At 36.9% G+C, this 71862-nt stretch overlaps 4 protein-coding genes across 5 annotated transcripts; 2 read left to right on the top strand and 2 right to left on the bottom strand.

The window, feature by feature from the left end:
- The first annotated feature begins 479 nt into the window (after positions 1–479).
- On the top strand, positions 480–5596 carry LOC137739210 (casein kinase 1-like protein 2). Its single transcript, XM_068478756.1, has 14 exons — positions 480–762; positions 856–896; positions 1790–1859; positions 1955–2103; positions 2189–2284; positions 2412–2482; positions 3302–3363; positions 3479–3542; positions 3643–3727; positions 3852–3978; positions 4069–4151; positions 4227–4290; positions 4536–4678; positions 4854–5596. The coding sequence occupies exons 1-14, from the start codon at positions 681–683 to the stop codon at positions 5148–5150; spliced, it is 1434 nt and encodes a 477-aa protein (XP_068334857.1). The 5' UTR covers positions 480–680; the 3' UTR covers positions 5151–5596.
- A 1680-nt stretch (positions 5597–7276) lies between these two features.
- On the top strand, positions 7277–10350 carry LOC137738745 (transcription termination factor MTERF8, chloroplastic-like). Its single transcript, XM_068478221.1, has 2 exons — positions 7277–8759; positions 9932–10350. Exon 1 carries the CDS (start codon positions 7487–7489, stop codon positions 8711–8713), a length of 1227 nt encoding a protein of 408 aa, XP_068334322.1. The 5' UTR covers positions 7277–7486; the 3' UTR covers positions 8714–8759; positions 9932–10350.
- Positions 10351–14726: 4376 nt separating this feature from the next.
- Positions 14727–22963, bottom strand: LOC137739905 (protein ROOT HAIR DEFECTIVE 3-like). Of its 2 annotated transcripts, none has more exons than XM_068479650.1 (20): positions 22704–22963; positions 21071–21334; positions 20138–20208; positions 19982–20045; positions 19827–19892; positions 19646–19693; positions 19498–19560; positions 19336–19392; positions 18846–19001; positions 18700–18768; positions 18535–18614; positions 18248–18326; positions 17762–17927; positions 17470–17594; positions 16905–17167; positions 16667–16763; positions 16411–16578; positions 15856–15960; positions 15518–15603; positions 14727–15095 (listed from the first exon to the last, which is right to left on the bottom strand). In XM_068479650.1, coding segments are annotated over exons 3-20 (1698 nt in total). In that variant the 5' UTR covers positions 20140–20208; positions 21071–21334; positions 22704–22963; the 3' UTR covers positions 14727–15091. The 2 variants fall into 2 exon arrangements, with proteins under 2 accessions (XP_068335751.1, XP_068335752.1); XM_068479651.1 differs by having other exon boundaries at positions 15518–15600.
- Positions 22964–40060: 17097 nt separating this feature from the next.
- On the bottom strand, positions 40061–48628 carry LOC137739193 (protein ROOT HAIR DEFECTIVE 3-like). Its single transcript, XM_068478741.1, has 22 exons — positions 48475–48628; positions 47981–48154; positions 46594–46660; positions 46395–46497; positions 45470–45540; positions 45314–45377; positions 45159–45224; positions 44978–45025; positions 44830–44892; positions 44668–44724; positions 44178–44333; positions 44032–44100; positions 43855–43946; positions 43568–43646; positions 43073–43238; positions 42781–42905; positions 42218–42480; positions 41980–42076; positions 41724–41891; positions 41169–41273; positions 40831–40916; positions 40061–40407 (listed from the first exon to the last, which is right to left on the bottom strand). Exons 1-22 carry the CDS (start codon positions 48626–48628, stop codon positions 40404–40406), a joined length of 2277 nt encoding a protein of 758 aa, XP_068334842.1. The 3' UTR covers positions 40061–40403.
- Between the last annotated feature and the right edge of the window lie 23234 nt (positions 48629–71862).

The raw sequence follows: 71862 nt of genomic DNA, 5'->3' as shown, positions 1-71862 counted from the left end.
TGAATTCCTACTCAAAACTCTTCATGTTCGGATCATAGAGTTTTGCGTTTATGATCATAATAGTTCATATTATGAACCACTATGTAAATATCATCTGTGCAAAAAGTGAATTAAAACTAAGGCCATTAGTTAATCTGTTATATCAATTACATAGATGGTTCGTAATACTTTTACCAATTCTATTAGTTTGTTTTTATACAATTTGATAGTTGAACGACCTTGGTTTTAATTGATTTTCTACGGATTAGATCTTTGTAGAGTAATTTATAATATAAACGATTTTAAAAATAACTATAAAATCTTATAAATTAGCAGCAAACAATTCTGTGTAGAAAGTTCGATTCATTTTTTGAACAGCCAAATATTTTTCGGTTGGATGGAAGAGTTTAAAATGTTATAACGTATTCTCTCATGGTCGTCTTCTTTTCTCTCTCTCACTCTAACCCTAGACTTTGTAGAGAGATAAAGTCATCCGATTTTCCACTTGTACCCCTACGCATCCCTGCCCCCACCCACTTCTCAACTTTCCTTCAAGCAGCTGTTTTTATCTAACTCCTCTCCAAGGACTAAGGCTTGGTCAAGGCCTCGTCCGACCCCCAAATCCTCCTTTCTTTTTAGGGATTTTTTTAGGGTTTTGATTTAGGGCTAGGGTTTCTCTGTGATCGTTTTGCGTTTTGGGGATGGCAATGGAGCCGCGGGTCGGCGGAAGGTTTCGACTTGGCCGGAAGATCGGTAGCGGATCGTTCGGAGAGATCTACCTAGGTTATTTTCTTCACCTTCTTGGTGTTTTCTGATTTTTTATTCTTTCAATTTTATTTATTTATTAATATTTTTTGTTTGGGTTTTCATTTTCAGGTACTAATATTCAGACAAATGAGGAGGTTGCGATTAAGCTCGTAAGTTCGGTTTTAATTCACACATTTTCTTGGAATTAAATGTTTTTATGCAGCATTAAGAAATTATTAGTTTTTCTTGGATATTTATGCTGTATTAATAATCTTTTTGCCGAATTGACCTCCAAACTATGATCAATTATGCATTTATATTATTGCTAGCTGATGATCATGCCGTGTAGAAATAGGCTATGTTAGGATGAGTGCTGTAGAAATGGAAATTTGGGTCGCTTGTAATGCATAATTGAGACTTTGGGGGCTCTTCAACTGTGTATCGCTTTAGTAAATGTGAGGAGGGGATTTCAATTGAGGCATGAGTCATGACGTTCAAGGTTGAAACTGAACCTAGTATCCTTTATGTTCTTTGCATTTGAAGTAATCCATCTCCCATGTTGTGGGTGGTTGAAATTGGGTGATACTGGAAAATGAAAATTTGAAAAAGCAGAATGTGATTTATATGGTTGAGTGTTGTTTGGGCATGTTGGTTCACTGTGTTGGGTGACGCAAGTGGAGTAGTTTGTTTGATACTTTGGCGTCAATTCCTGTTCGCTTGGTAGATCTTGGAGTGTCTACACTGTAACTATTGACAATTCTGGGTCGTTGCTAGTCTACAGTGATGTGGCCCTAGTGAACCTGACTTTCGAATGCTTTCAGTGTCTTCTATGCATGACAAAAGTTATGTTTGAATTTATTTCTTTTCTTTAGCAAGTCTTTGTGAATGTAGTGTTTCTCATTGATGCTTAGACTGCTACCGTTTGATTCCTTGAACTGTGTTGTGAGGATAAATGTTAGAAATCTGGTTATGATCATCGTTTTGTGTGTGTGTGTATATTTGGATGAATTTGCCAATTTATACGTTTAATTTGCTTAAATTTCATTGTACTTCTTTTTCTCAGGAAAATGTCAAAACAAAGCATCCGCAATTGTTGTATGAATCAAAGCTGTATAAAATACTACAGGGAGGAAGTAATGGCCTTTACCACTATTAGTGTTGCTTTTCAATATTTTGCAAGGTCTGGCATGTATCTTTCTGAACTGGCTACTATATACAATTTTCGCAGCTGGAGTTCCAAATGTGAGATGGTTTGGCACTGAAGGAGAGTACAATGTTCTTGTGATGGATTTACTGGGACCTAGTCTTGAAGATTTGTTCAACTTTTGCAGTAGGAAATTGTCTCTTAAGACTGTTCTCATGCTTGCAGATCAAATGGTAGGATTCTTTTCACAGATTCATTTTCTTCTAGAATCTAATCTTCCTTGCAGTTTGTTCATCTGAGTCTTGGAACCTGTGTCAGATCAATCGAGTGGAGTTTGTTCATTCCAAGTCATTTCTACATCGTGATATCAAACCAGACAATTTCCTAATGGGCTTGGGTCGACGAGCAAATCAGGTTTTTGGAACTTTCTGTTTAAATTTGTTTTTTTCCTTATTCTGTGACTCACTCTGAAACTTTGGTTTTGATTATGTGTTTTTTTTATTTATATATAAATGCATTAAAAATCTCTTCTTTCATGTAGATTTACGTCATTGACTTTGGTCTCGCTAAGAAGTATAGAGACACTTCGACTCATCAGCATATTCCTTACAGGTTGGTTTGTTTGGATTATTTAATAATTGATTCTTTGTTTATCTTACTTAGTTACATAGCTGACCTCAAATATGAAATGCTGTTAGTTCTGTTCTTCTTGTTCCTATTTTTAAAAGTAAAATGTGTATCAAGATTTCTACCCTATTCTCGTAAGTGGTTGCTCTTTGTTGTGTCTGTTTTTAACTCTTGTTGCAATAGATGTCCGCTGTAACATCAGTGGATTATCATTTTGAAGAGTTCTTGGTCTGAAGATACGTTGTTAGGTGCTCCGTTTTATTTTCCCATTGAGGCCGAACCTAAACTTGTGCTCGAGAGATAGCTGTCCATATACTGATAAGGGATGTATGGATAGCACCATTAGATAGAATAAACTAGGTGTAGGGACTGTGTTCTAATGTCATTTAATTTCGTCTAGTGACTCTGGTCTAGAGTACTGAAGTTTAGTTAAGCATTTTAAATAATGGTAGTCTTTGACTAATTATATTTTAGGGGACTTATAATATTACTTTCTTTTGGTTTCTGGTGTCTGTTTTAACAATCCAAAGGGAAGGAGGGATGGAGTTGGTCAGTATCTAGACCACATATAAATGATTTGGGAAGAAAACCACAGGATATTGCTTGCATGCAATTTATTCTGTATATTGTGATCAATTCGTCTTTTCATTTTGGGAACTGCCCCAGTTCAGTACTGTTATTACAATTCATATCTTTCTTAGCCTTTTTATGTTAGGTGTTTCTGTGAAAAATAAAGTATGCTTGTAATAGATAACATATATGAAGTGGTAAACTAAAATTGATTTGGTAATTGTTTAACTACAGAGAAAATAAGAATTTGACTGGTACTGCAAGATATGCAAGCATGAATACCCACCTTGGCATTGGTAAGCTCTCTTTGCCTCTCTCTCCCTCTCTCTCTCTCTCTCTCCCTCCCTCTCCCGTAACTTTTTCCCTTCTTCCGCTATGTTAGTCTGATCATGTTAATTTTATGCTGCATAGAACAAAGCCGCAGGGATGATTTAGAATCACTTGGATATGTGCTTATGTACTTTCTACGAGGAAGGTAATTATTGTGCCTGCCATTGTCATATGTGTGTGTGTGTGTGTGTGTGTGTGTATTTGCATGTTCTATTGTTTTATGACCATTTGTTCTCCTTCTTAAGTCTTCCTTGGCAGGGACTGAAAGCAGGAACGAAAAAGCAAAAGTATGAGAAGATCAGTGAAAAAAAAGTGTCAACTTCTATCGAGGTAAGCTGAAATATAATGATTACAATTCTTTGTTAGTATATTTTTTTTTTATAAAGACATAAGATGGTATAGAATTTTATTCATTAGGGAATATTCACTGGTTTTTCTCTTAATTCTTTCGTAGGCATTATGCCGTGGGTATCCAACAGAGTTTGCGTCATACTTCCATTACTGTAGGTCTCTGAGGTTTGATGATAAACCAGATTATGCTTATCTGAAGAGACTCTTTCGTGATCTTTTTATTCGAGAAGGTTTGAAATTGTTCTTTGATAGGTTGCAGCAACTCTATTGATGTTAGGTCGTTAACCATGCCTACTGACATGGTTGTCTTCTTTCTTCAGGTTTTCAGTTTGATTACATCTTTGATTGGACTATCTTGAAATATCAGCAGTCACAGATTGCCACACCTCCTACTCGGCCTCTTGTAAGTGCTGTAACAGTACATTTTTCAGTGCATTTTAGTGCATGCATTTATCTGACATTACTTTATATTGAATAGGGTTCTAATGCTGGTCCGAGCTCTGGCTTGCCTCCGACTGTGGCAAATGCCGAAAGACAATCTGGTAATTATGCCATTCGTTTCATTTTCTGCATAGCAGCAATTCATCTGGATGCCAAAACTCTGTTTCATGTCTCCCTGTTTACCTAGTTTAGTACCTTGAAAGTGCAGTGACATACTTGTTTTGCTGCATCTTTTGGGTTGTGTTATATGGCTGTTATAAGTGTTCTCCCGATCTCCTTGAAGTGTTTCTTGTTATATTTTATTCTAGTATTTGTTTGTTCACCTTTTGTTCTTAACTTTTTGCAGGTGGTGAGGAAGGTAGACCAACCGGTTGGTCATTGTTAGATCCTTCTCGTAGGAGAAACTCTGGACCGATTCTAAATTCTGGAAACATCTCCAGACAAAAAAGTCCTGCTGCAAATGATCGATCTCTTTCTAAAGATGCAATGGTAATGCGTTTCTGTTTAAATCTTGATTCATTAAACTTTCATCCTGTTTGGTTAATTTCGATTATCTAGTTTGACAAGATTCTCTCAGTTCTACAGATATCGTTTTATTCATTGTTATTTGGGTTTGTACATTTTTGGATTAATTTATTCCATTCATTTTACTTGGGTCATGCAGTTATCAAGTTCTAATTTCCTGCGGTCAAGTGGACCGTCGAGGAGGGCTGCAGTGTCTAGCAGTCGGGATGCTGTGCTTGTTGGCAGTGAAGCTGATCCCTCTCGCCCTCAAGCCACAGAATTAAGCCCCGGAACACTAGGTAAAATTTCTAGTGGCCAAAGAAGTTCACCGGTTGTGCCTTCAGAGAACAACCGTGCATCATCAGGAAGAAACATTTCAAACGCAAAGAACTTAGAATCCACTCTCAAGGGTATTGAGAGCCTGCATTTTAATAATGATGAGAGAGTACAGTATTAGCAGCAGCCTCTCTCAATTTCTGGTCCACTGTAAATTTGAAAAACCGTATACATTTGTCACGCGCTTGGGGTGGAATTTGTTTTAAAAGTGTATTATGTTTGAGGAAAGCTGCAACAGTTTGGGGGCTGTCTCTCTAAAGCAGTTTGCAATAAAGACGCGATACAGAAGTGGAAGTTGGATGCCCCGGAAACCCTACCCAGGTAAAAAGCCCTTTTGTCAATACAGTTCGAGTTGGGTCGCCCTGGTTTCACCTTCTAGGTACCTTTGTTAATTTGATGTTATCATGCATATTTGTGCTTTTCATCGAACATTACAATGCGACTCAATGCAGATAGACACTGTAAAACTGTAAGTACACCAATGCTTTGATTTGTTGATGCATATTATGATATTGTAATCCTCCTTGTTCGGGTTATAAATATTTAAAAGAACCGAGTGTTAAGACCTACGAGTTGAGGTTGATTCGTTCTTGTTACATACTTTTTTCAGAGCTATGTGGGTCAATATTTAGGGTTTAGTTCGGTATTGACGTGCTTTGAAAAGAAACTGCTTATGTTGTGTTGTGAAAATAAAGAAGTGCTTGGTAAACTATAGTTGTAAAAATGCTTTACAGCTAAAAAAAGTGGTGTTTGGTAAATTTTTATGAAATAGTTTTGACTGGGCTGGTTCAGTTCGGGATGCCGTACCAAAAACCAAAGAAACCAAATTGAAATTTTGTATGTGTACTAACAAGCATGATTGAATCACTATAAAAAATACCAAGAATCCACAGATCATTGCAAAACCAAATTTGTCGTCAAGATTAAGAGTAACCCAATAACACAATAACAAAACAAACAGTGATGAATAGAATGGGTTGGCAACGCGCGGATGTGGCAGGAAATCTAGTTTCTTCCAATAGGCAATGGGCATTTATTTTACTTGTTCCGACGTTGGTTCTATATCCGCACTGCACAATTGGCACTCCTTATGCTAGTTTCTTCTTATAAGTTATAATTGCTGGGTCTATATCCTGACACTGATTAGTTTGTTTCTACCAAACTTGAATTGTGTTTTCCGGCGAATGACGATGGGCTGGCGTCCGGTAGACGTGGCTGGAATTCCAAGAGCAACTTGGGTTTTTATCACATTTCTTTTAATTGAAGTCTGAATGCAATGGTTCCAGAATTTCTTCTACTTCATCCCTCAAGTCTCAGTTTGTGAGGCGTCCCTCACGCGGTATGGTTCCATACCTTGATTCAACAATGTAACATACTATGGCTTCCCTCTTCATTCCCCAGTGAAGTGAAGGTTGCAGAAAAACTTGGATAGAGACGCAATGATCATGTCATTCCTAGGGCATCTCTCACAAAAATATATGAGATATCATGTATTTCCTTCTCCAATCGGCTGGCAAGGTTTCAACAACCATTTAGCCATAACAAAATCAAGGAACTTTTCGTAAGTTGTTGAATAGAAGTAAAGAATCCCAATCTTTGATAATTTTGTCATCAGACAAATGTTTTCAAATGAGTCCATTCAACGATCTAAAATATTACAATGGGATAAAAGAATCAATTAAAAGAGATCCAATTACAAATTCATTAGGGTATTTTGGAATAGCCTCTCAAATTAATAAATTTGTTTCATTTCTCTAATGTAAGGTTTGTACTAAAAACTAAATCGAGCAAGTCATAGGAGTGAAAAAAAAAAAACCTCAAACTCTTTTTAGGTCATAAGAGAACTCAAACATATCATTACCTGTTGTATACTCAAATATCAACTTTATGCATGTGTTCGAACCTTAATAATAGAATGCTGAGTTTCTACTCATACATCTCAGATTCGAAACTCTTTCATTTCCTAACTTAGTTTAATAAATTTGAATCATCCCCCTCCGTTAATAATAACAAATTAAAAATAGAAAGTTACACTTAATTTAGACGTAAATCTTTAAATTTTAATGTATAGGTATTAATCATTTAATATTACGATTTAGTTATATTTGTCTTTCATTTATATGTGAGAGTTTTAAGATCGATTTTCGTCAAATAAATTCAACTTTTGCTTCCCTTCATTAAAAAAAAGCATTACCCTATAAATAGTTGTCGGTTTCATAATAGCGTCCAAAACAAAATAAAATTGAAAATGAGAGCACTTGTTTCCTTCAGCCAGTTCTGGCTTTGAGGAGCGGCGGAGCAAAAACCTAAATCCGGAATTGGCGTAGGAAGTAAAGCAGTTAATGAAATTGCTGGCGGCTCGAAACCAAGAAGAGAAACGATTGTCTATTTGGTGAGTTCCTGCTCGTTCACTACAAGTAGTGCATTTGTGCCTGATTGTATTGCATCCATCCAATTATGCTCAATTCTTGTTGTAAAAGATTGCAATTAATGCTCGGAATTGTTGGTGATTCAGCGACCCATTTGAAAGTTTTCCAAAAAGAAGCTATTTTTCTCAGGTCATATTCATCGAAATCATCATTAGTTTCTGAAAAAGATATACTAGGAGAAAAACGTGGCTCTTTTACAGAGTCTTACCTTATGAACTCATGTGGGTTGTCCCAAAAACTCGCTGTTTCTGTGTCCAAGAAGGTACAATTTGATACCCGAGAAAGACCAGATTCGGTTCTTAATCTTCTCAAACGCCATGGATTCAGTAAAACCCACATCTCAGAACTTGTTAAGAAACGTCCAAAGTTGCTCTTAGCCAATGCTGAGAAGAACCTTGTCCCAAAGCTTGAGTTTTTCGCTTCTATTGGCATTTCAGGTACCGGCCTTGCTCACATGGTTTGTATGAGCCCGGTTGTTTTAGAACGAAGCATAGAGGGAAGTCTCATGCCTTGTTATCATATCATAAAAAATTTACTTGTTCTCGATGACAACAAGCTTTCTCATTTGTTTGCAAACATTCAGTGGGTAGGGCTGGCCAAAATGAGAAACATTGCTCCCAACGTTTCAGTTCTGAGAGCACTTGGAGTGCCAGAAACCTCAATCTCTTATTGGGTGTCGCATCGTCCTTTTCTAGTATCCCTTGAATCTGACAAGTTTAAGGAAAATGTCAAGAAGGTCACGAGTATGGGTGTCCCCCCTTCGTATGCCTCATTTATGAAAGTGCTGTATGTGATTATTCGAGTGAATGAACCAGAATGGGCTCAAAAGATGGAGCTTTATAAGAATTGGGGTTGGACTGAAGATGATTTCTTGTTGGCATTTAGAAAGAATCCTCAGTTTATGGAATTAACAGTGAAGAATTTTTCGAGTAAAATGGATTTTCTTGTGAACAAAATGGGTTGGCATCCTGCAGATGTGGCTGGAAGTTCAGTTGCTCTAAATTATAGTTTGGAAAAGTATATCATACCAAGGTGCTTAGTTATTAGAGTTCTCCTGTCGAAAGGCTTGATATCGAAGGGAGAATTTTCTTTAGGCACCCTTGTCAGGAAACCAAAGCAGTACTTCTTGGATAGGCTTGTAATCAAATATCAAGAGCAAGTACCTGAATTACGTAGCATCGTTGAAGGGAAATTGAGACTTGCGGAACAGGGCTTAGGATTTGAGCAAAAAGGGGACGGTGTGAAACAATTGTAGGAAGAAGCTGCGATGTGGTTTCTTCTTTGATGATTGAAGACTAACTGTAAGTCCTGCTGCCACAAAATGTGAAATCATTCTCTACTTTGACATTACAATAGGCATTTCTTTATATCAATGGCTATATGAAGAAATATGTTTCATATCCATATGGATGACTTCACCAAATATCATGTATTGAAGTGTTCTTGTTCTCTGAGGGACATTCTTCATACAATTGATGGGTCTGTATCCATTCTGACACTATTATTAGTTTATGTATAATAACACATTTTTTAATTTTGTTTCTGCTATGATCAAAAAATTTAGTTTCCGGAAGCCAGTGGGCTGGCGTGATGTAGACATGGCCAGACTTCCTAGTGCAACTGGTCTTTGCATTCGAGGAATGAGGTGTATTGTAGTGAACAAATTGGAAGACGAAACTCTGTTAGTCTTTTTCTTAATTTGATGACTAAAAGGATCATTAGAACTACTTATCCATTGAAAGCTCTACTGTAAAATGTGATTTTAAATGGCTATACACAGATTTGATTGTGTTAATTCCATATGCACAGAAGTATATGCATGAGTCGCTCATGAGATAGAAATATGCTGTTATAGACACATCAGAAAAAACCATCCTACCTGGTGTTAAGATTCATTCTGCTACACTTGAATACAGCCTCATTCAAGTGGCAATGCTGTTCGTGATGGTGTGAGGGCAGTTAAAAATTCAGTTGAAGATGTAGATGTTGCCTTAGTAAGTTTGAATTAGAGATTTACCCTAAAAAAATTTCTTTTTCCTTTTGTTGTTTTGAAACGTGCGGTCTTCTCCATGTTGTATATGACATAAGTTTTTGGCTTCTGGTGTGTGTGTATATATCAGATTGTGAGTTGTATATGTTGACGGAGTGCTGGAGCTATTGGGGTTGCAGCCAGACATTATTTAGTAAACGAAGTTAAGAAAACTATTCAAGGGGTAACTAAATGTATTTCCCAAATTTCTTTGTTGGAAACACTTTTGACCACCTCTTTCTAAGCCTTATCTTTCTCATGTTGACATACTCAACTTGGTTTTGAAAGCTTTTGCTGACGCTCTTCTCCTAAGACACTTGCTGAGAAATCTGGCCTTGATACGAGCAAGATGTGAAATTGATAATTGCTCGTTCGGTATACTTGTTTGAAAGTTCCTGAATGTTTCAGTTTATGTAACTCCTTGATGTTCGTTATTTTATGCAGGCCCGTAATTTCATCTCAGTTGTTGTTGCTTGATGAAGTAATCCGTGCTGCGCATAACATGCAGAAGCAAACTTAGCGTCAGCAGATGTTTTTGGCCGTCTGAAGTGCTTCTTTTGGTGTCTTGAGTGCGAATTGGGTGAAACTACCTTAATGTAACTGACCGAGGTGAGTTGTGTTGTTGAGGATTGTTAGAGGGAATCATAATTTTCATCCGCTCCGGATGTTTTTCTTATGAAAGAGGAATTTGTGGCCAAAACGTTTTGAGATTCTCATTTTTCACCCATGAGTCATTCACTCCTTTGTGTTTGTTTCTCCTTACAATTTTTGGTATGGAACTGGAATTGCTAGCTATCTCATGTTTATCATCCCTAAACCCCAAATTCAAAATATGAGACTCTATTCTTCGAATTTGATACCAAACTTGCAAATTACTCGATCTTTGAGGCTTGGAATAGTTTTTTTTTAGTGAACCTCGACAGTACGAGGGGAGCTTTATTTATGAATTAACTGAAAAATCAAGGGTGAATACCAGGCCCCATTTACAAGGAAATGAAAACGCCAGTAGCTACTTCGCAAGTCGCAAGGCCTTGTATTTCACTTGCCCCTGTTGGCTGCAGACCATAGTGGCTGCACCACATTCACTCATAAAAAATGCACAACCTTGCAGTAGGTCCGAAACGCTGATTAAACTCTTGTGCTTTCAACTGGTCCCACATTTACTCGGGCACAGCCATAATTGGCTTAAATAAACCTCTACTAAGTTTTTTTTTTTTTTTTTTTTTTTTTTTTTTTTTTTTGGGAAGAAGAAGCGGTATTACCTACATTAAAGGGGTGAGAACGTAGGGTAAGCCTTACAATGAGCTAGCAATAATATGGTTCAAATTTTTTTTTGGCAAGAATCAAACCTAAGACATCTTATTTACAAGTGAAAAGGAATACTACTAGACTGTAGTACTAAGTTGTTAATTAGAAAATGCAAACCTTGCATATTGCATATCACTGTGCCACCTCGGTTGTAAACCAAACTGGAGTGGCGCTCTTTCTCTATATAGACAGAATTGTTTGGGCCTAAAATACTAGGTTTGTGCCAGATAGAGATAACTCGGGTTGAAAGATTGTGATTTTCGACCCAATGACTATTTCTTAGGCCAGATAGCTTAGCCCAGGAGGATGTAATTCAATTGAGTCCTAGCTAAAGTTGGGCTCTTAAAGGATCAGGTCTAGGCGTGGCTTGGTTGAGTCTAGATTGAATTGAAATTGCCAAAGATCGACTTACGTTTTGATAAGATTTGAATTATTCCATGGATTAGGTCTACACGCATCCTTCTCATACTGTGTGAAAACACTAATTATCTATCCCCTCTATCAACACATCTTTAGTTTCGATTAACAACACCTTGGAACCGTTGAACCAATCAGACAAGAAGTATCTTCAGTTTCGATAAACAATATTATTTTGAGTTCGAATGGTTACATACTACTATATATTATATTATATATAGTATACAACATAGATTAGTTCGCACAATTAATCTATAATAGAGGTATAAAAAATTGAGATACGGATCGCGAGCAGAAGAAACAATATTGAATTCTTATATATTATGTTATAAAATTCAACTTATATAAAGTTGACTTAAAATTAAGGGTGTTGTAACGAAAAGTTTCCGTTACTATTCACTTTAACGAAAAATCATATTTTTACGCTAAAAATTCAATTTTGGTACTATTCATTTTATCCTTTATTTTATCCTTATCGTTAAAATTCAAAAATTTTAAATATTTTTTTATTAGTTTCCTTAAAATTAATTCCTTTGTTTTCTCAAAAAGCAAAAAAAAAAAAAACATTTCGGCCAAATTAAAATGTATACCTTCGGTCAGTTGTATTGTGAGCGGAGCAGCAAAACCCTAAATCCCAAGTTGGTGGAGGTACGAAAGCCAATTCATCAACACTTGATCTCTGGCTTGTCCAATCTGAGCAGAGAAAACATCGCTGGTATTTGGCGAGTCCCTTCTTCTCTTTAACTACAAGAACAAGAACTGCATTTCTGTCGGGGTGCATTTGGTGAGTTCCTTCTTAACCAATAGTTAATTATGCTTAGTTCTTGCTGTAAGAGATTGCAATTAGCGCTTCCAAGCTGTAGAATTTTCGGTGATTCGGTGACCCTTTTGCAATTTTTCCAAAACGAAGCTATTTTTCTCAGATCATATTCATCCAAATCATCATTAGTTGCTGAAAAAGTTAAACTCCAAGAAAAAGGTCGCTCCTTTACAGTATCATACCTCATAAATTTATGTGGGTTGTCTCCAGAAATTGCCCTCTTTGCGTCTAAGAAGGTACATTTTGATTCCCGGAAGGACCCGACTCAGTTCTGAACCTTCTCAAAGCCCATGGATTAAACGAAACCGACATTTCCAGACTAGTTAAAAAACGCCCAAGACTGCTATTATACGATGCTGAGAAGAACCTTTTGCCCAAACTTGAGTTTTTAGCCTCTGTTTGCCTTTCTGGAAAGGGCCTTGGTCCGGTCCTCTGTTGCAACCCAGAATTGCTGAGATTAAGCTTAGAGAAAAGTACCATACCCTTTTATGATATCATAAAAGGTTTACATCTCCTCAATGACAACAACCTTGTCCGCTTCTTCAGGACGCTTCAGTGGGTAGTGCTGTCCAAAGTGAGAAGCAACTTTGCTCCCAACATTTCAGCTCTGAGGGCGCTTGAAGTGCCAGAGACCTCAATCTTGTATTGGGTGTCACTTCGTCCTTTTCTAGTATCCCTTGAACCTGACAAGGAAAATGTCAAGAAGGTCACAAGTATGGGTGTCCCCCCTTCCTCTGCCACATTTATGAGAGCGTTGTAAATGTTCGCTCGGGTGAATGAATCAGAATGGGTGCAAAAGATGGAACTTTATAGGCAGTGGGGTTGGACTGAAGATGATTTCTTGTTGGCATTTAGAAAGAATCCTCAGATTATGGAATTAGCAGAGAAGAATTTTTCGAGTAAAATGGATTCCTTGTGAACAAAATGGGTTGGCATCCTGCAGATGTGGCTGGAAGTTCAGTTGCTCTAAATTATAGTTTGGAAAAGTATATCATACCAAGGTGCTTGGTTATTAGAGTTCTCCTGTCGAAAGGCTTGGTATCAAAGGGAGAATTTTTATTAGAGTTCACATCAAATACACCTAAGATTGTATGAAAATATAGTACAAAAATATAATATGAATGGCATTACTCTAGAAAGTCATAGTTTAAACACCAGCCCTTCTCCGAAAGAGATGATTGTTTAATTAACTTGGATACACCCCAAGCCTGCATCAAACACATTCATCTCTTACTACACGTGTCGGATTATTCGGAGGAATAGAAGAGTTCAAAGAAAATGACCTCCAGTTACAGAAGTTTATAAAGAAGATTTACTTTTCTTCAATAAATAACGAATTAACATTTTGTTCCCACAGATCAGAGGAAATTAGAGAGGTTGGAAAGAAGTTTGTTTGTCAGTTTTTTTTGTAATTGGAATTTTTTTTTTCTTTTTCTAAGCCATGTGGCGCCCTAATCAACCAATTTGTGGAGTCCACATGCACAACATAGCTCGTGGAGTTTATTTTGAAGGATCAATGTTTCACAATTTTTCCAATTAAATGCCAAATTTAATGAATTTTAATTTTCAGAACATAGGAAATTTCTTGATTCCTTATTGGATTAGGTTCTCGTGTTTTGCGGAATAAGCATGATCAATCTTAGTTAAGTCGTCAGACTTTGCCTACTGCTCCGAAATAGTATGATGGTGGCATTGCTACTCCATTTGTGCAACTCTGTTGCGGAAGCTATTGAGTCCATGATCATGCTTCTGAAGTATTTGTATTCCGATTAACCTTATTCTAATCCTAAAAAATTATGGTCCCACAATTGCTCCTAATTATGTATCTAAAATGACTTGTGCCCCCTTGAGGATGGATAGTTATCTAAAGATCATGTCTTTCAGAGTAAATCAAAATACGTACTATTTCAAATCTTTTGTGGCTTGGCTATTCAGCCCTGAGAATTCTACAAAGCAATCGAGACATTTGGGATTCAGGTGTGCAACCTCAATAAATGTGTCATCAATATCGCAATGATGATGATGTCTTACGTATTCACGGAGAACGAGGGACTGTTCGTTTTTTCCCAATTAATTCCAGTCGTCGGATTTGTTGATGTCGTGTTGAGACGATCTTGATTCAATATCGAATGATTCCAGAATATCTTCAGATCTTCTTCTTCGTCTTCTTTACTTCTTCAAAAATTTCCAAGTCTTTTGCTTAAGAAATTGTTCAAAACTTCTCTTCCATTTCCCGTCTGAAATTCCTTATCCTTTCAATCCTTTCTTTCTTCAATTATTCAATATTCAGAAATTATGTCTGCTTCTTCAAGCATTCTTTCACCCACAACTGCTGATTACAACTCTCAATATGGCCCTCCAATGGTTAGGGTTAGTAGTAAAGAAGAAGGTGAAGTCTTCGTACAACGTCACCGAAATCATTTGAACGAATGTAGGGTTCTGTGGGAAGCTAGTCACAACACCCAGGCAGCTTTGCCTAAACCTTCTGATCCCCAACATCCATGTACCAGAATCCATCCTTGATACTTAGATTTAGGCTTAGACTTCCCATTGTCAACTCTTCTAAAGGGAAACTTATTCAACTATGACATCGCTCTCTGCAATTTGGCTCATATATGACAAAAACAATTAGATCGTATAAGATTATACTTGTAGCATTTCTCGCAGCAGAGCGCGGACGTTTTTGCTAGTAAAAACTATATAGATAAATGAAAATAAAAGCCTATGCAAATCCATCAAAATCTACAAATAAAATCCATACAAATGTACCAAATCCATAGAAATTTATAATAAAAATCCATATAAATATGTTAAAATCCATATAAAATTGTAAGTTTATTAAAATCTGTCACTTAAAAAAAATTATTAAAATCTTCTGAAACTCAAATTGACTAAACCCCCATTGTTATCGCTATGGTTGAAATTGCCAATTAAATTGTGCCGTGTAAGTAAACCAGATTCATACAAGCTGCTCTTCCATTGAGGCCAAAATTTACTGAAAGTTGGTGGCTCCACACTATTTTTCCGACAGCGCTGGTCTATGTTGGCGCACTCTACCCTCACCTGCAATCATAGCAAAACTACTACAAAATGAGTATGAACTCAGCATGTAACTAGACCTGCTTTAGAATTGCAACAAAATACTTGTGTTTTAAAAGGAGAACAAAATAGGTCTATTGCGCCTTGCGGAATCTGAGAACGAACTTTTGTGCCTAATATCAATCCGCCATTCACCTAGTCACCTTGGTAGCAGGAATGGAAACTTTTAACATTTTGATTCGAAGCGAAAAACATTTTCGTCTTGTCACCTCGGTGACAGTAATATGGAACACTAACAACATATCATCTAATAAGGAGGAATATAGGAACAAGATGACACCAAGACACAAGGGATTGCTGTATCCATGACGGAGTGAGTTTAACATGGTAGAACACTAACAACCTATCATTTATCCTCTACTGTATAAGGGAAGTATATTATGTACCTTAAAAATTTCTTAATTGCACTGATTCCCAGGAAAATTACACCAGCAATCAACCAAGGATTTAATCTTAAACGCTTGTTGGCCTGCTGAAACGTAAAACAACATGTTTGATTAATGGAAAAATTGACCCGTGTAATTCAAATTAAACAAAACATGTACAGGACTGGCAATGCATTAGATCAGCATATTATGCATATTAGTACCACCCAAACCTACACAAAACTATTTCATGTCAGTTTAAATATACTTTTTGTTTTTTTTCTTCTTTTTGAAATCATGGTATACAGAGAAGAAGAGAAAATCAAAATCTGTAACCATTAACAGGTGAAATGTTTTACCTGTTCAGCAAATGCCTTAGAAACAATGGTCTGGGACTCTGCCAAGAATTTCCCCCACAAATTTTTACATTCGAAAGGCTTGAGCAATGTTTTTGATGATTCAACCTGCATAGAGAGGGTGAAAAGTCACAAAAAGGGTACATGGTGCTTACATGAAAATAAGAGACTACCACAACATGAGCACCTGATCAGAGAGTGAGGCAGAGAAAATTAGGGGAGGCGATGGGTGGAGGGAGAGAGGGAGGCACTTTGCAGCCCACATCTCCCACAAGAATGAAAACATCCGAATATCATCCAAGTTTCGGTATTTTTTATTCGGTAATGGAAAGCGGGTGGAAATTATGGGGAGGGGGAGAGTTTGTTTGCAGGTGAAAAATCAGATTCTGATTGGTATGGGGAGAGGAGGGAATCTTGTATTTGTGATGTTCCACAAGGACGCTTGCATGTCCATGTCCGGATGAAACTAAAATGTATAGCCTAATTTCCGACTAGAGAACCAGAAAGTGACGAGTTTTAAAAATTCATGAGCAACAACGGGCACAAAAGAAAGTTCACCTCTTCCCAAGTATTTGAGGCCAGTGGGTCGAATGTTCTGAAATTCCCATCTCTGGCAGTAACATTTGTGGAACCAAGCAAGGCACTGGATAAAGTATTCAGAACATTTTTACCATCATCGTCACCATCCAAACGGCTCACAGCCAAAACAGAAAGCACTTCTAAGGCCTGAAAAAATTAGCAGTATATTAACAAAGCTTCAAGTCAAATTCAAACTCAAGTTTCAATAGATGTTATAATATAAATCGTGCCGTACTGCAGAACGAGCAGTTTTGGTGATTGCTCTGACATCTTCCCCACCGTTCCAAACACGTGGAACGGGATCAGAATCGTGGCTAAAATGTCTTGAAAAACTGGAGGCAATTTAAATCATCAGAGATTCAGAGTCATGGTTAAATAAGCTGCAAATCTTCAGGCAATTTAAATCTCAATCGCATACGGTAAAATCTGAAGCAATGTTATAGCATGATCAAACAAGTGTAAGAATTTCTTACCTGTCCCTCATATGGATCAGAACCCTTCGAGCCTCTTCTCTTGCTTTAGCTTCAACCACACGTCTTGCATGTTCCTCTAGACTTGCATGTATTTCGCCTTTGGTTTGATCATCCATATCAAAACCAGGAAATGCAGTACAGCTCCCAGAAAGAACTGATTCAATTTCTTGTGAGAGAATTTTTCTTAACGTGGGCCATGTCTCATTTTTAGGTCCTTCTAGAAGGTCTTTCACCGGTCCTGACAACAACTGCTCCAACTTCCCCTGCATTTTTGTTACATCATCAACCAGGTTCCCGGGACAATTTAGTCACCATGGATAAACATGTAGAGATTGACTACCATTTTAGAAAAGATCCACAAACTACTTGGAATGTGTCACAATATAATCAATCAGACTGCTTAAAGAAATTAACTTGTGACAGTGGCTCGATTTTTTCTTTATCCTACCCCTTTTATTTTCTTCTGGGAGTTGACTTCTGGCTTGGAGGTTTATGAATACCAGTCACTCCAACTATTTCAGAAGAGTCAAAAGAAAGAAGGAAAAAAAAAAAAAAACTATTATACCTTACAATGTGCAGCAAGTTCGGATATCTTGAGAGCATAAACTGAATCAACATGGGCTTTCATGCCACGTTCAAGTTCATCCGTAACTGTAGAGGTGTCCCAATTTGCTTGTTTGATAGCAGCATCTGCATAAATAATGTGTCAAATCTCAGAGTCCTTTACAAAACAAGTTAAACACAAATCACACCAGTTGAAAAGGTCTATTAATTATGTCTTCGCCTACAATTGACTGATCAGCAGCTGTGCTTAAGATGTGTCCGAGTGTAGAAGGAATGGTACTCTCAAAACATACCTTTGCAGCCTTTGTGAAATTGAGCCATAAAATACTCGGTACACCAACGAGCTGCAACAGAAAATTCCTCCTGCCCGTCCAAGGCCTTATTAAATGCTTCCTTGAATTTATCCAGTGTAGAAGAGCTTATATTCTCCACCAAATTATGGAATGCAGGTTGAACAAGCTAACAGAACAGTGAAAACAATCAACATGAGAAGAAAAATGTCTGATTGAATGGATGACTAAAACTGGAAACTCTTTCTTTCCAGAGAAAAAAAGATCGATAATTTTAAGTAAAAACAGTTCAGCTACTTTGATGCACTGGGAATGCCTGATCAACTGACATGCATGGAAGATTCAGGGATGAGTAATAACAGAAATTTTATCAACCACAATCAGAGGAGTAACAAACTGCATTGTTATATAATAGCCATGTATATCACAAGGAAGGAGGGGGAAGGGGGAACACACAGTTCGCACAAGAATGGTATCGAGATTAATTACTTGCAGCAATTTTTCTTCAAGCAGCTTGCGCTTCCCAGATCTGACACCTTCATCATAATATGTAGTCTCTCCATCATACCTAGAATTATAAAATAAAAATAAAAATAAATATAGACAAGCATCCAGCAAAACAAAATAAAACTTGGAGAGACAGCAAATATCTTAGAGGCCGTTTGATAATCATTAGTTTTGGCGGTACTGAATATGGTGGAAATATTATGAAAGGTAAGAAGTCAAAATTATATCCTGCAGCCTAAAACCGGATAACCTAAATGAAAGGTGCATACTTTGAGATGTAGGTATCAAGGAGTGAACTGAGCACATCCCCAAAGCCAGATTGAACAGCCTCTTTCAACTTACTCCACTCCTGTGATAATGCTAAAGCTATTCAAGGCGATCCCACTGCATTTGAAAAACATGGAGGATGTGGAAAATATATGAAAAGCGGGTACCTTATTTTGTGCAAAAGCATCATAATTCTCATTGGCAATCGCTTCACAACGTACAGTTGCCACCATGACCTGCAAAGGAAGAGTTATGGATGTTGCTAGCTGGCTTATTTTTAATTTACATTCATGCATCATATTCACAGTTCTACCTTGTGGGCAGGAAGATCAAGATCTTTGTTTTGTTTGATCTCTTCCCATATCTTCTGTGAACTGAAAGAAAATTCAGAAGCAGGAACAACTGCCGGTTGATCTCCAACTAGTCCCCCAAGTTCATTAGGAGAGAATCTCTGCCTCAAGCAAGCAACCTTATTTGACAAACATATACAGGAAATTTAGAAATAAAAACCAAAATGGGACAATCGATTTCTTTGGGCAGGAAAAAAAACTGGAATGGAAAAGAAGAACAAAGAGGAGATGGGCATGAACAATATGAGAAAATAATTTGTAAGGTACTCGCCAAACTGTGTTTGAAAATACATATGCAAACAATTGAGAGGAACCCTGACACTCTTGCATAGTTATTTTCTCTTTTCCTTCTACGGAAGATCCTCTTATAGTCCTTCCCAGAGATTGTGCTAACCCTATATGCATGTTGTTTTACATGGTGTTCATAAATGCACAAAAACCACATGCGCGTACCTCCTTTTCAAATTCGACTTCTTTTTCTTCATAACTTGGAAGCGCAACAACCTCAACCTATTCAATCACACATGACACATTTTCATTGCAATTGATTGATAGTTTTGACAACAAAAGCACCATTAAACTCTTATCTGTAAATATATAAGCATGAGATCTTACATTAAAACATTCACTTAGTGGAGTCTTCTTGTGGGCTTTAGGCTCAGGAAGAGAGTCCCACATCTGCAATAAAGGAGAGAGGGGCTGAAAATACCAATAATTAAACTAAGGCAATGTCAAATAAAGCACACACAAATTAATCACTTACCTTCTGAATGTCGTCTTTCAGAACACGTTCTAAATAATCCACTGGTGTCTACAAACAAAGAAGGGTAACTATACTATCAAAAACTCAACCTAGAGTGGAATGGCCTTATACCAAGAAAGGGAACAATGCAACAGACTCTCAAAAAATGAATAACAAATACCAAAAGAGTAGAACCAATTACCTTTGTCTTGTCACGAATGACAAACATCAGAGTTGTCTTGCGTGGACTAAACAATCGCATCATCACCTATATATTAGCAAATTGAAGCACAAAGTTAGGTGCTGAAACTCATAGTGATGATCAATTGCAGTAGGTAATTACTAGGTAGAAAATACCTCGAACACGGTTCTTATGAGAGGCTTATTTGCAGCTTGCTCACGACCAATATCATGGCACCACCTATACAAAAATTGCTTGAGAAGATTGATCACAGGGACTGAAGAAATATAAATTCCAAAAAGTCGGTAAAGAGGAGGAGGGGCGAATCTCACATGTTTATGAGCACTACATCTGAAACAACAAGAGCGAAAAGGGCACTCTGCCTCTCGAATGCTGTATCATCCTGAAAATAAAAGACCAAATAATAAACGGCAAGCGATTATATCCTACTGCATTCTCCACGCCTGCTTAACACTGAGAACAGGTTTCACAATTCTGTATCCAATGCTAAATACTAAATGCCAATTGAGCAAATGGCAGTCATGTAAAGTAGTCCTAAACTAAATAACTAAATGCCAAGCGCATATATAGTTCAATTAAGCGCTTTAAACCAAAAAAAAAAAAAAAAAAAAAAAACTTGGGAACGGGAAAATTTGCATGATAAGGTATAAAATTACAGTATAGCATCATAAAATTTCACAAATAGGTGGATAATAACAGCAAAGGGGATATAAAAAACACCTAGGATTTCATTATTTTTTGCATCATGTGATCACCATTTCGTTTTCACTTTTTGAAAACTGAAAACCAAACACTAAAAGCTACTTATTTAACTTTTTCAATATTTGGCAAACTATAAACTGAAATGATTATCCAACAGATCTCTCAATATATACTTAGAAAATTACAGCAATGAACTCATGACAATAAATTCAAGCATGATCATAAAATTGAAGTTGGATGAAAACCAAGAGTATGCAAACTCCAAGGGATTTAGGATTTAGGTACACTAGTGATTTGTGATGAAGAAATAGATCACAAAAAGTCATAAGAATATGCACCATATAAGCATTTACAAAAGTTATGTGAGAGGGATTTGCGAATGACTACTTAGAATGAGTCATTTACAAATTTCTACATACATTTGCAATGCTCATTTTGTGCATTTTGTTATTCCTCTTATTCAACCCTTTGTGATCTTTGCCTAAATGCCTTGGAAATAAAATCCCTCACCCAAACACCCTTAAATAGGTTCTCGAAGTTACCTCTCCCCGTTCTCTCCCATCTGTACCCTCTATGTCGATTACAAGAGTGAAACGCCCAGTGCTGAGACCTTTTGCAATCCAAATACCCTTTGTTGTTTGAAACCTAGAAAAAAAAAAAAAAACTTTACCACCTCACGATATGTACAACTAATTAATGTTAGTGATCATTGTCAAAGTTTTCTCGTGCTGAAACTTGCCTTCCAATACGATGGTCCATCTCTTTGAAATTGGTGTCGAATACATGGTTTAGCAGTGTGCTCTTTCCTGGCCAGATCATAATATTAAAAGAAAACAAACAAACATAATCAGAGATGTAAAACATTCAGTTATCATATGGCATCTCACTATTTTAACAAGGGAAAAATTTATATATGCAAAATCTCTCTGTGGAAAAAAATTAAATCAAACTCTGCAGGACGAGGAAAATTCAACAAGAAATCCTTACAATGGTAAAGTAGAGAGCTGAATATATATCAACAGCGGATGACAAAAGAAAAAGTATTCCATTGGAATTTATCTGATATTCATATCCATGCCTTTCTATACTTATGACCTCTTATGAACTAAGGGAGAACTCAAAGAAAAGAATGAAAATATTGTGGCCAATTCAGGTAGAAGATGGATTACTAATTAACAGGAACATTTTTTTCTCACCATCCTCAAATGATGGTGATACTCACCACCCTATTCATCATCGTTGGATGAGCTTAATTTCAAGATCTATGTTGTGGATACACATAAATTTCAAAATTTAAGGGTGGTAAGCAAAAATGCACTCCTAATTAAGGACGTGTTTGCTAACCATTTCAATTTTCAAGGCGTTTTGACATAGGTGTCTCACTTTTTTTTATTTTTTTTTAAACCAACGATATTATTTACACTAATGGTTACGCGATTGCAACGAATTAGGGACTCTAGATCCCAGTTTTAATAATAGAGAGCTCTTATGTTTTTCTTTAGAATCTATACAAAACGTTGAGTTTGGAAAATAAAAAAAATGACATGGATAAAGGTGAAAGCACAGTAATCAAAATTCCAAAAAAATGTCATTCAAATTTGAAAATCCACAAATGTTTAATCAATAGAATGTATAATTAAGCGTTTGAATCTAATTTGCTGTTTCAGTTTTTAGGGGTTTTTTTTTTTTTTTTTTTTGAAACAAAAAACTTGTTCGGTAACTAAGTATTCAGATTTTAGTTTTTTATATTTTTCTAAAAACCAAACATAAAATTTGTTTGGTTACTATTTCAGTTCTCAATTTTCAGAAAGAAGGAAAATTGAAAACCAATTTGAAAACTTCAACAGAGTAGCTTTCAGTTTTCGGTCTTTGTCTTCTTGAAAACTGGAAATTAAAACAAAAATAATAAACTAAACAACAAAATAGTTATCAAACGTCCCTAAAAAAATTTATCCATTACAAACCTCAAAGTGGGAGGATAGAAGGGATAGTTTCCTTGATATATATCCAATTCCTTCAAAATAAAAAGTCATTCATTCCATTCCAATAGAATTCTATAGACAGGCTAATAATGGCGACAGCAGATAATTCAAAAACATTCACCTGTCTATAGTGGCACGTTTTGAGTGTAACTACAAATTTGATAATCTAATAATAGAAATAGAGAATCCATACCACTACTTTGAGGGCCGATAATGGCGACAGTAGTATAAGAAGTTCCATGCTGGGCAAAATTACTTGACCTGACAAAACTTGCAACTCCAGCTTCATTGAAACTTCCGTCACCATCAACAATCTGTGTAGAGTAGCAGCAGCTACCACCGCTCGCGGTCGGCCTCGGCGCATCATAAGATACTACTGAAATGATTTAGCCAAAACATATGAGGATTATTAGGAGAAAGAAACAACATGAGCCACACAAATAGTCAACTTCTGATCAGACACCAAACCAAAACCCTTTTTTTTTTTTCTTTTTTTTTTTTTGTCTTAATTTATTCGTCCAAATATGACCCACAACAGACACGGTGGACTCTTCTGCATTCGGATCCTTCACAGACCCATTTTGGTAAACCCGAATACAGGGCTGTCTTGGGCGGGTAAGCTACGTGATCCGTACCCAAGAATTTCTCAAACTCCGTCACCGTCACCGCACCGTGGGCGGGTAAGCTACACAGACCCATTGTGGATATCACTGGCTGATTTCCATCTTCCCATCCCCAATTTCGTTGTCAATCTCTCTGTAGCGGAGTTCACAGGCCTGTTTCGGGATTTCGATCGCCAAGTTCTTACCCTGTCAAACTCGGTGTCCCAGATATCATCGGCCCGTTTCCGGCGAGCTTCCATCGCCAAGTTTCGTCGTCGCAGATATCACTTGCCCGTTTCCGGCGAGCTTCCATCGCCAAGTTTATCACTTGCCCGTTTCCGGCGAGCTTCCATCGCCAAGTTTATCACTTGCCCGGTTCCGGCGAGCTTCCATCGCCAAGTTTATCACTTGCCCCGTTCCGGCGAGCTTCCATCAGTTTATCACTTGCCCGGCTCCGGCGAGCTTCCATCGCCAAGTTTATCACTTGCCCGGTTCGCTCGCCAAGTTTATCACTTGCCCGGTTCGCTCGCCAGGTTTATCACTTGCCCGGTTCGCTCGCCAAGTTTATCACTTGCCCGGTTCGCTCGCCAAGTTTATCACTTGCCCGGTTCCGGCGAGCTTCCATCGCCAAGTTTATCACTTGCCCGGTTCCGGCGAGCTTCCATCGCCAAGTTTCGTCGTCGCAGATATCACTTGCCCGTATATTGCCAAGTTCGACGGGTCGCCGACCTCGCCACCCAACTCACCCAGTAACGCAATACCCATGCACATGATATATGAGAGAACTAATTTCGTACAAAGAAATAAGTGAACGCCCAATGCATGATGTATGATGGTAATACATAGCTTCTACTAATCTACATATATCTATACAAATATAGCCTGGAATCAAGTTAAGACTTACCAATGTTTTCATCAGCATCTTTATGAAACGTCACACTTTCCGGCCGAGTACTAGCAGCTTCCATGGCGGCGATTTAAAAAGTACGTACTCAAACAATCGCTCCTTGTCAGATGCAAAGTGTTGAGAAAAAAGAAGTAGAAATGTACCTCGCTCCTTGTAGTTTTAAGAAAAAGAAGAATTAGAAGCTTACGTCAAATTAGAAGAAATAATGCTTTTTAATTGTATTTCATCTTAAAACGAATAAAGGAAGAATGTGTTAAGAAAAAGAAGTAGAATTCACAAAGTGTCCCGGAAAGTGTGTCGTGTCATAATAAAAAGAAGTAGATTTCGTGCCATCGCTCCTTCTCGTATCGGTCATAATAAATTTCTCAATAGGAGTATATTTTTACTATATTTTGTGGTTGTTGATTAATGTTTGTGTTATGTTGTACATGTATACATTGTAGTGATAATAATTTTGAGAGCATGGCTAGCTAGCTAAGATGTTGTTTTAATGTTTGTGTTATGACGTAGGATTATAGATAAAACACACGTACACATAGTAGTGATTATAAAATTCAATAAAAAGAGTTTTAACAAAAATCTCATGATACTGTTCACTTTAATGAAAAACCATATTTTTACACTAAAAAGTCAAACTTGGTACTATTCACTTTACCCTTTATTTTGTTCTTATAGTTAAAACTCAAAGTTTTCAAGCCATTTTCATTAGTTTTCTTTTCAATAAATACATGTTTGTGTTATGATGTCTTTCTATGCATGTGAAATAATTTAAGGTTTGGACTTTTAAGGTTGTATTGTTTTTAAGTTGGAGGGTAAATCTATTGAAGTCTGATTTTGATCATATTTGAAAGTTTTATATTTGAAAATGTTTATAAAATTGACAGGATTCTCAACTTTACTGAAGTTGCATCTTTTTAAGAAATCATTGACACATCGGAGGAGTTTGATGACTCAATAAATATTTTGCTTGCAAATGGTTCTTTACTATAGTAATAAAAATGAGTTGAACTTTGGATGATGGTATGAGTTTGAATTTCGTAGATATCTAATCTAATATTTTATCTAACAAAATCTATTGTTTGACAAAAAAAAAAAAATAAATGCTTAAATTTACTGTTAATTGGTTTTAGTTTTCGTCACCGACCTTGTGACATCCCGTCCCGGAAATATCGAAACGTACGTATGAAATTACAATTTTACCCCTAGTGTACTTTCGTCACGTTTTGGTTATTTGGTGTTTTGTGGCATGTGTTTGGAACCTCACACACTCCCACACACACACAGACACTGCCCTTCTCTCTCTCCTTCTGTCTTCTCTCTCCCCCGAGTCCTCTATCCTTCTCCTTCTTCCTAAAACGTACGGACCAACACACACCCACTCGAATGTTCACAGATCGAGGAAACCAAGGACACATTTGAGCTCATGAGGTCGAGGCAAGCTCAGCCATACCCTTTTCAGGTGAGAAATCCTTCGTTTTCACGTCGTTTCGACGATGGCCGATTCGAGTACTGTTCATGCAAACGTTATACATTGAGTTTTTGGGATTTCTGAGCTTATAGTTGTGTTTGTGAGGTTCCCAGGAGCTTGGGAGTGGCTCGTTGGTTGAATTTGGACGTCAGGATCGTTGGTTGTGGAGTTGGCCGAGTTTTGAAGTTTTGGACATGTATAATCTCGTAATTTTAGGCCTTAAAACTTGTTGGGACATGTTCTACTAGCTCTAGGGTTGATTTTGGTGCAAGAAGCGTGGAAAAAGGTGGAAAAACGAGTGAGAAATAGTGATTTGCAGGTTTTCCGGCGACGGTGCCGGCGTCGGGGACTGATCGGAGAAGAAGCAGTTTAACGGAATATTCCTAACGGCAGGGGTTAAGTTTAACGGAATATTCCGTCAGTTTAACGGAATATTCCTGACGGCGTCTGTTGACACCGTCAGTGTGCCTGGCACGTGGGGGCGCGTGGGGGCGCGTGGGTCCGTGCCTGTTCTGGCGCGTGGGGGCGCGTGTGAGGTCCAAAAATTATTTTAAAAATATGGTTGTGATCCTGAGGTTGTGTAGAGCACGTGGGTATATTCATTTGTCCATTTTGAGCAATGTATGAGAAGTTATTACGAGAAATGGGTTATGTGCTTTAAAGTTAACGTTTTTATAGTTGTTTCTCATTTAGGTGACACTTACCCCGAGGACGAGCGTGGTCACGCGAGGCCGGGGGGCTACGACCCTTCTACATACCAGTGAGTGGGCTTTTGTTTTCCGTATATACCTATATACATTTATATTCCCAGAAATTGATTAAAAGGGTTATTTACATTATGCCATGCACTTTATTATTATCGTTTACGCATCATTGCATGCATTATTAGTGGCATACATATACATATGCATATTGGGTGCCGTGGACGCACAGGTAAGTGCCAGGTAAGTGACACTCACGTTTATGTTTCAGTAGTGGTTTGAGATGCCTAGAGAGCTCATAACTTGCACCCCCGGTGTTAGTGCTCCCGCCCAGAGTAGGGCACAGTCCTTCACGTGATGTTCACCTCCCGCACCACACGCTCAGCTTGGATCCAAGTTAGGTGCATAGGCCTGTCGTACAGACCACATTAGGTGGTTCCGACTCGTAGGTGACTCGCGATTATTCGCACAGTCTTCACGTGATCGTAGCACTAGAGCGTATATATATGTTACACCCAGGCCTATCGTACAGACCACCTTGAGTGGTTCCGACTCGTGGGCAGGTTCAGTTATAGAGTTGAGATTTGAGCTCTAGATGCAGCGGTACAGGTCACGTTAGGTGACTCCGGCTGCCAGATGTTATGATGTTGATATGATTTATACCTGGGCACTTACATTCATTATGAGGCTTTAGCATGGCATATTCTTGAGCATGAATGATATACCCTTGAGCATGTTTGGCATATTTATACATACGTTTATATGTTTATTTTCTGGGAAGTATACAGGTTTTACGGCGAGGGGTTAGAATGTATTTTGCTAAATGGTTTTCAAAAAGCTTTGTTTTTGCCCACTCACGCTTTTGTTTTGCGCCCCTCCAGGTTCTAGTTGCTTAGCCGTTGCGGTGGTTTTCCCTTGAGGGCTTTCCGGCATTCTGATAGACACTCCACCTTGTAGGGTCGCCTTCGGGCGTACTACTGTTGTCGTTTTGTTTGGGCTGCTATAGACCTGCTCTGAATTTGTATCTCAATTACTAGCACTTGTTTTAGTACCTTGTATGCTAGTTTTTAATTACTCGTACTTTTATATTACTACTTTATTAGCTTCCGCACGTGCACATGGCTTCGTCACCTTTGTGTGACGGCCAGCACGCTCCGATCTCGGTCGGGGTGTGTCAGACCTTGTGATTGTGAAGGGTGTTATCTGCTTTAGTTTGAAAAGGACGTAGTGTATTTAGGGAATGCTCATGATTATTTGTATGAATTTTCATTAATAACCCAAACACTTGAATGGGCTCATCTGTTTGTATGGATAAGTAGTATTTGAATCATTCAATAGTTGTTAAAATATTTATTTTTTTAATTTCAATTCTTTCTTGGTTAATTTGTGACAGCCCGTCCCAGAAACATTTTAACGTAGTGTGAAAAGACAATATTGCCCCTAGTGTGTTTTCTTTACGTGTTGTGGTTGTTTTGGGTTTTTGTTGGCTTGTTGTGAGCCACACACACACTAACCTACACCTACACACTTTCCCTGCCCTGTACCCCCTATCCCGTGCCCAGTTTCCTTCCCCATTCCTCCTCCATTGTATGGGCACACACACAAGCACACTAAACCTCCACATATCGAACAAACCAAGCACATTTTCGAGCTCGTGAGGCTTGCAGGAATGCAACTATACCATTTCCAGGTAAGAACACCATCGTTTTCACGTCGAATCCACGAAGCCCGATTTGGGTACTATTCATGCACACGTGATTTCTCACGTTTTAGGAAATTTCAAGCTTGTAGGAAGCTTGGTGGGGTCCCAAGGAGGCTCGGAGTGGTTCGTTTGAAGGATTTGGACGTCGGGATCACTGGATTCGAAGTTGGCCGGAGTTGGGTTGTTTTTACAGGTGAGATTTCCTGGTTTTTCCCCCTTGAAAGTAGTATAATTGTGTTCCTCTAGTTCTAAGCTTCATTTTGGTACCAATTTTGTCGAATTTGGGTGAAAAACGAAGAAGATATAAACGTTTGAAAATTTTCCAGTTTTCCAGCACCGGCGACGGCGCCGGAGGCTCGCCGGAGAAGTTGACGGAATATTTCATCAAGTCTGACAGAATATTCCTGACGCCGTTGACGGAATCCATTAGAACTGACGGAATATTCCCTACGGCGTCAGTTGACGCCGTCAGCGTGCCAGGCACGTGCCTGCGCGTGGCCGGCGCATGCGGCGGTGAAAAATTTTTCTAAAAATTTGGGTGTGGTCTTGAGGTTGAGTAGAGCACGTTGGTATATTCATTTGCCCCATTTGAGTATTGTATGAGAAGTTATTTCAAAAAGTTGGTTATGTGCTTTAAAATTAACGTTTTTGTAGTTGTTTCGCATATAGGTAATACCTATCCCGAGGACGAGCGTGGTCACTCAAGGCAGGGGGCTACGACCCTTCCACATACCAGTGAGTGGGCTTTTGGTTTTCCGTATATACCTATATACTTATATTTTCCCAGAAATAGATTTGAATTGTTATTTGCCATATGCCATGCATTATATTATCGTTATTTGTGCACCATTAGTCGCATTATTAGTTGCATACATATACATATGCATGTTGGGTGCTGTGGACGCACAGGTAAGTGCCAGGTAAGTGTTATTCATGTTTATATTCAGTAGCGATTTGAGATGCTTAGAAAGCTCATAACCTGCACCCCCGGTGTTAGTGCTTCCGCCCAGAGTAGGGCACAGTCCTTCACGTGATGTTCACCTCCCACACCACACGCTCAGCTTGGATCCAAGTTAGGTGCACAATCCTGTCGTACAGACCACAGTAGGTGGTTCCGACTCGTAGGTGACCCGCGATTATTCGCACAGCCTTCACGTGATCGTAGCACTAGAGCGTTTATATGTATTACACCCAGGCCTGTCGTACAGACCACTTTAGGTGGTTCTGACTCATGTGCAGGTTTAGTTATTGAGATTGAGATTTGAGCTCTAGATGCAGCCGTACAGGTCACGTTAGGTGACTTCGGCTGCCAGATTATATGTTATTGATATGATTTATACTTGAGCACTTGCATTTCATTTTGTGGTTCCGACATGGCATATTATTGAGCATGATTGGTATATTTATATATACGTACATATGTTTATTTTCTGGGAAGTATACAGGTTTTACGGCGAGGGGTTAGAACTTATTTATTAAATGGTTTTCGAAAAGCTTTGTTTTTGCCCACTCACGCTTTTGTTTTGCGCCCCTCCAGGTTCTAGTTGTCTAGCAGGTTCGGTGGTTTCCCAGAGGGCTTTCCCGGCATTTCTGACAGACGATCACCAGCGTAGGGTCACCTTCGGGTGTACTGTTGTTGCATCATTTTCTTTTGGACTGCTGTAGGCTTATTGCTCTGAACTTATGTCTCACTTAAGCTAGCACTTATTTCTATCACCTTATGTATGCTAGTTTTTAGTTATTCGCACTATTTGTATTACTATTTTAATAGCTTCCGCACTTTGCATGTGGCTACGTCACTTCTTCGTGACGGCCAGCATGCACTAACCTCGGTCGGGGTGTGTCATAATTTATATAAGTTTTAAAGATTTTATTAGACTTTTATGCTCATGATTATTTGTATGAATTTTCATTAATAACCCAAACACTTGAATGGGCTCATCTGTTTGTATGGATAAGTAGTATTTGAATCATTCAATAGTTGTTAAAATATTTATTTTTTTAATTTCAATTCTTTCTTGATTAATTTATATAAGTTTTTAAGATTTTATTAGACTTTTATATGGTTATGCACGTGTTCTTTGCAAGGATTGCAAAAAATCACTTAATGGTCTGGAAAATTGCTTGTGATTCTATTCGGTAGGCTGTGAAAATCTCGTCCTTTTGTTCTTGGTTCTCTGCACTTGCTTGTTTAATTGGAAAAAAAAAAAATCATTTTAGCAAAGGCAGAAACAAGAATTTTTTTTGGTAAAAGCAGAAATAAGAATATCATTCTTCACTATAAATATTTTTAGTGATAAAAAATCAGTGGCACGTCAGCTATATAGTATGTATATTTCAAAATATGTGTACCAACTTTCATGCCAAAAAGTCAAAACCCAAGTTTTTATTACAACGGCCATCGTTGCACATGAGTGCGTGCCAGAGTACCGGTACGCGTGCTATCATTATCGCGTAGACTAAATGTTGGTCGAAGAAGTTCATATGGCTGAGAATGAAAGATATATCTGAAAACATTAATTTAATCCTTAAAACTTATGTTTCTTTATATAAAATTTAATATAATATTTTTGTCTGAATAAAATTCAGTGATTAGGCTTTACATAAGCAAATTCATTAATTAGGTTTGTCTTCGTACATTTTGTTTTTGTTTTTTTTTTTTTTTGGTCGGATGACTGGAACACCCGTAATTACAATTTTAACTTTAATTGCTCATATTTGAATGGAAGGATTAACGATTCTAAAAAATGCATTAATGTTTAGATTTATTACGTAGTATCAAATTAGAGATTGATGCTAATGTCAAAAATAAAAATAAAAGAAACATTAATGCTATACTTTTCTTAAGACTCGTTTTACTTACCAAATGAAAATGGCACTACAAAAATATTTTATATAAACATATGTATTATCATAAAATTTGCTCAGTTTATGTAATAAGACATGCAAAATATCTAAAGAAATGCTATTTGATTCAAGATTCACTTATATTTTAAATCACAATATAGGTAAAATATGTGCACATATGTATTAGTAATAAAATATGTCATCCGTAAAATAAAGGAATGTAATTTGATTAAAAATAATGTATCCACTACGCTTCGTTTATTGAATTTTAATTTATCTTTTCTTTCTTTTTCTTTTTTTTTTCTTTTTTTCAACAAAATGATCTATCTACAATATAATTTTTACAAATATAATGTATTTACTACTTTTTGTTTATGAATTTTAATTTACATATCGTGTTGAAACCACTTAAATTCTTGTTTTGTTTATGCGTTTACATTTGGAGATCACCACCTACGCCACGGAAAGCAGCAAAATCCATTTGTGAATCTCTTCTCTCCCGTGAGAACTTGTGAAAGAAACAATCCAGAAAATATGTTCAAGCTCAGCCAATAATATCACAACCAAAATCACCATCATTTCCTCCTCCTTTAAAGAAAGATTTTCCAGAAAACAGAAATTCGTCATACCTGTTTAGCAGACCAAAACACCATCTTCTGTAGCTCAAATCGAAAATCCATCTTCACGAGGGTTGTTCATTAACTCGTGAACTAAAACATATCCAAATTTGAGGTCCATCGGAGCAGTATAACTTCAGAAACTCGGGTATGATCAGTGACTGTTCATCACTTATCCGTCAACCATTCAGGTCTGTTGTGAGCTTCGAAACTCCATTTTCCCTCGCTCAGATCGATATACTTTCCTCATAGAAGTTGCTCCCCATTGTCTCTTCCATAACATATCAAAAACCCAGAACGAACCAACGGTTAATTCTTTCCAGATATTTGAAACGCTATTACAGCCTTGAAATCCGCAGGAAATCCGACTGTCATGTTTGGAGCTTCAAACCTCCAACTTCCTGCGCTTAAACAGAAATACTTCCTTCTTGAAAGTTGTGCATCTTCCCAGTACCTATAACATATCCAAATTTCAGAAAGATCTAACGGTGAGATCGTTCCATATGTTTGAAAGACCAACCCAGCCTCCATTTCCTCAGAAAACTGGACAGCCATGTTATGAGTTCCAAAACCCCATCTTCCGTGACTCAGATCGAGACGGTTCCTTCACAAAAATTGTTCATCTGATCGAGAACTACAAGATATCCAAATATCAGCTCCATTGGAGAAGAGAAGGGGTTGAAGAAATTAGATGGAAGAAGGGAAACGGAAGAGGAAGTAAGAGAGGGAAGATAAAAGAGTATTGTTTTGTGTAAGTTGGGCAGCTGCAAAGGAGAGAAAGAAAGAGAGTTATGAGTGTTGTGTTTTGTGGTTTGGCATAAGAAAAAGAATTAATAAGGGAGAAAGGAAACGGATGAGAAAGAAGAAGAGAAAGAAAAGATGTGAAGAGGAAAGACTGGGAAGCAAATAAAAGAAAATGAGAATAGTTTTGTTCGGCTTAAAGATCATGCAAAAGAAGAGTTTTAATAGTGAAAGAATGATTGAAAACCCAAATAAAATATGGACCTGGATTGTCTGCCTTCCCGCCCCATACCCTTCGCATCTCTTTTTAGTTTTATGGTCACGGTTAAGCGACGTCAAAATTTTATATTTCTATTGTTTTTTGTCTTATTATTTCTATAAAAAAAATCAATATAAAATATTGACTTAACTTAACCGTGACCACAAAATATAGAAAGGGATGAAAATAGTATGGGATGGAGAGGGAAGCCAATCCAGGTCCATAAAATATAGGGAGTTTTAATGAAAAACCCACGGTACTGTTCACTTTAATGAAAAACCATATTTTTATACTAAAAAATCAATCATGGTACTATTCACTTTACTTTTTATTTTGTATTTATCATTAAAACTCAAAATTTTCAAGTTATTTTCATTAATTTTCCATATAATAAGTTGCAAAATGAAGAATGATGGTATAACGAATTACATGTCAGATTAAGGAGACAACATAAATGCAAGTTTTAGTCTCTACCTTTATTAAAGTAATTCCAATTGAGGTGGTGGCGGCGGATTATCACCCTTTATTTTTTTATATATGATGGATAACCGGTCGAGTATTAGCTGTGTAAGCGATGCTCGGCCCTCCTAATCATATACCACCCACTGTGTTACTTACATGATTGCTTTAACGTGAATGATGTTGAATTAAAGTACTTCTCACGAGTGCTATATATTTGAGTAAAATTATCCATGACAATGATTTTACTATGGGGAATTATGGAGCCAAGCTTATGCTATCATTCTGTGCATAAATTGAAAGTATGATTGTGTATACAAGGACATATATTTGGGAAGTTTGGGGAGTAAGCATGGCCCAAGTCCCTGCAGATAGTGTACAATACTTTTTAGGTTTTGAGAGATCAAACCTTTAAGTATGTATTTGGGAAGTTTTGGAAGTTAGTACACCATTATACTTATTAGGTTTTGAGAAGTCGAAACCTTCAAGTATACATGTTAGAGTACTATGGACTCTAACTTCTTGTTGCTTAACATGTTCAGTATATATGTACTTGTATTGTGTTAAAGGATTTGTGAGAAAATACATGTTCAGTATACATGTACCTGTATTGGTGTTACAGGAATGATGAGGAAATACATGTTCAGTATACATGTACCTGTATTATGTTATAGGATTTGTGAGAAAATACATGTTCAACATACATGTACTTGTATTGTGTTACCAGAATTATGAAGACATACATGTTTGGTAAATATGTACTTGTATTATGTTACAGAGGTTATTATGAGGAGGATTTATAAAGAATACATGTTCGATACACATGCACCTGTATTATGGCACAGGACTTATGCACCTTCTCATATTGTGAGAAAACACTAATTATCTATCCCCTCTATCAATACATCTTTAGTTTCGATTAACAACATCTTGGAACCGTTGAACCAGTCAAACAAGAAGTATCTTCAATTCGATAAACAACATTATTTTGAGTTCGAATGGTCACATACTACTATATATTATATTATATATAGTATACAACGTAGATTAGTTCGCACAATTAACCTATAATAGAGGTAGAAAAAATTGAGATACGGATTGTGGGGAGAAGAAACAATATTGAATTCTTATATATTATGTTATAAAATTCAACTTATACAAAGTTGACTTAAAATTAAGGATGTTGTAACAAAAAGCTTACGAAAAATCATTTTTTTATTTTAAAAATTCAATCTTGGTACTATTCACTTTATCATTTATTTTGTCCTTATCAATAAAACCCAAAATTTTCAAATCTTTTTCATTAGTTTGTTTAAAATTAATTCCTTCGTTTTCTCAAAAAGCAAAAAAAAAACATTTCGGCCAAATTAAAATGTATACCTTCGGTCGGTTGTATTGTGAGCGGAGCAGCAAAACCCTAAATCCCAAGTTGGTGGAGGTACGAAAGCCAATTCATCAACACTTGATCTATGGCTTGTCCAATCTGAGCAGAGAAAATATCGCTGGTATTTGTCGAGTCCCTTCTTCTCTTTAACTACAAGAACAAGAACTGCATTTCTGTCGGGGTGCATTTGGTGAGTTCCTTCTTAACCAATAGTTAATTATGCTTAGTTCTTGCTGTAAGAGATTGCAATTAGCGCTTCCAAGCTGTAAAATTTTCGGTGATTCGGTGACCCTTTTGCAATTTTTCCAAAACGAAGCTATTTTTCTCAGATCATATTCATCCAAATCATCCTTAGTTGCTGAAAAAGTTAAACTCCAAGAAAAAGGTCGCTCCTTTACAGTATCATACCTCATAAATTCATGTGGGTTGTCTCCAGAAATTGCCCTCTCTGCGTCTAAGAAGGTACATTTTGATTCCCCGGAAGGACCCGACTCAGTTCTGAACCTTCTCAAAGCCCATGGATTAAACCAAAACCGACATCTACAGACTAGTCAAAAAACGCCCAAGTTATACGATGCTGAGAAGAACCTTTTGCCCAAATTTGAGTTTTTAGCCTCTGCCTTTTTGGAAAGGGCCTTGGTCCGGTCCTCTGTTGCAACCCAGAATTGCTGAGATTAAGCTTAGAGAAAAGTACCATACCCTTTTATGATATCATAAAAGGTTTACATCTCCTCAATGACAACAACCTTGTCCGCTTCTTCAGGACGCTTCAGTGGGTAGTGCTGTCCAAAGTGAGAAGCAACATTGCTCCCAACATTTCAGTTCTGAGAGCGCTTGAAGTGCCAGAGACCTCAATCTCGTATTGGGTGTCACTTCGTCCTTTTCTAGTATCCCTTGAACCTGACAAGTTTAAGGAAAATGTCAAGAAGGTCACAAGTATGGGTGTCCCCCCTTCCTCTGCCACATTTATGAGAGCGTTGTATATGTTCGCTCGGGTGAATGAATCAGAATGGGTGCAAAAGATGGAACTTTATAGGAAGTGGGGTTGGACTGAAGATGATTTCTTGTTGGCATTTAGAAAGAATCCTCAGATTATGGAATTAGCAGAGAAGAATTTTTCGAGTAAAATCGATTTCCTTGTGAATAAAATGGGTTGGCATCCTGCAGATGTGGCTGGAAATTCAGTTGCTCTAAATTATAGTTTGGAAAAGTATATCATACCAAGGTGCTGGGTTATTAGAGTTCTCCTGTCGAAAGGCTTGGTATCAAGGGGAGAATTTTCTTTAGGCACCCTTGTCAGGAAACCAAAGCAGTACTTCTTGGATAGGCTTGTAATCAAATATCAAGAGCCAGTACCTGAATTACTTTGCATCTTTGAAGGGAAATTGAGACTTGCGGAACTGGGCTTAGGATTTGAGCAAAAAGAGGATGGTGTGAAACAATTGTAGGAAGAAGCTGCGGTGTTGTTTCTTCTTTGATGATTGAAGACTAACTGTAAGTCCTGCTGCCACAAAATGGGAAATCATCCTCTACATTGACATTACAATAGGAATTTCTTTATATCAATAGCTATATGAAGAAATATGTTTCATATCCATATGGATGACTTCACCAAATATCATGTATTGAAGTGTTCTTGTTCTCTGAGAGACATTCTTCTTACAATTGATGGGTCTGTATCCAGTCTGACACTATTATTAGTTTATGTATATAACACTTTTTTTAATTTTGTTTCTGCTATGATCAACTTAAAATTTAGTTTCCAGAAGCCAGTGGGCTGGCGTCATGTAGACGTGGCCAGACTTCCTAGTGCAACTGGTCTTTGCATTCGAGGAATGAGGTGTCTTGTAGTGAACAAATTGGAAGACGAAACTCTGTTAGTCTTTTTCTTAATTTGATGACTAAAAGGATCATAAGAACTACTTATCCATTGAAAGCTCTACTGTAAAATGTGATTTTAAATGGCTATACACACAGATTTGATTGTGTTAATTCCATATGCATAGAAGTATATGCATGAGTCGTTCATGAGATAGAAATATGCTGCCATAGACACATCAGAAAGAACCGTCCTACCCGGTGTTAAGATACATTCTGCTACACTTGAATACAACCTCAGTCAAGTGCTAATGCTGTTCGTGATGGTCTGAGGGCAGTTAAAAATACAGTTGAAGATGTAGATGTTGCCTTAGTAAGTTTGAATTAGAGATTTGCCCTAAAAAAATTTCTTTTTCCTTTTGTTGTTTTGAAACGTATGGTCTTCTCCATGTTTTTGGCTTCTGGTGTGTATATATATCAGATTGTGAGTTGTATATGTTGACGGAGTGCTGGAGCTAGTGGGGTTGCAGCCAGACATTATTTAGTAAACGAAGTTAAGAAAACTATTCAAAGGATAACTGAATGTATTTCCCAAATTTCTTTGTTGGAAACAATTTTGAGCACCTCTATCTTTCTAAGCCTTTACCTTTCTCATATTGACATACTCAACTTGGTTTTGAAAGCTTTTGCTGACGCTCTTCTCCTAAGACACTTGAAGTGCCAGAGACCTCAATCTTGTATTGGGTGTCACATCGTCCTTTTCTAGTATCCCTTGAATCTGAAAAGTTTTAAGGAAAATGTCAAGAAGGTCACAAGTATGGGTGTCCCCCCTTCCTCTGCCACATTTATGAGAGCATTGTATATGTTCGCTCGGGTGAATGAATCAGAAAGGGTACAAAAGATGGAACTTTATAGGAAGTGGGGTTGGACTGAAGATGATTTCTTTTTGGCATTTAGAAAGAATCCTCAGATTATGGAATTAGCAGAGAAGAATTTTTCGAGTAAAATGGATTTCCTTGTGAACAAAGTGGGGTGGCAGCCTGCAGATGTGGCTGGAAGTCCAATTGTTCTAGTTTTTAGTTTGAGGAACTGGATTATACCTAGGTGTTCAGTTATCAGAATTCTCATGTTGAAAGGTTTGATAGTGAAGGGGGAATTTTCTATGGCTACCTTGCTGGGTACCGGAAGGGACTACTTCTTGGACAGGTTTGTAGTCAAATATCAAGAGGAAGTACCTGAATTACCTAGCATCTTTGAAGGGCAAATGGGACTTTCGGAACTGGGGTTAGGATTTGAGCAAAAAGAGGTCGGGGTGAAACTATTGTAGGGAGACCCGCTTCATTTCATGATTGTAAGACTGTAAGTCCTGCTGCCACAAATTGTCAAATTATGCCCTACTTTGAACATTACAATAGGCATTTCATTTACTTCTTCCTTCTATCTGGTAACGAGTGATTTTTCAATGGCTCTATGAAGAAAATGTACTTTTCGGGTGGCATATTATGCAAAATTGGCACTCGTTTATGCTACTTTTGTTTTAGAATCGCTGGATCTGTGTCCACTCAACGCTAATTAGTTTATGCATTGTAGACACATTTTTAATTTTTGTTCCTGCCATGATCAACTTAAATTTTATTTTCTGGTGGAATTGGGTTTTGTATTTTCATTGGATGTACGAAGAACTGGCGTCTTCGTGTAGACGTTGCCAGAATTCCAAGTGCAACTGGTTTTTGGGTTTGAGGAAGGCAGTGTAGTGTAGTGAACAAATTTTAAGATGAAGCTTGTTAATTTTCTTCTCAATTTGATGACTAAGGGGATCAGAAGAACTACTTACTCAGAATAATGACAAAACTCTTACCGAGTACCTGTTATTTATGTTTGTTGCTTCTTTCAGTTGTTGATTCTCTGTATGGTATCGCCTTTCAAAGCTTCCTGGTTTTGGTCTTGCATGAACTTGTATTTTGCTATCATCCTCATCAACTCTATTTTCGAAGTTCTATGTTATGATTTGCAAAAGAATCATCATCCCCTGGTGTTCTGTTCTCCATCCTGCTATCCAAATGGATGACTTACCTTAAGGTCAAAATTTGGATATCTTAGCCTGGCTGAAAATGTGAACTTTGCCCACTTGTGCAAGCTCAATGGTGACACGTGCTTCACTTCATCTTGTTTGTAGTGTTCACGTGTTGAGTTTGAAAATTTGCTGCATGTGTGGCGTGTGAGAATGTGAGAACAAAATCCTACATTGGTTAGGGGCTAAACCATGCAAGAGCTTATAAAAAGTAGGGCTTTCTATATTGCCAATTTGTTTTATGGTGGAACATCAATTTTCTTCAACAATATTCCAACACTATTGTTTCCTTTTATACCACATTTTTATACCACTTTAGGTGGCATATGATGTGGACAACCACATCATTTGAAAAATTTGCAAAACCCAAGAAAAGGAAGGAGAAAGACTTCACATCAAATGCCACCTAAGATGGTATGAAAATATGGTACAAAAACATGGTATGAATAACATTACTACTCTAGAAAGTCATAGTTTAAACACCAGCCCTTCTCGAAAGAGATGATTGTTTAATTAACTTAGATACACCCCAAGTCTGCGTCAAACACATTCCTCCATTACTACACGTGTCGGATTATTCGGAGGAATAGAAGAGTTCAGAGAAAATGGCCTCCAGTTACAGAAGTTTATAAAGAAGATTTACTTTTCTTCAATAAATAACGAATTAACATTTTGTTCCCACAAATCAGGGGAAATTAGAGAGGTTGGAAAGAAGTTTGTTTGTCATTTTTTTTTTTTTAGTAATTGGAATTTTTTTTTTTCATTTTCTAAGCCATGTGGCGCCCTAATCAACCAATTTGTGGAGTCCACATGCACAACATAGCTCGTGGAGTTTATTTTCAAGGATCAATGTTTCACAATTTTTCCAATTAAATACCAAATTTAATGAATTTTAATTTTAAGAACATAGGAAATTTGTTGATTCCTTATTGGATTAAGTTCTCGTGTTTTGCAGAATAAGCATGATCAATCTTAGTTAAATCGTCAGACTTTGCCTACTGCTCCGAAATAGTATGATGGTGGCATTGCTACTTCATTTGTGCAACTCTGTTGCGGAAGCTATTGAGTCCATGATCATGATTCTGAAGTATTTGTATTCCGATTAGCCTTATTCTAACCCTAAAAAATTATGGTCCCACAATTGCTCCTAATTATGTATCTAAAATGACTTGTGTCGCCTTGAGGATGGATAGTTATCTAAAGATCATGTCTTTCAGAATAAATCAAAATACGTACTATTTCAAATCTTTTGTGGCTTGGCTATTCAGCCCTGAGAATTCTACAAAGCAATCGAGACATTCGGGATTCAGGCGTGCAACCTCAATAAATGTGTCATCAATATCGCAATGATGATGATGTCTTACGTATTCACGGAGAACGAGGAACTGTTCGTTTTTTCCCAATTAATTCCAGTCGTCGGATTTGTTGATCTCGTGTTGAGACGATCTTGATTCAATATCGGATGATTCCAGAATTTCTTCAGATCTTCTTCTTCGTCTTCTTTACTTCTTCAAAAATTTCCAAGTCTTTTGCTGAAGAAATTGTTCAAAACTTCTCTTCCATTTCTCGTCTGAAATTCCTTATCCTTTCAATCCTTTCTTTCTTCAATTATTCAATATTCAGAAATTATGTCTGCTTCTTCAAGCATTCTTTCACACACAACGTCACCGAAATCATTTGAACGAATGTAGGGTTCTGTGGGAAGCTAGTCACAACACCCAGGCAGCTTTGCCTAAACCTTCTGATCCCCGACATCCATGTACCAGAATCCATCCTTGATACTTAGATTTAGGCTTAGACTTCCCATTGTCAACTCTTCTAAAGGGAAACTTATTCAACTATGACATGGCTCTCTGCAATTTGGCTCATATATGACAAAAACAATTAGATCGTATAAGATTATACTTGTAGCATTTCTCGCAGCAAAGCGCGAGCGTTTTTGCTAGTAAAAACTATCTAGATAAATGAAAATAAAAGCCTATGCAAATCCATCAAAATCTACAAATAAAATCCATACAAATGTACCAAATCCATAGAAATTTATAATAAAAATCCATATAAATATGTTAAAATCCATATAAAATTGTAAGTTTATTAAAATCTATCACTTAAAAGAAAAATTATTAAAATCTTTTGAAACTCAAATTGATTAAACCCCCATTATTCTCGCTATGGTTGAAATTGTCAATTGAACTGTGCCGTGTAAGTAAACCTGATTCATACAAGCTGCTCTTCCATTGAGGCCAAAATTTACTGAAAGTTGGTGGCTCCACACTATTTCTCCGACAGCGCTGGTCTATGTTGGCGCACTCTACCCTCACCTGGAATCATAACAAAACTACTACAAAATGAGTATGAACTCAGCATGTAACTAGACCTGCTTCAGAATTGCAACAAAATACTTGTGTTTTAAAAGGAGAACAAAATAGGTCTATTGCGCCTAGCGTAATCTGAGAACGAACTTTTGTGCCTAATATCAATCCGCCATTCATCTAGTCACCTTGTTAGCAGGAATGGAAACTTTTAACATTTTGATTCGAAGCGAAAAACATTTTCGCCTTGTCACCTCGGTGACAGTAATATGGAACACTAACAACATATCATCTAATAAGGAGGAATATAGGAACAAGATGACACCAAGACACAAGGGATTGCTGCATCCATGACGGAGTGAGTTTTAACATGGTAGAACACTAACGACCTATCATTTATCCTCTACTGTATAAGGGAAGTATATTATGTACCTTAAAAATTTCTTAATTGCACTGATTCCCAGGAAAATTACACCAGCAATCAACCAAGGATTTAATCTTAAACGCTTGTTGGCCTGCTGAAACGTAAAACAACATGTTTGATTAATGGAAAAATTGACCCGTGTAATTCAAATTAAACAAAACATGTACAGGACTGGCAATGCATTAGATCAGCATATTATGCATATTAGTACCACCCAAACCTACACAAAACTATTTCATGTCAGTTTAAATATACTTTTTGTTTTTTTTCTTCTTTTTGAAATCATGGTATACAGAGAAGAAGAGAAAATCAAAATCTGTGACCATTAACAGGTGAAATGTTTTACCTGTTCAGCAAATGCCTTAGAAACAATGGTCTGGGACTCTGCCAAGAATTGCTCCCACCAATTTTTACATTCGAAAGGCTTGAGCAATGTTTTTGATGATTCAACCTGCATAGAGAGGGTGAAAAGTCACAAAAAGGGTACATGGTGCTTACATGAAAATAAGAGACTACCACAACATGAGCACCTGATCAGAGAGTGAGGCAGAGAAAATTAGGGGAGGCGATGGGTGGAGGGAGAGAGGGAGGCACTTTGCAGCCCACATCTCCCACAAGAATGAAAACATCCGAATATCATCCAAGTTTCGGTATTTTTTATTCGGTAATGGAAAGCGGGTGGAAATTATGGGGAGGGGGAGAGTTTGTTTGCAGGTGAAAAATCAGATTCTGATTGGTATGGGGAGAGGAGGGAATCTTGTATTTGTGATGTTCCACAAGGACGCTTGCATGTCCATGTCCGGAAGAAACTAAAATGCATAGCCTAATTTCTGACTAGAGAACCAGAAAGTGACGAGTTTTAAAAATTCATGAACAACAACGGGCACAAAAGAAAGGTCACCTCTTCCCAAGTATTTGAGGCCAGTGGGTCGAATGTTCTGAAATTCCCATCTCTGGCAGGAACATTTGTGGAACCAAGCAAGGCACTGGATAAAGTATTCAGAACATTTTTACCATCATCGTCACCATCCAAACGGCTCACAGCCAAAACAGAAAGCACTTCTAAGGCCTGAAAAAATTAGCAGTATATTAACAAAGCTTCAAGTCAAATTCAAACTCAAGTTTCAATAGATGTTATAATATAAATGGTGCCGTACTGCAGAACGAGAAGTTTTGGTGATTGCTCTGACATCTTCCCCACCGTTCCAAACACGTAGAATGGAATCAGAATCGTGGCTAAAATGTCTTGAAAAACTGGAGGCAATTTAAATCATCAGAGATTCAGAGTCATGGTTAAATAAGCTGCAAAACTTCAGGCAATTTAAATCTCAATCGCATACGGTAAAATCTGAAGCAATGTTATAGCATGATCAAACAAGTGTAAGAATTTCTTACCTGTCCATCATATGGATCAGAACCCTTCCAGCCTCTTCTCTTGCTTTAGCTTCAACCACACGTCTTGCATGTTCCTCTAGACTTGCATGTATTTCGCCTTTGGTTTGATCATCCATATCAAAACCAGGAAATGCAGTACAGCTCCCAGAAAGAACTGATTCAATTTCTTGTGAGAGAATTTTTCTTAACGTGGGCCATGTCTCATTGTTAGGTCTTTCTAGAAGGGCTTTCACCGGTCCTGACAACGACTGCTCCAACTTCCCCTGCATTTTTGTTACATCATCAACCAGGTTCCCGGGACAATTTAGTCACCATGGATAAACATGTAGAGATTGACAACCATTTTAGAAAAGATCCACAAACTACTTGGAATGTGTCACAATATAATCAATCAGACTGCTTAAAGAAATTAACTTGTGACAGTGGCTCGATTTTTTCTTCATCCTACCCCTTTTATTTTCTTCTGGGAGTTGACTTCTGGCTTGGAGGTTTATGAATACCAGTCACTCCAACTATTTCAGAAGAGTCAAAAGAAAGAAGAAAAAAAAAAAATACTATTATACCTTACAATGTGCAGTAAGTTCGGATATCTTGAGAGCATAAACTGAAGCAACATGGGCTTTCATGCCACGTTCAAGTTCATCCGTAACTGTAGAGGTGTCCCAATTTGCTTGTTTGATAGCAGCATCTGCATAAATAATGTGTCAAATCTCAGAGTCCTTTACAAAACAAGTTAAACACAAATCACACCAGTTGAAAAGGTCTATTAATTATGTCTTCGCCTACAATTAACTGATCAGCAGCTGTGCTTATGATGTGTCCCAGTGTAGAAGGAATGGTACTCTCAAAACATACCTGCGCAGCCTTCTTGAAATTGAGCCATAAAAGACTCGGTACACCTACAAACTGCAACAGAAAATCCCTCCTGCCTGTCCAAGGCCGTATTAAATGCTTCCTTGAATTCATGCAGTGTAGAAGAGCTTATATTCTCCACCAAATTATGGAATGCAGGTTGAACAAGCTAACAGAACAGTGAAAACAATCAACATGAGAAGAAAAATGTCTGATTGAATGGATGACTAAAACTGGAAACTCTTTCTTTCCAGAGAAAAAAAGATCGATAATTTTAAGTAAAAACAGTTCAGCTACTTTGATGCACTGGGAATGCCTGATCAACTGACATGCATGGAAGATTCAGGGATGAGTAATAACAGAAATTTTATCAACCACAATCAGAGGAGTAACAAACACATTTTGGCTGCATTGTTATATAATAGCCATGTATATCACAAGGAAAGAGGGGAAGGGGGAACACACAGTTCGCACAAGAATGGTATCGAGATTAATTACATGCAGCAATTTTTCTTCAAGCAGCTTGCGCTTCCCAGATCTGACACCTTCATCATAATATGTAGTCTCTCCATCATACCTAGAATTATAAAATAAAAATAAAAATAAATATAGACAAGCATCCAGCAAAACAAAATAAAACTTGGAGAGACAGCAAATATCTTAGAGGCCGTTTGATAATCATTAGTTTTGGCGGTACTGAATATGGTGGAAATATTATGAAAGGTAAGAAGTCAAAATTATATCCTGCAGCCTAAAACCGGATAACCTAAATGAAAGGTGCATACTTTGAGATGTAGGTATCAAGGAGTGAACTGAGCACATCCCCAAAGCCAGGATAAGGAGCAGATTGAACAGCCTCTTTCAACTTACTCCACTCCTGTGATAATGCTAAAGCTATTCAAGGCGATCCCACTGCATTTGAAAAACATGGAGGATGTGGAAAATATATGAAAAGCGGGTACCTTATTTTGTGCAAAAGCATCATAATTCTCATTGGCAATCGCTTCACAACGTACAGTTGCCACCATGACCTGCAAAGGAAGAGTTATGGATGTTGCTAGCTGGCTTATTTTTAATTTACATTCATGCATCATATTCACAGTTCTACCTTGTGGGCAGGAAGATCAAGATCTTTGTTTTGTTTGATCTCTTCCCATATCTTCTGTGAACTGAAAGAAAATTCAGAAGCAGGAACAACTGCCGGTTGATCTCCAACTAGTCCCCCAAGTTCATTAGGAGAGAATCTCTGCCTCAAGCAAGCAACCTTATTTGACAAACATATACAGGAAATTTAGAAATAAAAACCAAAATGGGACAATCGATTTCTTTAGGCAGGAAAAAAAACTGGAATGGAAAGGAAGAACAAAGAGGAGATGGGCATGAACAATATGAGAAAATAATTTGTAAGGTAGTCACCAAACTGTGTTTGAAAATACATATGCAAACAATTGAGAGAAACCCTGACACTCTTGCATAGTTATTTTCTCTTTTCCTTCTACGGAAGATCCTCTTATAGTCCTTCCCAGAGATTGTGCTAACCCTATATGCATGTTCTTTTACATGGTGTTCATAAATGCACAAAAACCACATGCGCGTACCTCCTTTTTAAAGTCGACTTCTTTTTCTTCATAACTTGGAAGCGCAACAACCTCAACCTATTCAATCACACATGACACATTTTCATTGCAATTGATTGATAGTTTTGACAACAAAAGCACCATTAAACTCTTATCTGTAAATATATAAGCATGAGATCTTACATTAAAACATTCACTTAGTGGAGTCTTCTTGTGGGCTTTAGGCTCAGGAAGAGAGTCCCACATCTGCAATAAAGGAGAGAGGGGCTGAAAATACCAATAATTAAACTAAGGCAATGTCAAATAAAGCACACACAAATTAATCACTTACCTTCTGAATGTCGTCTTTAAGAGCACGTTCTAAACTATCCACTGGTGTCTACAAACAAAGAAGGGTAACTATACTATCAAAAGCTCAACCTAGAGTGGAATGGCCTTATACCAAGAAAGGGAACGATGCAACAGACTCTCAAAAAATGAATAACAAATACCAAAAGAGTAGAACCAATTACCTTTGTCTTGTCACGAATGACAAACATCAGAGTTGTCTTGCGTGGACTAGACAATCGCATCGTCACCTATACATTAGCAAATTGAAGCACAAAGTTAGGTGCTGAAACTCATAGTGATGATCAATTGCAGTAGGTAATTACTAGGTAGAAAAAACCTCGAACACGGTTCTTATGAGAGGCTTATTTGCAGCTTGCTCACGACCAATATCATGGCACCACCTATACAAAAATTGCTTGAGAAGATTGATCACAGGGACTGAAGAAATATAAATTCCAAAAAGTCGGTAAAGAGGAGGAGGGGCGAATCTCACATGTTTATGAGCACTACATCTGAAACAGCAAGGGCGAAAAGGGCACTCTGCCTCTCGAATGCTGTATCATCCTGAAAATACAAGACCAAATAATAAACGGCAAGCGATTATATACTACTGTATTCTCCACGCCTGCTTAACACTGAGAACAGGTTTCACAATTCTGTATCCTATACTAAATACTAAATGCCAATTGAGCAAATGGCAGCCATGTAAAGTAGTCCTAAACTAAATAACTAAATGCCAAGCGCATATATAGTTCAATTAAGCGCTTTAAAAAAAAAAAAAAAAAAACTTGGGAACGGGAAAATTTGCATGATAAGGTATAAAATTAAAGTATAGTGTCATAAAATTTCACAAATAGGTGGATAATAACAGCAAAGGGGATATAAAAAAACACCTAGGATTTCATTATTTTTGGCATCATGTGATCACCATTTCGTTTTCACTTTTTGAAAACTGAAAACCAAACACTAAAAGCTACTTATTTAACATTTTCAATATTTGGCAAACTATAAACTGAAATGATTATCCAACAGATCTCTCAATATATACTTAGAAAATTACAGCAATGAACTCATGACAATAAATTCAAGCATGATCATAAAATTGAAGTTGGATGAAAACCAAGAGTATGCAAACTCACAAGGGATTTAGGATTTAGGTACACTAGTGATTAGTGATGAAGAAATAGATCACAAAAAGTCATAAGAATATGCACCATATAAGCATTTACAAAAGTTATGTGAGAGGGATTTGCGAATGACTACTTAGAATGAGTCATTTACAAATTTCTACATACATTTGCAATGCTCATTTTGTGCATTTTGTTATTCCTCTTATTCAACCTTTTGTGATCTTTGCCTAAATGCCTTGGAAATAAAATCCCTCACCCAAACACCCTTAAATAGGGTCTCGAAGTTACCTCTCCCCGTTCTCTCCCATCTGTACCCTCTATGTCGATTACAAGAGTGAAACGCCCAGTGCTGAGACCTTTTGCAATCCAAATACCCTTTGTTGTTTGAAACCTAGAAAAAAAAAAAAAAAAACTTTACCACCTCACGATATGTACAACTAATTAATGTTAGTGATCATTGTCAAAGTTTTCTCGTGCTGAAACTTGCCTTCCAATACGATGGTCCATCTCTTTGAAATTGGTGTCGAATACATGGTTTAGCAGTGTGCTCTTTCCTGGCCAGATCATAATATTAAAAGAAAACAAACAAACATAATCAGAGATGTAAAACATTCAGTTATCATATGCCATCTCACTATTTTAACAAGGGAAAAATTTATATATGCAAAATCTCTCTGTGGAAAAAAATTAAATCAAACTCTGCAGGACGAGGAAAATTCAACAAGAAATCCTTACGATGGTAAAGTAGAGAGCTGAATATATATCAACAGCGGATGACAAAAGAAAAAGTATTCCATTGGAATTTATCTGATATTCATATCCATGCCTTTCTATACTTATGACCTCTTATGAACTAAGGGAGAACTCAAAGAAAAGAATGAAAATATTGTGGCCAATTCAGGTAGAAGATGGATTACTAATTAACAGGAACATTTTTTTCTCACCATCCTCAAATGATGGTGATACTCACCACCCTATTTATCATCGCTGGATGAGCTTAATTTCAAGATCTATGTTGTGGATACACATAAATTTCAAAATTTAAGGGTGGTAAGCAAAAATGCACTCCTAATTAAGGTCGTGTTTGCTAACCATTTCAATTTTCAAGGCGTTTTGACATAGGTGTCTCACTTTTTTTTATTTTTTTTTAAACCAACGATATTATTTACACTAATGGTTATGCGATTGCAACGAATTAGGGACTCTAGATCCCAGTTTTAATAATAGAGAGCTCTTATGTTTTTCTTTAGAATCTATACAAAACGTTGAGTTTGGAAAATAAAAAAAATGACATGGATAAAGGTGAAAGCACAGTAATCAAAATTCCAAAAAAATGTCATTCAAATTTGAAAATCCACAAATGTTTAATCAATAGAATGTATAATTAAGCGTTTGAATCTAATTTGCTGTTTCAGTTTTTAGGTTTAATTTTTTTTTTTGAAACAAAAAACTTGTTCGGTAACTAAGTATTCAGATTTTAGTTTTTTATATTTTTCTAAAAACCAAACATAAAATTTGTTTGGTTACTATTTCAGTTCTCAATTTTCAAAAAGAAGGAAAATTGAAAACCAATTTGAAAACTTCAACAGAGTAGCTTTCAGTTTTCGGTCTTTGTCTTCTTGAAAACTGGAAATTAAAACAAAAATAATAAACTAAACAACAAAATAGTTATCAAACGTCCCCTAAAAAAATTTATCCATTCCAATAGAATTCCTTCAAAATAAAAAGTCATTCATTCCATTCCAATAGAATTCTATAGACAGGCTAATAATGGCGACAGCAGATAATTCAAAAACATTCACCTGTCTATAATGGCACGTTTTGAGTGTAACTACAAATTTGATAATCTAAGAATAGAAATAGAGAATCCATACCACTACTTTGAGGGCCGATAATGGCGACAGTAGTATAAGAAGTTCCATGATCGGCAAAATTACTTGACCCGACAAAACTTGCAACTCCAGCTTCATTGAAACTTCCGTCACCATCAACAATCTGTGTAGAGTAGCAGCAGCTACCACCGCTCGCGGTCGCATCATAAGATACTACTGAAATGATTTAGCCAAAACATATGAGGATTATTAGGAGAAAGAAACAACATAAGCCACACAAATATTCAACGTCTGATCGGACACCAAACCAAAACCCTTTTTGTTTTTTTGTCAAAATTAATCGTCCAAATATGACCCACAACAGACACGGAAGACTCTTCTGCATTCAGATCCTTCACAAACCCATTTTGGAAAACCCGAATACAGGGCTGTCTTGGGCGGGTAAGCTACGTGATCCGTGCCCAAGAATTTCTCAAACTCCGTCTCGGTCACCGTGGGCGGGTAAGCTACACAGACCCATTGTGGATATCACTGGCTGATTTCCATCTTCCCATCCGCAATTTCGTTGTCAAACTCTCTGTAGTCTGTAGCGCAGTTCACCGGCCTGTTTCGGGATTTCGATCGCCAAGTTCTTACCTTGTCAAACTCGGCGTCCCAGATATCATCGGCCCGTTTCCGGCGAGCTTCCATCGCCAAGTTTCATCGTCGCAGATATCAAAGGCCCGTTTCCGGCGAGCTTCCATCGCCAAGTTCTTCGTGGCAGATACGACCGGCCCGTTTCCAGCGAGCTTCCATCGCCAAATTTTGCCGTGGCGGATACCACCGCCCCGTTTCCAGCGAGCTTCCGTCGCCAAATTTTGTCGGGGCAAATACCACCGGCCCGTTTCCAGCGAGAGCTTCCATCGCCAAATTTTGTCGGGGAAAATACCACAGCCCCGTTTCCAGCGAGCTTCCATCGCCAAATTTTGTCGTGACGGATACCACCGGCCCGTTTCCAGCGAGAGCTTCCATCGCCAAATTTTGTCGGGGGCAAATACCACCGGCCCGTTTCCAGCGAGCTTCCATCGCCAAATTTTGTCGGGGAAAATACCATCGGCCCGTTTCCAGCCAGCTTCCATCGCCAAATTTTGTTGGGACAAATACCACCGGCCCGTTTCCAGCGAGCTTCCACCACCAAATTTCGTCGTGGCGGGTACCATCGTTTCCAGCGAGCTTCCAGCCAAATTTTGTCGTGGGAAATACGTACCACCGGCCCGTTTCGGGAGAGACTCCATCGCCAAGTTTCGTAGTCGAACTCCCCATCGCCGTGTTCTCCCCGTCGCGGACGTCCATTGCCAAGTTCGACGGGTCGCCGAACTCGCCACCCAACTCGCCCAGTAACGCAATGCCCATGCACATGATATATGAGAGAAAACTAATTTCTTACAAAGAAATAAGTGAACGCCCAATGCATGATGTATGATGGTAATACATAGCTTCTACTAATCTACATATATCTATACAAATATAGCGTGGAATCAAGTTAAGACTTACCATCTCCAATGTTTTCATCAGCATCTTTATGAAACTTCACACTTTCCGGCGGAGTACTAGCAGATCCCATGGCGGCGATCTAAAGAGTACGTACCTCAAACAATCGCTCCTTGTCAGATGCAAAGTGTTGAGAAAAAGAAGTAGAAATGTACCTCAAAGCTCAAACAGTCGCTCCTGAAGAAGCAAAGTGTGTAAAGAAAAAGAAGTAGACTCGGTTCAGCCGCACCACAAACCTTCGGTGTCGAGAAATAGACAAAAGGTCTGCACTCTTTGTTTTTATCTGCACTCTGTTAGAAAAAGATGTATTTTGTTTTCCTTGTCGTATGCCCTCACGATTTATATAAAAATATATGGTGTACTATTAGTATTTCGGTTATAATAAAAATTTTCTCAATAGAAGTATATTTTTAGGGGTGTGATATCCATACACTCTATTTTACTTCTCACACACCTATTTAATTTCTTACCGTCGGATCGAATGAATTTAAGAAGATCAACGAACATAAATTATCAAGGATGTGTGAGAAGTAAAATGAGGTGTGTGGATAGCACACCCCTATTTTTACTATATTTTGTGTTTGTTGATTAATGTTTGTGTTATGTTGTACATGTATACATTGTAGTGATAATAATTTTGGGAGCATGGCTAGCTAGCTAAGATGTTTTAATGTTTGTGTTATGGCGTAGGATTATAGAAAAAACACACGTATACATAGGAGTGATTATAATGTTCAATAAATACATGTTTGTGTTATGATCTCTTTCTATGCATGTGAAATAATTTAAGGTTTGGACTTTCAAGGTTGTATTGTTTTTAAGTTGGAGGTATTAAAGTTTATTGAAGTCTGATTTTGATCATATTTGAAAGTTTTATATTGGGGTGTGCTATCCACACATCTCATTTTACTTCTAACACATCCTTTATTAATTTTTATCCGTTGATCTTTTTCAATTTATCCGATCCGACGGCCAAAAATTAGAAGGATGTGTGAGAAGTAAAATGAGATATGTGGATATCACACACCTTTATATTTGAAAGTTTTTATAAAATTGACAGCATTCTCAACTTTACTAAAGTTGCATCTTTTTAAGAAATCATTGACACATCGGAGAAGTTTGATGACTCAATAAATATTTTGCTTGCAAGTGGTCATTTACCATAGTGGTGGAAATGAGCTTTGGATGATGGTGTGAGTTCGAATTCCATTGGTGTCTAATCTAATATTTTATTTAACAAAATATATTGTTTGACAAAAAAAAAAAATATATTTTGCTTAAATTTACTATTAATTTGTTTTAGTTTTCGTCTGTGATTGTGAAGAGTGTTATCTGCTTTAGTTTGAAAAAGATGTGGTGTATTTGGGGAATGCTCATGACTATTTGTATGAACTTTCATTGATAACCCAAACGCTGGAATGGGCTCATCTGTTTGTATGGATAAGTAGTATTTGAATCATTCAATAGTTGTTAAAATATTTATTTTTTTAATTTCAATTCTTCTTGGTTAATTTATATAAGTTTTTAAGATTTTATTAGACATTTATATGGTTATGCATGTGTTCTTTGCAGATTTACGAAGAAGAATTGCAAAAAATCACTTAATGAGAAAACTGCTTGTGATTCTATTGGGTAGGCTGTGAAAATCTCATCCTTTTGTTCTTGGTTCTCTACCCTTGATTGTTTAATTGAAAAAAAATAATATATATATCATTTTTGGAAAGGCAGAAACAAAAATTTCATTCTTCACTACAAATATTTTTAGTGACAAAAAATCAGTGGCACGTCAGTATAATATGTGTATTTAAAGTAGGAAAGTGTTATTGACATTCCAAAATTCTTATTCTACACTCCTCACAAGTGTATTTTTCTTTCTAAATATAAAAAGTTTGGAGTGTAAAATAAGAAATTTGGAGTGCCAATAACAATTCCCTTACAATATATATATCAACTTTGATGCCAAAAGGCCAAAAACCAAGCTTTTATTACTTCGTTTTAGTGATAAACAATTTAGTGGCAGGTTAGCGGTATATTGTATGTATCAACTTTGATGCCAAAAACCGCTCTTTTATCATTTGTAATTGATAAAATGGACCACCGTTGAATATGTGCTTGCGAGAGTCCGGGCACCGCGTGCTGTCGTTATCAGGTAAGCTAAATGTTGGTCGAAGAAGTCCATATGGTTTGGAATGAAAGATTCTATAACAGACGTTAGCAATTCAAGAAAAAGATCTTTCACATGCGTGTATGCATCAATCAGGTACTTTGTCAAATAGCTAGTTGTTAAGTTATGAAGTAAGTCGAGTAAATTTACCTTCTTAAAAGACCATGTAGGGATCAAAAAATGTCTTTCACATGCATAATTTATGAAACAATCTCTTATGAAATAACAATGTTAAACAACTAAAACAACCAATGTCGGCAGGGCCGTCCCTGAGGGTAGCCCAAGTAGGCGCCTGCCTAGGGTTCCCACTTTGGAAGGGCCCCCAAAATTTTTTTATATCCTGTAATTAAGGTATAAATTTAAAAAAAAAAGTAAGAAATATCATAATTCATTTGTTAGTGCATGGAAATGTGGACTTCATTTTTCTTTAGGGTGTTGAGTTTGAAACACGAATGTGCTTTTTAGTCACTATATTTTTCTTGTTTTTCAAATTTACTGCCAAACCATATGTCCAAATGCATATAAAATTATAAAACTCAAGTCTCTTTGCAATCTTTTTTCTTTCAACTTCTCATTCTCTCCATTTCTATCGAATGTTTAAACCAACTTCTCATTCTCTCCATTTCTATCGAATGTTTAAACCAACTTCTCATTCTCTCCATTTCTATTGAATGTTTAAACCAACTATCATATGGTCTTAAAGATTGTACTTTAAGGTAATCAAAACTTTGAATTTCTATTTTTCTTTTCAATAACTTTTTATTCAATGGATTATTTTAATATTCAATTTGTTAGTGTGATGTTGATTTTATAAGGAAAAAAAAAACACAAGAGAAACAATTGGCGTTGAATTTATTATACTCGTCAATCAAGTTTTATTGTTATTTACTCTCTTCATCATCAAGTTTTATTGTTCTTCACTCTCAATCTTAGACTCTTGATTGCAAACATATAGTATATTTGTGTCTAAAAACGTGAATCGTGTAATGTTTTTATATTTATCTTCTTTTGATATTAATTTTTAATAATATTTGATGTGAAAATAGAACTTTTTATGCATTTAGCGAATTCTTTTTTATACAAATCAATATACAAAGAACCGAAGATCAAAGAATTTTAGGGCCCCACGTTGAAGGCTCGCCTAGGGCCCTCAAATTCTCAGGGCCAACCCCGGGTGTCGGAGGAGGTGCGGCATGGGTCTATGGTTTTGGTGGTGAAGGAAGGAAGGGGCCTGATGGAGGGGGAAGAAAGGATGGATGATTTTGTTGGGATGAGCCCCACTCCTTGTCCTTAGAAAAAAATGGATCTGCATTTGCTACATTATCACTTAGCGATCAATTTGACAAATTAATTAACAAAAGTATAACATTACAACGAATCGATAAGTTGAGGTATGACATTACAATGTTTAAACATGAAGTATAAGATTGTGAGGCGACCTATAATTGAGGTCATTAAATTTAATTGCAAATTTTTATTCTTTAATTGTATTAAATTTTTGACTCCTAATAATATTTAATTTAGGAATTGAGAGATACATGGATAGCAAGTCCTCTCGCTTTGGGAGCGAGTCTGGCTAGCAAATCTCTTAAATTGAATGCATACAGACTTAAGGATTTAATCTTATTTCGAATTCCTATATCCTAATTGAAGTTGTTCTGTTATGAATTGAAATTAAGCTCTCAATCTACCCAAACTAAAGAGCTTTTGCTCAAATAACAAGCTTAAGGTTCGCCAAAAGACTATCTCAAATGGTAGTGATTTTCACACAACTTTTAAAATTTTGCACGCTCGTTTTGTTTTCGTCTCTTATATCCTTTACTTTATTCAAGTTCCACTTCCGGTCGCAATATTTATTCTAACTTCCACTTTAGTCCCTCTTATTTCAGTTTGTTAATGTTGCATTTTTATGACGAATCCTATGCTATTTTCAATTTTTTGACGGTGCAATCTGAATAGGACTGAAATTCCCGTTCACATAAGGGGTAGGGCTGGAAATTTATCCCTAAAATCTCAATCCATACCGAAAAATTTCCAAATTGATAATACTGAAATTTTGGGGATTCATACTGAACCGATCCCAAACCTTCGGGTACATGAATCGGGATTACATATTCAATAGTTCGGGAATCCCGAACCGAACTGAAAATATATATATTTATTTTGGTTGCATGCATGTTGAATGTTGAATTTAAATAGTTTGTAGTTTGATAGTAGACTGTATTAGAAATAGAAGTATGAAATTAAGTAGTTTGGAACTTCGGAACGTAAATTTGACTTGGTATGAATGAATTGGTACTTCAATTTGTATGAAATTTCTAATTGATATGAGGTAAAAAGCCTAAATTTCAATTGATATAAAATTGGGCAACAAAATTTCAGGTCAAAAACTCAAAATTTCAGGTCAAAAGCTCAAATTTTAGTCTAAAAAACAAACATAAAATTTGTTTGGTTACTATTTCAGTTCTCAATTTTCAAAAAGAAGGAAAATTGAAAACCAATTTGAAAACTTCAACAGGGTAGCTTTCAGTTTGTTGAGAACCCTAACTTGAACTCTCACACTACGTAACCAATGGTCGCTTGAACACTCAAAGACTCGGGAGAATATGCTTGTAATTAAATCATGTAAAACATGGCTTTTAAATAGCCTTACAAAGATAACTGAAAGCTGAAAATATGCAGCCCACGTTTTCATAACCCTACAACGTGGTATGAGACTAATTCAAAACAAATAACTTATCCCTACAAACTAGGGTTTATTATCAGCAACTAAACAAACTCCTAATATCCTGGAACTTTGGAAGACCTAACCTAACGGCTAGGAACCATGATAACGTCATCATCCTCCCTTAAACTGAATGCTAACAGCAATCAGTTTATATGCATGAGTGAGTGAACACCCAACAATCCCCGCAACTTCTGAAAAACGTCCAGCTTTAGAGGCTTGGTCATGATATCTGCCACTTGCTCCTGCGAGGAACATTGAACCAACTCTACAACCTCATCCTTGGTGAGTTCACGAAGAAAATGAAATCGAACATCTATGTGTTTGCTACGCCCATGCAACACTGGATTCTTTGAGAGTTTGATGGTAGAACTGTTGTCACAGTAGATGGTTGTAGACTTACTCGGTTCATAATTGAGCTGCTGCAAGATCCTCCTCAACCAAACTGCTTGACATGCACACGAAGCTGCAGCTATGAACTCAGCCTCGGTGGTTGATAATGTGACCACTGGTTGTTTCTTTGAGGACCAAGAAACTGCTCCTGTACTTAACACAAAAACATACCCAGAAGTGCTTTTCCTATCATCCTGATCTCCAGCATAATCACTGTCAGTGTACCCATAGAGTTCTTCTTCTCCTCCCTTCCTGTAGACCAGCCCAAAATTCACCGTGCCCTTCAAGTACCTCAATATCCTCTTTGCTGCTTTAAGATGCAGCTCAGTAGGTCGTTCCATGAACCTACTTATTAGACTCACTACATACATCATGTCTGGTCGTGTTGCTGTTAAGTACATTAAGCTGCCCACGATTCGTTTGTACATCGTACTATCCACTTCTGCTCCATCTTCATCCTTTGTCAACTTAAAACCAGGAACCATGGGATTGTGAACCGCATTGCTTTGGTCCATTTTGAACCTCTCCAATAACTCCTGAGCGTACTTTCGTTGAGTAACATAGATACCTTCAGATCTTTGAATCACTTCCAAACCAAGAAAATAGCTCATTTTCCCAAGGTCAGACATATCGAATTCAGTCATCATTGAATGCTTGAAATCTTTGAACATTAACTCATCATTCCCAGTAAATATAAGATCATCGACATACAGGCATACAATTAACAATTTACCTCCATTCTCTTTCTTGACGAACAAGGTGTGTTCATGTGGGCACTTTTCGAATCCTTCCTTCATGAAGTACGACTCGATGCGGCTATACCAGGCTCGGGGAGCCTGTTTGAGACCGTATAGAGCCTTTTTAAGTTTATAGACTTTATGCTCTTGCCCCTGTTGTTCATAACCTGGAGGCTGCGCGATGAACACTTGCTCGTTGATTTCTCCATGGAGGAAAGCTGACTTGACATCCAACTGGTAAACAGTCCAGTTGTTCTGTGCTGCGAGTGATAAGACCACTCGGACTGTATCCATTCGTGCTACAGGTGCAAACACTTCTTCATAATCTACTCCATACTGTTGGCTGTACCCTTTTGCAACCAGCCGTGCCTTGTATTTATCCACTTCACCTTTCTCATTGAACTTGGTTTTGTAAATCCATTTTACCCCAACTATCTTTCCTTTCGATGGCATCTCTGTGAGTTCCCATGTATTGTTTCTCTCTATTGCTTGTATTTCTGAATCCATAGCCTTCTTCCATTTGTTGCTTTGTATAGCCTCCTCATAGGTGATAGGATCCGACTTAGCGAATAATGCTAAGTGACTCATCTCTTCTTCCTCTGAAAGACCTTCTCCACTCACATAGTCTTCCATCCACACTGGTTGTCTTCTGATTCGTCCTTCAACAGCCGTTGTCTCAGTCTGGTCATTCTGATTTGAGTCCAGGCTCTCATGTGGTTGTGCATCAGCCTCATCATTTCTTAGATTTTCTTCTTCATTCGCGTCCCACTCAAGATCAGCCATGATCTTTTCTTGAGGGTTATCACTCCAGTCCCACGCCTTGTCCTCTTCAAAAACAACATCCCGGCTTATTACAATTTTCTTAGACACTGGATTGTACAGACGATAGGCTTTGGACTCCTCGCTCACTCCAAGCAAAATGCACTTCATGCTTTTGTCATCAAGCTTGATCCTCTTGCTATCCGGAACATGCACGTGCCCTATGCATCCAAAAATCCTGAAGTGCTCCACTGATGGTTTAGAGCCACTCCAGGCTTCTTCTGGCGTCATGCTCTTGACTGATAGGGTTGGACATCGGTTAAGCACGTAAATGGCCCAATTCACTGCTTCTGGCCAGAAGGTTCTTCGGATCTTCTTTTCTGTAAGCATGCTTCGAACCATGTTCATTATGGTTCGGTTCTTCCTTTCCGCGACACCATTCTGTTGAAGGGTGTACGCAGCTGTCAGCTGCCTTTGGATTCCATGCATGTTGCAAAATTCTGTGAATTCAAGTGAAACGAATTCACCGCCACGGTCTGTTCGCAGAGCCCTTATACTCGAACTTGTTTCCTTCTCCACCCGTGCCTTGAAACTTTTGAACATACTAAGGGCTTCTGATTTCTCAATCAAAAAGAACACCCATGTTTTCCTGCTATAATCATCAATGAAAGTAATAAGGTACCTCCTTTTACTGTTGGAGACTGGATTTATAGGCCCACATATATCTGCATGCACAAGTTGAAGGATTTGAGATGCTCTCCATGTGCTTTCCTTTGGAAAGGGATCTCGTGGTTGCTTCCCCACCAAACATTCTTCACATACCTGTGTGTGTGCATCGAATTTTGGTAAACCCTTCACCATATTCTTTTGTTGAAGGACTCTGAGACCATTCCAACCCAAGTGTCCATATCGACAATGCCATAATTTGAGTTGATCATCTGTGCTCACCTTAAGACATTTCTCCTCTTGTAGTTGTGTGCGTGTCAGCAATATGAACATGCGATTTTCTGTCATTGTGGTCTCCCAAATTAGTCCTCTTTCTGGATGATAGATCCTGCACTTACCACTTTTAATAAAAATGGCAAGGCCCTTCTCTTGTAGTTGACCAACGCTCAATAGATTATTCTTCAAATCTGGTACGTAGAACACTCCAGTGACAACTTGCATGGCTCCATTGACCTCCATTCGAACATTGCCCTTCCCCAGCACGTCCAGACTTGAGTTGTTTCCAAGTTTAACAGACTTCTTGAAGGTGTCGTCCAAATCTGTGAACAACTCCTTCTTACCACACATGTGATTGCTGCATCCTGAGTCCAGAAACCACATTTCTTCCCTGTCGTTCCCCTTGACATCCACATATGCCATCAATAGCATTTCTTCATTGGTTTCTGCATAAAATCCTTTGGAATCCTTCCCCTTCTTAGGGCATTCCCACTGAAAATGCCCAAGTTCATGACAATGGTAACATTCGAGGGTGGATTTGTCCGAGCCAGTTCTACCCCTTCCTCGTCCTCTTCCTCGGAAGCTGTTGCGTCCCCCTCGCCCACCTTGTTGTGTATCATAGGTCACCTTGAGAGCTTGCTCCTCTGCGGTGTGTCTTCCCATTCGTTGCTCGTGCACAAGCAGACTACTTTGCAGTTCATCAATGGATAAGATGTCGAGATCATTTGACTCTTCAATGGAACAAACCACATAGTCATATTTAGAGATCATCGATCGTAAAATCTTTTCAATGACTACTACATCTTCCATCTTTTCCCCATGAGTTCGCATCTTGTTGGCTATGGTGAGAGTACGTGCAAAGTACTCATTCACCGATTCCCCTTCCTTCATATGCAACATCTCAAACTCTTTGCGAAGAGCCTGTAACTGGGCACGCTTGACTCTTGCCGTGCCTTTGTACTTCTGTTTCAGTGAGTCCCAGATGTCTTTCGCGGTGTCCTTCTTCAATATGGTCTCCAGAATTGAACGATCAAGAGCCTGGAACAAATAATTTTTGGCCTTCAGATCCTTTAGCTTCAGATCTTCAATAGCTTTCTTCTGGACATCTGTGAGACTGCTCTCATCTGCTGCTGCAGGAACACCAGTTTCTACCAAACTCCAATATTCCTTGGAACGCAGGAAGTTCTCCATGAGCATGCTCCAATGATCATAATGTCCGTCAAGTCGTGGGATCGCAGGTTGCACAAAGCTACTTTCAGTCGTCATGGTGTTGTTGTGAACGATGAAACTAACTACGATCAGGCCCCATGATGGGGCTCTGATACCAAATTGTCACATCCCGGCCCGGGGCGGATCACTTCCCGGGCCCGCTCCACTACCGTAGCACGATATTGTCCGCTTTGGGCTTACCATTCCCTCACGGTTTTGTTTTTGGGAACTCACGGGCAACTTCCCAGTGGGTCACCCATCATGGGATTGCTCTAGCCCCCAAAAGGCCTCGTGCTAGGTAAGGATTGGAATATACATTTAAGGATCACTCCCCTGGGCGATGTGGGATGTCACAATCCACCCCCCTTAGGGGCCCGACGTCCTCATCGGCACACCACGACTAGGGTTAGGCTCTGATACCAAATGTTAAGAACCCTAACTTGAACTCTCACACTACGTAACCAATGGTCGCTTGAACACTCAAAGACTCGGGAGAATATGCTTGTAATTAAATCATGTAAAACATGGCTTTTAAATAGCCTTACAAAGATAACTGAAAGCTGAAAATATGCAGCCCACGTTTTCATAACCCTATAACGTGGTATGAGACTAATTCAAAACAAATAACTTATCCCTACAAACTAGGGTTTATTATCAGCAACTAAACAAACTCCTAATATCCTGGAACTTTGGAAGACCTAACCTAACGGCTAGGAACCATGATAACGTCAACACAGTTTTCGGTCTTTGTCTTCTTGAAAACTAGAAATTAAAACAAAAATTATATATATACTAAACGCCTAACTTTCTGTTTAATTCTCTTTGTGTCCTTTTTACTGTTCCTTCACCAGTGTTCTTCCGTTTTTGCCCCTCAGTTGCTCTTCAACTCTTGCTTTTTTCGTGTTTTCCACAGTAAAATGACGGTTTTGGCCATGGTTTCCGCATGGTTTCCAGTAGAAATCTCTCGACTTCTGCCGAAAACACTTGAAACACAGAATTCTCAGCTGCTCTGCAACGCGTTGGCGGTTTCGATCATGCGTCCTACACTCCGCCTTGCGATCTCTTCCATCTCTGCTTCCTGTTCCTTTCCATCTCTCCTTCGTGATCCCTTCGATCTCTGCTTCCTCATCTTTTTGGTCTCTGCTTTGCGATCTCCTTGCCGCCTAATCGTGCACCCAATTTCTCTAGCCTTCAACAGGTAATTAAATCTCACTTTTTCTCAACTACCTAGGAGCCAAATATTTGATTTTTCGCTGTGGTTTGTTATTTTACCGAATTTGGTTGTTGATATTTCGTATTTTTTATCGTTCATTTGTGTTCTATTGGGATTGTATTTTGCTAGAATTTCATTTGGCTGCGTAACTGATTGGCTTAAAATTTTGTGAGATTAAATATTTCTTGAATTTGATCATTAGATTTCCCTTTTTTTTTTCTTTTGGAAGTTGACGTGCTTTCCCATTCATCGTCAAAACAAACCCGTGCTTCCTCCCTCTTCGTCTTCTCCTCCAGCAATTTGCGCCCTTAGTTCTCAATATGATTCACAGTAAAAACCCAGAAACTTAGAGGTACGAAAAGTTCAATTTTTTTTTGTGTTTTTGATTTATTTTCAGTGTTAATTTCTGATTAAATTATTATTTGTGATAAACCCACTTAGAATCTGATATGGGTTTTTCTTTGATTCCAGAGTAAAAACGTTGAAACTTAAAGGTATGAAATTTTTTATAATTTTCTGGTGCACCTGTGATTAAATAGAACCTAATTTGATTTTACCCACAAGTGCAGATCTTACCCCGCAGTGCTCAATCTAGAGAATGGTACTCATAATCAATAAGATTCATACGGCTTATTGGTATCAATTTTGGTTGCAGCAATGCTATTCTTGCTGAAGACCTGCCATGTAAGTGATTTAGTTTTTGCTTTTCGAATTTCTACTTTTCATGCATAATTATGAATATGTGGATGATTTGTTGGTAATATTTTCTACTTAATCTCCAATTCAAAGGAAAGGATATTGAATTGTATTATCATTTTAGTTAAAATGTGTGACCATTTTAGTTAAATATATCCCTAATTGATCTGACTAACCACGAAAAAAGGATTATCATACAAAATGTCTGCAAATAGATTGAATACTATTAATGAAAATTAATCCTTAATGCTTCCATCTGACTACATGATAGTATTTTGTGGCTAAACATAGTTTTTACTCGATCAAATATTTGCCAACTTACATTGACAAATTCATTCTCCGTCATTTGAACATCAAAAGCCAAATCACACATGAATCCCCAAACTTTAGCTTTACCATTACTAATCCTCTTGCTTGGGAATTTAAAAAAAAATCATAAGCAAACATGAATCTTATTATATAAGGACCTTCCAAATTTTATCAAGTGTTACATAAAGTAATATATTTTGTGTGCAGAAATTCAAAGCGTGCAGAGATCTCGAGTCAAAAACAGAGGTACCCATCCCTTTTTTTCGATTTTTGCTTTGTTTTATCTCTGTTTTCATTTTTGGGTAGGATTTTGTGCTTTATAATTGGGTTTAATGTGAAATTTTTGAAGGAGCTAAATCTCATTCAGTTCTGTTTGATTGATTGTTTATCTATGATTTGTTCTGTTATGCTTGGTAGGTTTAAATTGAATTGGATTTATATTTGATTTCGAGTTGATTAATTTTATTTTTTAGTTGTAAATCATATTAGTTGCAGATCATGAAACAATTTCATCTTTGGTTTAAGAGAATAGGCTTGATTCAATGAGATTTGGATTCATGAGTTATAGCCATCTGAGATAGGCAAGAGTGTTTGCATTATTTAGAAAAAATTTAGGAGCTACAAAACTATGCTTTAAATTTGAGTTTTGTGATTACTATTTTTGTTCTTTATCTTACTAAGATTTTGGTAAATTTTCAGCAACTCTTGCACAGCGAAATGACTCCCACCACCCAACAAACGCAACTGCTGCAATTTCAATTGCAGTTCTTGAAGAAAGGTAAGCCTATGTTCTGTACAAAGTCTTGGATTTTTTTATATGGGGTTTTATTTTTTTGTGCTTTTTTTTCTTCTCTTGAGAATATTAATATTGTTGAGTTATTAAATTCAACTATTGCATAGGTTAAATTTTGCTTCAAATTGTAGTAATTGTCATACAAGTTTATATTTTTGTATAGAATTGCAGACGGTTTGAATGTTGGATGAGAGTTTAGAATATTTGTAAGTTGGTTCTGTTGTGGGATCTCCATGTAGCAAATTTATCCTACTTTGTATTTCTAAAATCGTAGGTTAGTTTGTCTACTGTAGCTATATAATTCTTCCATGTTTTTCAGATCATGGAGTGAGTTTCTCATGCTGAGATTGTAACCCAATCAATAAGTAAGTGAAACACAGAAGTTCTATATCTCATGTTAGTTTTGATCCATTTCTAAAAATCCTATGCATGGTACAAGAAAAACATTTCTTTGCTGCAAGAAGAGTGAAGTACTGAACAACAATGTTAAAAGGTGGGACCTAGAAAACAAGATATTTGCAAAAAAATAAAAAAATAAAAAAATAAAAAAAAAAGGGAAATCTAATGATCAAATTCAAGAAATATTTAGTCTCACAAAATTTTAAGCCAATCAGTTACGCAGCCAAATCAAATTCTATGAAATTCTAGCAAAATACAACCCCAATAGAACACAAATGAACGATAAAAAATACGAAATATCAACAACCAAATTCGCTAAAATAACAAACCGCAGCGAAAAATCAAATATTTGGCAACGAATAAGATAATTTTTTCATATCAATTGTTCTTTATAGAACATAGGGATGTAAATAGATTTTGATATGGAACTGGAAAGAAGAATACCAAATGAAGCACTGATTTGTTGAGATATTTATTTTTGCTTGGAAAAAAATTGAGATATTGTGGATTATTACTTACATATATAAAACTATAAACTTTTGATATTGGGAGACAAAACCCACAAATTCAAATCAGACAAAAAATAAATAAAAATTTTAACAGACTTAAAGATCAAACTCCAATAGGGTATTAAAAACAAGGCTTATTTGATCCATTGAGTGTAAAAGTTTTGAGCTTTGAAGAAGCGGAGGAGGAGAGTTGCCACAGTCCATCTTCAAGTAAGCTTGGCAGCCACAGATCAGGATGTGGAGAGGATGGAGAAAATTATCCTGCTGATTAAGAAGAGTCACAACAGTAGTAGAATCCACCTCCACCTCAACAGATCTAAAACCGCTCATCCAAGCCAAGCGAAATCCCAAAAAAAAAAAGGCAATGCATGGATTTCGCGGAGCTAGAGAAAGATACTACCTCTAGAGATGAGTGGTTACTGATGTGTAGAAAGCAAAATGTTTTCTCGCAAATGATATTAATCAAAGATGACATACATTATGGTCAAATAAACTCAGGTTGGTTGAATAAATCACTCATGGAGTTTGTTTTGCAAAAACTGTATTAATTTTGTTTTCACTGCATATTTAATAGTTCTCTTCAAATACAGTTTTATCAAATTCGATTTTTCTCATTTTCAGATTTTCTGCAGACCACATTTTTTCCCTTTGCAACATTTTTTTGTCTTTGAAAAAGGTATGTTATGTTTTTAACGTTTTGGGTTTTACATGTTACATCGACTTTTATTGTCTGCCTCCTTCAGCATTACTTACATTCATTTTCCAGTATTGGCTGATTTTTTTATAAAATAGTTAAGACTTTAACTAGAAAGTTAAAAGTTTTAGTCATATGTTCTGTGTCATTCCAATTCAAAGATTGGAAAATGACTGAAATAATATTTTCTTCCTTCTGTTTTTTCAAATTTCCTTTTGGTCCAATTTTATATTTCATTTCTTTGTGACTTCTTGCAGAACTTGGAATCAGCTTTTCACGTAACATGGATGATGAATGTAAGAAACTCATACACAGAATAACTCCACCAAGGTATATGCAAATTAAAATCATAACTTGCGTCAATATAGAAATATAAATTATTTTTTATCGCACAACTTTGACATAATAATTTGTCTCATAATTTAAAATATTGTACAGATTTTAGCTACTTGGCAATCGACGACTAATATCACTTCCAAGAAGGCAAGATCAACATATGGCATGTCACAGCAGTATATTTTTCACAAATAGATGGTAAAATTGTACACATCACATTAGGCAAGTTTCAATCTTTTTTACTTCCATTTTAACACATTTCTAATTAACATTTTGTTCCAAAATTTTGATTAAACTTCATTTAAATGTTTGATTTGAGAATTTCACAAGTCAAATTACCACCTCTCTCTCTCTCTCTCTCTCTCTCTCTCTCTCTCTCTCCACGCTCCCAAACTCAATTTTGATTTTTTTTTAATCATTGCCTAATTGTCTTTGTTACGTTTTGCAGTTGTATTCACAACTATCCAAGACACTCTGAAATTTATTACAACAAAAGGTCAAATTTTCCTTCCTTGGAAACTCCTCAAGCTAGGAACAAGTCTGGTATCCAAGCTTTACATTCAACTTTATTTAGCATGTTGCAAGCTTTGTTTGACTGGTATACTCTCAATACTGCATTTGTAAGTTATGCAGTTATCATTAGTCCAACTTTTTGAATGAACAATTATCTTCTTCTTTGCACTTTGAAGGAATAGATTTTTCTCTTGGTATCCGTTCATGATAATACATATAAATTGCATTGTCATTCGTAGTTCTCTGTTTTCACTCAACATTATTTATGAAAATTGAAGCTATAAAATATCTCATATAATTTTAAATTCCGCAGCACCGCGCGGGTACCAATTTCTAGTAATAAACTAAACAACAAAATAGTTATCAAATGGCCCCTAAAAAAATTTATGGGTAAAGTACAAAAAATTACCTCAATTATTGAGGTTACGACAGTTTTATACCTCATCTTTTAAAATTGATAATGTCATACTATATCTTACGAATTTGTGACAATGTCATACCTCTGTCAATTTTTCTGTTAGTTTTTCTGTTAAGTGCTAACGTGGCTTAATTCGGGACCTACTTTCTATTAAAAAATTATTAAAAACTAAAACACAATATTTTAATATTTTTTAAATATTAAAATAATAATAAAAAGTAGAAATAAATATTAAAATAATAATAAAAAGTAGGAAAAAAAAAAAACCCTCATTTCGCCGTGTTCTCCCTGTCACGGACGTCCATTGCCAAGTTCGACGGGTCGCCGAACTCGCCACCCAACTCGCCCAGTAACGCAATGCCCATGCACATGATATATGAGAGAAAACTAATTTCTTACAAAGAAATAAGTGAACGCCCAATGCATGATGTATGATGGTAATACATAGCTTCTACTAAACTACATATATCTATGCAAATATAGCGTGGAATCAAGTTAAGACTTACCATCTCCAATGTTTTCATCATCATCTTTATGAAACTTCACACTTTCCGGCGGAGTACTAGCAGCTCCCATGGCGGCGATTTAAAGAGTACGTACCTCAAACAATCGCTCCGATGCAAAGTGTTAAGAAAAAGAAGAATTAGAAACATGAAAAGGTTTCTCTCCTGAGCAACCACGAAATCCGGACCGTTCAAAATTAATCCAACGATTAAGGAATTCTTTAAAAATTATAATTGTAACCGTTGAATTAAATTTGAACGGTCTAAATTTGGTGGTTAGTTGGTCCCCACCCTGTGCCCAGGACAAGATCCTCTTCTGTACCTCAGGAGTCGCTCGTGAAGATGCATAGTGTGAAAAGAAAAAGTAGACTCGTATCACACACTGTCTGGGCAAGTGTGTAAAGAAAAAGACAAACTGTTGCAAAGTGTGTTAAGAAAAAGAAGTAGATTTTGTTTTGGAAAAAAAGAAGTAGATTTCGTGCCATCGCTCCTTGTCATATGCAAAAGTATTTTTCACAACTTATATAAAAATACGTAGTGTATCATTTAATGTTTCAGTCACAATAAAAAATTTCTCAATAGGAGTATATTTTTACTATATTTTGTGTTTGTTGATTAATGTTTGTGTTATGTTGTACATGTATACATAGTAAGTGCTAATAATTTTGAGTGCATGGCTAGCTAGCTAAGATGTTGTTTTAATGTTTGTGTTATGACGTGGGATTATAGATAAAACACACGTATACATAATAGTGATTATAATATTCAATAAATACATGTTTGTGTTATGATCTCTTTCTATGCATGTGAAATAATTTAAGGTTTGGACTTTCAAGGTTGTATTGTTTTTAAGTTGGAGGGTATTAAAATCTATTGAAGTCTGATTTTGATCATATTTGAAAGTTTTCTGTTGGAGTGTGCTATCCACACATCTCATTTTACTTCTAACATATCCCTTGTTAATTTCTATCCGTTGATCTTCTTCAATTCATCCGATCCGACGGCCGAAAATTAAAAAGGTGTATAAGAAGTAAAATGGGATGTCTGGATATCACACGCCTTAATATTTGAAAGTTTTTATAAAATTGACAGCATTCTCAACTTTACTAAAGTTGCATCTTTTTAAGAAATCATTGACACATCGGAGAAGTTTGATGACTCAATAAATATTTCGCTTGCAAGTGGTCATTTATCATAGTAGTGGAAATGAGCTTTGGATGACGATGTGAGTTTAAATTCTATTGGTGTCTAATCTAATATTTTATCTAACAAAACACTTGAATGGGCTCATCTGTTTGTATGGATAAGTAGTATTTGAATCATTCAATAGTTGTTAAAATATTTATTTTTTTAATTTCAATTCTTTCTTGATTAATTTATATAAGTTTTTAAGATTTTATTAGACATTTATGGTTATGCATGTGTTCTTTGCAGATTTACGAAGAAGAATTGCAAAAAATCACTTAATGGTCTGGAAAACTGGTTGTGATTCTATTCGGTAGGCTGTGAAAGTCTCATCCTTTTGTTCTTGGTTCTGTACACTTGATTGTTTAATTGAAAAAAAAAAAATATCATTTTTGGAAAGGCAGAAACAAAAATTTCGTTCTTCACTATAAATATTTTTAGTGACAAAAAATCAGCGGCACGTCAGCTGTATAATATTTGTATTTAAAATATATGTATCAACTTTGATGCCAAAATGTCAAAAACCAAGCTTTTATTACTTCGTTTTAGTGATAAACAATTTAGTGGCATGTCAGCGGTATAATATATGTATCAACTTTGATGCCAAAAATGATAAAATAGACCACTGTTGAATATGAGTGCTGGGAGAGTCCGGGGGCTGCGTGCTGTCGTTATCATGTAAACTAAATGTAGGCCGAATTATTCCATATGGTTGGGAATGAAAGATTCTATAACCGATATTAGCAATTAAGGAAAAAGACTTTTCACATGCGTGTATGCATCGATCAGGTACTTAGTCTAATAGCTAGTTGTTAAGTTATGAAGTAAGTCGAGTAAATTTACCTTCTTAAAAGACCATGCAGGGATCAAAAAAATGTCTTGACATGCATAATTTATGAAACAATCTCTTATGAAATAACAATGTTAAACAACTAAAACAACCAATCTTTACGGGCGCTAGAGTAAACGCAAGAGAAGGAGGGGTGTCGGAGGAGGTGCGGCACGGGTATGTGGTTTTGGTGGTGACGGAAGGAAGGGGCCTGATGGAGGGGGAAGAAAGGATGGATGGTTTTGTTGGGATGAGCCCCACTCCTCAGTAGGGATGGCAATGGATCGGTTTTGGGACGGAAATGCTATATTCATCCCCATAATCACGAAAATTAATCATATCTATAACCGCAAATTAACCACCGGGTATTATCCATAACCATACCCACCAGATAACAGATTCCCCATCGGTTAACGGTTATATCTATCTTTGTCAACACAAAAAATATATTCGCCCAATTGACGCATGATAATTTAGTAAATATTAATTTCGTCATTAAATATTTGATGTATAAAATGATTTAATTAATGGATCTTGTGGAGCATAAAAATTAAAGCTAAACATTGATAATGTTGGTTGATCTTTGATATCTCCCATAAGTATTGAATTCTCATAGATTTTGATTCATACCAAAACTTTTGAACTTTGCCACAAAATGCAACTCACACAATGCAATTTTTGTATTCTCAAAGTAAGATTCGGTCAATAATAAATATACATATATATATATATATATACACACATATATTTTACACACACACACACATATATTATATAATATTTTAATATTATATATAATATTTTTCAGCTCAGGTACGGGTATGGATATGGATTGGGGACCTTATAACCATATCCAAAACCATAACCGAATAATATTTACGGTTTTTCCCCATACCCAAAATATACCCGAATTTTCATACCCAAATCCAATCCATTTAGACGGTTATCCACGGTTATCGGATTTAGCGGTTAAAATTGCCATCCCTACTCCTTAGAAAAATATGGATTTACATTTGCTACAATATCACTTAACGGTCAATTTGACAAATTAATTAACAAAAGTCTAACATTACAACGAATTCATAAGTTGAAGTATGACATTACAATGTTTAAACATAAAGTATAAGATTGTGGTGCGACCTATAATTGAGGTCATTAAATTTAATTGCAAATTTTTATTCTTTAATTGTATTAAATGTTGGACTCATAATAATATTTAATTTAGGAATGAGCGATGCATGGATAGCAAGTCCTCTTGCTTTGGGAGTGAGTCTGGCTAGCAAATCTCTTAAATTGAATGCATACAGACTTAAGGATTTAATCTTCTTTCGAATTCCTATATCCTAATTGAAGTTGTTCTGTTATGAATTGAAATTAAGCTCTCAATCTACCCAAATTAACGTGCTTTTGCTCAAATAACAAGCTTAAGCTTCGCCAAAAGATTATCTCAAACAGTAGTGATTTTCACACAACTTTTAAAATTTTGCACACTCGTTTTGTTTTCGTCTCTTGTATCCTTTACTTTATTCAAGTTCCACTTCCGGTCGCAATATTTATTCTAACTTCCACTTTAGTCCCTCTTATTTCAGTTTGTTAATGTTGCATTTTTACGGCGAATCCTATGCTATTTTCAATTTTTTGACGGTGCAATCTGAATAGGACTGAAATTCCCGTTCACATAAGGGGTAGGGCTGGAAATTTATCCCGAAAATCCCAAATTAGAAAAATTCCGATCCCATATCCTGAAAAATTTCCAAACCGATAATACTAAAATTTTGGGGATTCATACTGAACCGATCCCAAACCTTTGGGTACAGGATTTGGGATTACATATTCAATAGTTCGGGAATCCCGAACCAAAAATATATATATATTTATTTTGGTTGCATGCATGTTGAGTGTTGAATTTAAGTAGTTTGTAGTTTGATAGTAGACTGTATTAGAAATAGAAGTATGAAATTAAGTAGTTTGGAACTTCGGAACGTAAATTTGACTTGGTATGAGGTAAAAAGCCTAAATTTCAATTGATATAAAATTGGGCAACAAAATTTTAGGTCAAAAGCCCAAATTTTAGTCCATACCCGAAAAAATCTCAAATTTCAGCCCAAAAGTCCAAAAGCCAAAATCCAGTCCCGAAATACAGAAAACATTTCAGAAATCCCGAAATTTCGGTTAGGGATTGGTCTTCAAATTCTCATCCTGAAAATTTTCGATTTGGGATACCATACAGAAATATTTTGGGAATCCCGAAATTTCAGTTAGAGATTGGTCTTCAAATTCTCATCCCGAATATTTTCGATTTGGGATCCCATACGGAACCACCCCTACATAAGGGGCATATGAATCCTAAGTAGAGATAAATTACGAATCTTTCCTATTAAACTTTGTATTACTTGAAAAACAAGTTTATCTCATCCTTATTACTATAAATAAAGGCACAATGACTAGGGAATAACACACATAATTCGTCAAGCCTATTCTCCATCTCTCTTTCTCCTTATTGCCACACCCCTCTCTTTCCCTTAGTTAAATATAGGCCATAACACCTTATTAGCACTGTAATACCCCATACCAGATATTGTTGATATGATAATTATAATGTTTGGTGGTAGTGATAAACTGATATTACTGCATGTTAAGTATAAGATTGATATGTACGTGCACTCCCTTGTCGTGATTTAAAGAATGAATCATAACGTTGTTTTGACGTTACTATGTGATTTGGATTAAATTGTATACATGCGTTGCCATATTTGATGTATTTGAGACTTATGATTGCATAGACCAAAATGCTCTTAAAAATGGTTCTTTATAATTATGAGTTGGTAACATTATTCAAAATACCTTTCGGGAGCTCGGATGTATTTGCAGAATTGGGAAATAGATTTATACTATATTTATGATATGAGTTAATTGTTTGAAACACTAGTTTTTAGTTCTGTTGGGGATGCAAGGAAATGAGGTGGCAAGATGGTAGTAGTTAGTATTAGGGAGAATATCAAATTCAAGTGGCCCTCTTTTGTCTAATCCCACTGAATATCGTTCAATTGTTGGAGAGTTACAATATCTTACATGGACTCGACCTGATCTTGCATTTGATGTGAATCAAATATGTCAATTTATGCATACTTCAAGAGAACATCTTCAAGCAGCTAAACGAGTTCTCAGATTTCTTAAAGGTTCAATCTCTCATGGTTTATGGTTCACAAAGAGTCCCATTCATCTCTCAGCATACTCTGATGTTGATTTGGCAGGTTGCACTTTTGACAAACGCTCAACTAGTGGCTATTGTGTATTTTTTGGCTCCAATCTCAGTAGCTGGAGTGCTAAGAAACAATGTACCGTTGCTCACTCATCCACCAAGGTTGAATATCGATCCTTAGCTCACACAGCTGCAGATATCACTTGGGTTTGTAAAATTCTTCGTGATCTTCATTTTCCCCTCCCTAAATTGCCTACATTATGGTGTGACAATATCTCAGCGATCTCCTCAACCTCTAATCCTATTTTTCATGCCCGGACCAAGCACGTTGTGATAGACTATCACTATATTAGATAATTTGTACTGGCTAATCTTGTTAAAGTATAGTTTGTTTGTAGTGAAGACCAATTGGCTGACATTCATACCAAGTCTTTGTCTAAAAACAGATTTGCTTTTCTGCTATCTAAGCTTCCAATTGGCATTATTTCCAATCCCCCTTTTAGCTTGAGGGGGTGTATTAGGGAGAATGACAAGTCATTCATTTCAGTTGCCATTAAATAGTTAGTTAGAACTAAATGTAATTAGTTTTATTAACAGCTGTGATTAGTTAAAGTTGTTGAGGGTGTTAATGTAAATAGCCAAAGGCTATATATACCATCACAATCACAAAACTTATAGAGGAAGTTCTGTTCCAATTGTTAGTTTTCTGTTCCAATCCCCCTTTTCTGTTTCAATTGTTAGTATTAAATGTGGAGGTTGGAAGTCCCGTTAGTCCAAGAACATGTAGGTGGCAACATCTTGTGGTTGTGGGAAAAGTGACGAAGCTTGAAGCAAATGAGGTAGCTTGTGTTAAATGAAACAGCAAGTGGCATGCATCTTCTCCACACATCACCTCCCCTTGCAGCATACAACTCCATCATTTTCTCTATAAAAGAAGAGTGAGGGATAAGAAGAACGATACACCATTGGAGCCAATCTTCCTCTCAGTTCGTTCTCTCCCTCTTTACATACTTTGTCAAAGCTCTTAAGCCACTTTCTTGTAATCTGTACATACATAAATTGAAATAGATATACAGATACAAAACCCAGTGGAAGTAGCCAATTATGGTGAACCACTTAAATTCTTGTGTTGTTTATGCATTTACATTTGGGGATCATCACCTACGCCATGGAAAGCAGCAAAATCCATCTGTGAATCCTTTCTCTCCCATGAGAACCTGTGAAAGAAACAATCCAGAAAATTTTTTCAAGCTCACCCAATAATATCACAACCAAAATCACCATCATTTCCTCCTTTAAAGAAAGATTTTCCAGAAAATTCGTCATTCCTGTTTAGCAGACCAAAACACCATCTTCTGTAACTCAAATCGAAAATCCATCTTCATGAGAGTTGTTCATTAACTCGTGAACTAAAACATATCCAAATTTGAGGTCCATCGGTGCAGTATAACTTCAGAAACTCGGGTATGATCAGTGACTGTTCATCACTTGTCTGTCAACAATTCAGGCCTGTTGTGAGCTTCAAAACTCCATTTTCCCTTGCTCAGATCGATATACTTTCCTCATAGAAGTTGTTCCCCATTGTCTGTTCCATAACATATCAAAAACCCAGAACGAACCAACGGTTAATTCTTTCCAGATATTTGAAACGCTATTACAGCCTTGAAATCCGCAGGAAATCCGACTGTCATGTTTGGAGCTTCAAACCTCCGACTTCCAGCCCGTAAACAGAAATACTTCCTTCTTGAAAGTTGTGAATCTTCCCAGTGTCTATAACATATCCAAATTTCAGAAAGATCCAACGGTGAGATCGTTCCATATGTTTGAAAGACCAACCCAGCCTCCATTTCGGCAGAAAACTGGAAA

Source organism: Pyrus communis, chromosome 7, assembly GCF_963583255.1.
Source record: "Pyrus communis chromosome 7, drPyrComm1.1, whole genome shotgun sequence".
Lineage (NCBI taxonomy): Eukaryota > Viridiplantae > Streptophyta > Magnoliopsida > Rosales > Rosaceae > Pyrus > Pyrus communis.
The sequence above is the reverse complement of the archived record's forward strand: the minus strand, read 5'-3'. Positions and strand labels throughout refer to the sequence as shown.

What these genes read in the sequence shown, in the direction of transcription:
- LOC137739210 (XM_068478756.1), top strand. Translation starts at nt 681, where the DNA reads ATGGCAATGGAGCCGCGGGTCGGCGGAAGGTTTCGACTTGGCCGGAAG. An exon ending in GTTCGGAGAGATCTACCTAG is followed by an intron (nt 763 to 855) that starts GTTATTTTCTTC and finishes TTTCATTTTCAG; the next exon opens with GTACTAATATTCAGACAAAT. An exon ending in CTCTTTCTAAAGATGCAATG is followed by an intron (nt 4,679 to 4,853) that starts GTAATGCGTTTC and finishes TGGGTCATGCAG; the next exon opens with TTATCAAGTTCTAATTTCCT.
- LOC137739193 (XM_068478741.1), bottom strand. Translation starts at nt 48,628, where the DNA reads ATGGAAGCTCGCCGGAAACGGGCCGATGATATCTGGGACGCCGAGTTT. An exon ending in TTAAAGACGACATTCAGAAG is followed by an intron (nt 44,893 to 44,977) that starts GTAAGTGATTAA and finishes CCTTTATTGCAG; the next exon opens with ATGTGGGACTCTCTTCCTGA. An exon ending in CTTGATACCTACATCTCAAA is followed by an intron (nt 43,647 to 43,854) that starts GTATGCACCTTT and finishes TTATAATTCTAG; the next exon opens with GTATGATGGAGAGACTACAT.
- LOC137738745 (XM_068478221.1), top strand. Translation starts at nt 7,487, where the DNA reads ATGCTCAATTCTTGTTGTAAAAGATTGCAATTAATGCTCGGAATTGTT.
- LOC137739905 (XM_068479650.1), bottom strand. An exon ending in TTGATCTTCCTGCCCACAAG is followed by an intron (nt 18,769 to 18,845) that starts GTAGAACTGTGA and finishes CTTCCTTTGCAG; the next exon opens with GTCATGGTGGCAACTGTACG. An exon ending in CTGATCCATATGAGGGACAG is followed by an intron (nt 16,764 to 16,904) that starts GTAAGAAATTCT and finishes AATTGCCTCCAG; the next exon opens with TTTTTCAAGACATTTTAGCC.